This window comes from Glandiceps talaboti, chromosome 4 (genome assembly GCF_964340395.1).
Source record: "Glandiceps talaboti chromosome 4, keGlaTala1.1, whole genome shotgun sequence".
NCBI lineage: Eukaryota > Metazoa > Hemichordata > Enteropneusta > Spengelidae > Glandiceps > Glandiceps talaboti.
The window spans coordinates 3,949,701-4,019,700 of NC_135552.1; the positions used below are offsets into that span (position 1 = coordinate 3,949,701).

Genomic DNA, 70,000 nt, shown 5'->3' on the forward strand with positions numbered 1-70,000 from the left:
TGCCATATTTTCTCTCACTTTCGATTTTTAAGCAATGTGCAGAACACCTGAAACGTGCTAACATCTTCCGATGTTTGTCAATGGTAACAGAGAACAAATACTTTTCAGGTTGCAGCAGGGATTTGAAATTTCTGTAATTTTCTAGTTTATCTAAGGTTGATATTTCACTGTGCCAATTTAAAAATAAAAACTGTTTAAATCTAGTGGTGAATGTGCCTATAAAAAGGTCTATATTGTCAACTTCCTGTGCGTCCCATACATCTTGTAAACCAGAAATAGAGAGTAAGGTTCGTACTTCTCTGACCCATGTACCCTTAGATCTTAAACCAGAGTTTTCAATTTGGTAAAGCATATTATAGCATTTTTTGGGGTATCTATAATTTGGCATATTTACAAGTTTGGCCCAATATTTAATACATTTTTTTGCTGTTATTAGATATATTGGGTATCTCCCACATTCACCAAGAACAGCACAATTTGGAGCGCAATGTGGAAGCCCTAAAAATATTCTGCATGCTAAAAGCTGTACCCTTTCTAGTGACAAGTAACTTTGAAAACCCCATAGTTCAGATCCATACGTCAAAATTGGTGAAATCATTGAATCAAACAACTTAAAGAAAGTATCATATGACAAGGTACCAACTCTATTACACTTGCTCCAGGCGTTTATAAAAGCTTTTCTGCCCTGTTGTGATAGCAATTTGGTGGCTTGAAACCACTTTAAACGACATGATAACAATAATCCTAGGTATTTGTAGTATGAAACAACTTCAAGTGCCTTCCCGTTAAAAACCCATTTTTCTCTCTTTGACACAAATCCCCCATTTTTGAAAACTACTATTTTTGTCTTAGATAAATTGACAGTCATCTGCCATTTACTACAGTATTCACTTAGAGTGGTTAATAATTTTTGAAGTCCTATAATTGTGTCAGAAAACATTACAACATCGTCTGCAAATAGTAAACACATGATTTCAACTAAGTCTGGGGACAGCTGCACTCCACGCTGGCCAGTAACATGGATTTCCCTTGCTAATTCATTGATAAAAAATGAAAATAAGAAGGGGCTAAGCATACACCCTTGGCGTACGCCACTGTGACAGTTAAAATATTCAGTATTACCATCACCTGTTCTCACACAAGACTTGACACTGTTATAGATACTGTTAAGCATTCTGAACATCTTTCCCTTCACACCACCTTTCAAAAGGAGATACCATAACCTCTGACGTTCAACCGTGTCAAACGCTTTAGAAAATGACTGCACAAGAAAGAAAACATCGGCCTATACAGAGACGATGGTCTAGCTGCCCTGCACAACACCTCGGGAAGAAAAGCTGATCAAATTAGGAAGCACATGAATAAAACATTCCAGGAACTCGGCCTTAAAATCACCGCCCAAACCAATCAGAAAATAACGAATTTCCTGGACATCACACTCGACTTAAACACTGGAAAACACTACCCCTACCGAAAGATCGACCAGTATATATCCACAAGCAATCCAACCACCCACCAAACATCACCAAGAACCTACCCGCATCGATAAGCAGACGTTTAACCACCATCTCGTATGATGCTGAAATCTTCAAACAGTCAGCACCATTATACTACAACGCACTGAAGGACAGCGGTTACACAGAGAAAATATCCTACACTAACAACCCACAAGCAACTAGAAAAAGAACCCGCCAGCGTAACATCATCTGGTTCAACCCACCATTCAGCTCTAACGTCAGAACAAGCATTGGGGGAACATTCCTAAAACTCATCAGGAAACATTTCCCAAAGAAATCAACCCTACACAAGATCTTCAACCAAAATACAATGAAAGTCAGTTACAGCTGCATGCCAAACGTCGCCAACATCATCAAAACACATAACAACAAAATCGCGAACAACAATACAACGACCAAAGAGAAATCCTGCAACTGCCGAAATAAAAGTACATGCCCCCTACAGGAAAGCTGCCTGACCACCAGTATAATCTACAACGCAGAAGTAAAAAGAGAGGAATGCAACCAACCCCCCAAACTGTACATCGGCCTGACTGAACATACCTTCAAACAAAGATACAATAACCACAACCTAACCTTCAGACACGAAAAATACGCAAACAGCACTGAACTTTCGAAATACATCTGGCAGCTGAAAAGAAATAAAAAAACGTTCAAAGTAGACTGGTCTATATCACAGAGAGCACGCCCATACAGTAACGAAACCAAACGATGCGACCTCTGCCTAACTGAAAAACTCTGCATCCTCAACGCCGACAAACAAACACTTCTCAACAAAAAATCTGAACTCATCTCAAAGTGCCGACACGAAAACAAGTTCTACATAGCGAACTTCAAAAGTAACATCACCTGACAAATCTGAGGACCCCTTGTATGCATAGAAACAATACACAATTAACTGCCAATAAATTCTTTCACACCTTACACATATAAATACAGTAACACAACGAGTAGCTGACAGTTGTCTGATGAACGCATTGAGCGTGAAACTCGGAGTTACAACGTAGCACCTCAAGTTCCAACCAACTCACTTTGATTATTCCCGCCCTGCTTACCCAAGCATCGAGCACTCTATTCTACGAGTTTGATACTATTTACTATATATATATATATATATATATATATATATATATATATATATATATATATATATATATATATATATATATATATATACTAAAAAATGACTAGCTGAACTAACGATTGTGAAGTTCTGAAGTCAGTCTTACTTCCAATCCCAGAAGCGTCAGCGACGTATCGATGTGACTAGCACATCTTCATCAGGTTGTCATACTACAAACAAAACCAAAGTAACTACAGCGCATGTCTGAACTTGAAACGGACAAAAGAAATTGATCACATGACAAAAAAGGAGTGAGGCAATCAGAATAAGCTAGTGAAAAGTCTAGTTTTGGATTCCTGATTATATATATACACTTCTTTTTGAGATGAAATGAAATGTATGGAATAAGCCGTTCAAATTAGTGCTCTTGTTGAATACCATGAAAACCCTTTATAAAATTCTCTGTTTTGAATATTACGTTTATTTAGATACCATTATCAAGATGAAGCAAACTTTGGTCTTTGGTTTATTGGTCTTGGCACTTGTAGCATCTGTGATGATTGAAGACACTGTCTCATATACTGCAGGTCTTGGAAATGTTGGAAGACGGGAATTAAAACATCAAGATTTGACTGGTATGTGTCGTTTATTTGCTACAAGCTCAGTCCTAGATATGCCATATAGTTTCTTATAATAGGAAAAACAGTGTTTGACAAGGGTGCAGTGGCGGACAATAGTAGTGATTTAAGGTTTTGTCAACTTGTTTGTTTGTTTGTTGATTGATTGATGGTAGGTTTGTAGGCTGACTGGCTGGCTGGCTGGCTGGCTGGCTGGCTGGCTGACTGACTGACTGACTGACTGACTGACTGACTGACTGACTGAGCTATAGAGATAATGTTGAACATATTTTAATGTAATGTAATGTAATGCAATGTATACCTTTCGTGTGTTCGTATTGTGCTTTCTGGCAGGCAAGATAGAACACTGATCTTGACACCATTTCACACATAACAGTTTTAGTTGCAAAAAACAAATATGTTGCACTCCTGTATACAATTAATATAGCATTGCAAAAACAAGAACATTGGATGTGTAGTTTTAGTTTTGTTAAGCGTACATTGTTCTTTATCTTTCAGCTGAAGGAAAGAAATATGTCAAACGTTCTGTAGAAGAAGCTCCAAATCACGCCCGTCAAGACTAGATAGAGGCAACGCAGATTTCAAGTCTTATCTAAGACTACATTCGGAAATCTAATACTGTATATCATCATCTTACTTGCCTTTCCTTATTATAGTGTTTAAGCTGCATAAAGCTATGTGCCTTAAAAGTCAAATGTTACATTCAAATTCATTACGATGTTTACGTTCCATTGTACTTTTAATGTACCCTTTCAAATAAACAAAGCCACCTTATCCACAGACTACTAAAGAAAAACAAGTTTTATCATTTCATTCTGTAACGAAGAATTTTGAGTTTGACAACGAAGGACACACGGTGAGTTTACAAGTTCCGTCATCGTCATTGAGGACGATAACGTCTATACGCATATTCTGTGTAATTTTGAGTTGATGATGAAAGTACCAGTTACTGACTTTCCATAGAAATGGCTTCTCATATCATCATCATCATCATCATCATCATCATCATCATCATCATCATCATCATCGTCATCATCATCATCATCAGCAGCAGCAGCATCATCATCATCATCATCATCATCATCATCATCATCATCACCATCATCATCTTTTAAGGAACATTTATTCCTGTTTAAACCCTGTTACAATTAAAAAAGGCTAAAAATACATACAAGGGTAGCAGGGGGAACATACTCTAGTAGAGTATACGGTGCGATTATAATGTCTCGGAAGATTCTATAATTCAACAATTACATAGGTGTAAACGGTACATGTAGTATCGGGAAAAAATCTTTAAGTTGTAATGGAACAGTTACTGTACTATTGTGTTTAAAAATCAATCTGGAGTTGACCGTTGGTGACCTTGCATATTGCGTCATTGATAGCCCATGTTGATTCAAACAGTTCTATGTTGTGTTCTTGTCGGTAATGTTCATATTCAAACGATAATTTTGCTCGAAAGCGTGTTTTGAAGATTTCCATGGGATCTATTGGTGTCGCGTCTTTCATTTTATTTCCTCTTGCTAGGTGGATTGACATCTTTGCTGTAGATGTAATATACGTGAACAAGTGAAGCGTTCGTTTGTCTGGAAATGTTCTACTCTTACTTGGTGGGTTGATCATGAACCAATGTCCTGGGATTTTGCGATTATCGGTGGAAAGTTGTGTTGATATCCTGGTTACGAAGACGAGCAGTTGTTGGATGTTTGGGCATTCTAAGAATGTATGCAGCAATGAGTCTGCGTTGCCACACAGTGAACAGTTTGGATCTGATCGTAGTCCTGCGTTGTAAAGGAAGTTACCGGTGGTGTAGGCGCCGTGTATAATTCTCCATTGTAGGTCGCCCTCTCTCTTCGTTATTGATGGGTGATAACATGCTTTAAAGTTTGGTTTTATCGATGTTGGCAGACTCAGGATGTCTCTCCAAACTGTATCGAGTTTGGTAGGTAGTTTGTTTTCATGTAGAACGGATATGAGATATCTGTAGATAGCCCCTCTCTCTATTTTGTAAAGTGCTAAGTTTAGTTCTATTGATTGATGTAGTTCGAATGAATAGGTTGTTTCCAGAGAGTCGTTGGGGAGGTTGCTACTGAAGAAATCGGCGATTGTTGTTTTTATATTTGTCGGAATTGCGCGATGTAGAACTTCCAGGGAAAGGGTGAGGATACGATTGGAGTGTATTTTTACTCTGTGTTGAATATCTGTTGTATTCAGCCAGCGTTTGTTGCCAGTGTCGATAAGGTCGGCGATGGTTGTAATACCTGCGTCTACGAAGTGGTTTAAGGTGAAGGGGCACGATCGGATAGGATGTAGTATTAAAGGATTTTGAAAAAGTGGTTCTTTAAGAATGTCTGACAGGGTTGTTGGCCCTCCTTTACGTATTTTTTCGGTCGAGTTCCAGGTGCGTAAGATTCCGCGGTAGTAGTCTGGAATGCGTGTCTTACGTGCGTCGACATTAGTTGTCAAGAGTAACTGTCGGCCGTACCGTAGATTTGCAACTTTGTTTAGGAAGTAGTCCATAAAGTGGAAGGTTGGATGTGGATAATCGTTGTATAAATACCGTTGAATGTGACTTAAGCGGAATGCTGACAGACGAGTTTCAATGTTGATTAGGCCTTGTCCACCTTTAACCAGGGGTAGGTATAAAGTTTCTGCTGGTACCCAGTGGCGACCTTGCCAAACGAATTGGAGAAATAACGATTGGAGAAATGCAATATCATGTTTAGTTGGGGTAATGCATACGAATCTGTAGAGCAGTTTTGAAGCGATCAATTGGTTTACGACGAGTACCCGTCCTCTATATGACATATAGGGCACGAAAGTTGACCAATATTTTATTTTATTTTCGGAAATATTAACTAGATCGGTCACGTTTTTTCTGTGGTAAGCGTCATTGTTGCCTAGGTATAATCCTAATAGTTTTAGGCCGTCTGCATTCCATTTTATACCCAGAGGGTGGTTAGTCCGGTCGCGCCAACTTCCTACCCACAATCCCTTTGTTTTTTCGAAGTTTACTTTCGCGTTCGACGCCTTTTCGTATGTGTTGAGACAAATCTTTAGTTTTGTGAAGTCTTCGTTTTTTGTTATCATAGTTTCCACGTCGTCAGCATACGCAGAGAGAGAAAAAGTATGTTTAGGAGTGCTAGGTATGATTAGTCCGGTGATGCTAGTTGATTGTCTTATTTTGTCAAGGAGTGGTTCTAAAGCGATCACGTAAAGTTGACCCGAAAGAGAGCACCCTTGACGAACTCCACGTTTTATGTCGATTGGCGCGGTAAGAGAATTGTTAATACGGATCAGGGATTGAATATCTGCGTAGAGTACTTTAATGTAGCTTATGAAACGATCTCCAAAACCGAAAGACTTCAGGGTGTTGAACAAGTAATCGTGGTGTACGCGGTCAAAAGCTTTTTCCTGGTCTAGGGCTACTATTCCTAATGGCTTGTCTGAATTGTTGGCGTAATAGATGCTGTCTCTTAGTAGGTGTATGTTATCGAAGATGTGGCGTCCGGGGATGCTACAAGTTTGGTCTTTATGGATAATTGTGGCGATGACGGAACGAAGACGTATTGAAAGAGCTTTTGCTAGAATTTTATAGTCACTGCACAATAAACTGATAGGTCTCCAATTTTTTACCATAGTGTTGTCGCCTTGTTTAGGATGTAAACTAATTACTGCTCTTCTGCATGACAATGGAAGTTTTCCATTTTCAAGTGAGTGGTTGAGTACTTGGTGTAGATCTTTGCCCAAAACGGGCCAAAAGGTTTTGTAGAACTCACTGGGCAAGCCGTCAATTCCCGGGCTGCGATCTGTTGACAATTGTGATACCGCGTTGGATAGTTCTTCGTAGGTTATCTTGTTATCAAGGTAATCGCGGTCGGATTCGTTTAATTGTGGTAGATTTCTAAGGATTGTTTTTTGTGCTGTTTGGTCGATGGGAGATGGTGTGTATAGGTTTTGATAGAAGTCGGAGATGATATCACGTATTTCGTTCTTATCTTCTGTAATTGTTTCGTCGGTGCGTTTAAGGTGAATAATTGGTTTAGAACGACCCTTATATTGTTCAAGCGAGTAGAAGAATTTGTTGGAAACATCACTGTCTTGGAGTAAGCGGTGTCGTGCTCTAACAGCTGCTCCTTTACTCTCGATATTAACTAATCGTGTAAGAATGTTTACCTTTTCATGGTATTCAGTATTTACGTTATTGTCTTGATGCATTTTTTCCTCCAACTGGCGAATCTCTTTTTCCAGCTGTATTTTGTACTGTTTGTGATCGTGCTGCTTAGCGATGCAGTATTGTTGCGTAAGAAGTTTTATTTTTAGTTTCCCTATTTCCCACCATGTCAATAAATCTGCATATTTGCACTTTTGGTTAGCCCAGCTGGGCCAGAAGTGTTCTATTAGTTCGACGTAACTTTCTTGTTTGAGAATATCCGTGTTGAGGTACCATACTGGACTGTGTTTATTAATGTTCTTTTGTGATATAGTGAATGTAACAAGTGAGTGATCTGAGAATGCTAGTGTAGAATTCTGAATAGCGACTGTGGTAATTCGTGTTTTCATCCATTTACTGATATATATTTTGTCTAGACGAGCCTTGGCGTTGTTTCTATGCCAAGTGTAGTTCTGGGAGTTACCATGGTAATGCCGCCAGCTGTCCAAGAGTTTGTGTTGGTGCGTTAGTTTTCCTAGTAGTTTCGCTGTACGAGGATTTGATTCTGAGAAGTTTATTCTGTCGAGGTCGGGATCGAGAGTACAATTAAAGTCACCTCCCATTATTACTGGGTCTTCATTTAGGCTTTTAAGCAAAGAGTTAAGACGGGCGAAGCAATATAAACGTTCGTTGGCGTTTGTGTGTGCGTAGACGTTGATAATGTGAACAGGTGAATCATTGACTTTTACGTGGGTGTGCAGTATGTGGCCTGGGATGGGTTCAGATTTCCGAATTATGTCTATCTTAGATTTAGATGAAAATAAAATTGCTACACCGGCACTGTTATTAGTTCCGTGTGATAGGATACATTTTCCTCTCCAAACAAACGGCCATAACTGTTCATCAGTGGTTATTGAATGTGTTTCCTGTAGGAGGTATATCTCGACTGGGTTCGACTGTTTCAGGTATTCAAAAAGCCGATAGCGTTTTAATGAGTCTCGACATCCACGAACGTTAAGTGTTAAGCACGACAAAGACGCCATTACTAGCGTTACTTGGATGAGGTAGTTTGACGAGTTGAAACTGAATGCGTTGATTGAGTGTTCGGACCGATTGTTGCTCTACCTGTTGTTTTCATGTGTGATCTAATTTTAGTTACCATTTTGTAAATGCGTGCTTTTTGTGCGGCACTCATTGTTTCAGTTGAGCGATAGTGTAGTAAACTTTTGGAAAGATCTTTCAAGTTAGGACTGAAGTCGAAGCATTTTTCGATGAACTTTCTAGAGTGTTTAGTATCTTCTAAAAATTCTTCGATTGCCGATGAGGAGAACTCAGAGCTTAATGGTGTGTCCGACATGTCTGAGATTATAGATTCGTTGTCGTCTGTTTCTTTTGTCGATGCGTCGTTTATGCTATCCTGTGTAGATTGGAGGTTCTGTGTGGATAGCGGCGAGTATGAAATGCTGTCTATGTCCATTTCTGTGTTTTGGGTATAGTGTTCTGGTGGTTGTTCTTGTACATTGGACATATCAGGTAGTCCTGACAGTACGAGTGATGGTGTTGGAGCAGTAGATTGAGTTGAACTCCACGAAGCTTGAGGGAAGGAAAGACAAGGAGAGGATGGAAAGGTTGAAGGAGGGGTTCGTACCCTCTCTTCATCAGCATCGTCTTTTTCAGTGTTATTTTCGTCTTCTTTGCCATTACATTTTGGTTCAGGGTTGGTTGTTGGTTGTGTAGTTTTGGGGTCAGGAACTTGGGTATTTTCGGTTACAATCTGGTTTTCTTCCTGTTGACGGGGTTGATCTATATCAATTTGTACGCTGCTTGGTTCGATTTCGTTTGTGTTATCGGTTTTGTCTTGTATACTCACGGTGTTGTTATCGTTGGAGTGGACGGTTGTATTTGTTGGTTCTGTTACTTGGGCGTTATTATCGGTTTGTTCTCTGGCCATGTCGGTATTATTTTCGTTTGTCGGAGGCGAGTCGTTATTGTTCGTAGTATTTTCGTTATTTTCGTTGCTAGTTGTTGCTGGTGGTTGGTTCTGTTCAGGGCAATTTCGTTGTATGTGTCCCTTTTGGTGACATTTGAAACACTTCATTTCATCCGTAGAAAGATAAACCCTGTAACGTTTTTCTTCGAACTCGATGTAAGTTGGTCCGTTTAACTCACCGTTGAGATCACTGTCAAGTAAGACAAGCCCCTGTCTTCGAAAAGACATGACATGTTTCAGTCTATCATTCTTGCATCCAAGTGGTATTGCTCTAACACTGCCGACGACTTTTCCGTAGCGTGATAGTTCGTATTGAATTGGTTCATCAGGGATAAAGGGTGGTACACCTGAGACAACTATTTTAGTAGCGGGTTTGACGACAGGTTCAACATGGACAAAGTAACCGCTCACCTGTAGTCCTTTCATGCAAATAGTGTCTACCCATGTCATCGAATTGAAGTAAACGAATATGGATCCGTTTATTCTTGATGCCGAGATTATATTTTGTGGTCCTGTGATTTCTGCCATTGCTTGTAGGTAAACTTCAACTGCAACACCTTCAAGTGGTTCGCACTTTATACCATGTTTCTTTGTTAGGCCAGATAACGGTGACACACGTACACGGGTGTGGCCCGTGGCGGCCATACTGTCTTTCCGCAACCGGTGCCCACCCAAATCAGAATCAACGAAAATCGCTGCAATCCTTAGTTAAAATAGTTAATTGGGGTATCTAGAACGTACCAAGTGGCAAAAGGAAAGTCTCTGTGTCAAAATTATTAGGAAGCTTGTCCAAATGACGACGTAAACTGCCAAAACAGGGAGCGGCTTCTTCACACTACTTCCAACATGGCGGCATCATCATCATCATCATCATCATCATCATCATCATCATCATCATCATCATCATCATCATCATCATCATCATCATCATCATCATCTCATCGTACCCTTTGATGTAAGCTCAAAATTACATAGCAGGAGAGGATGACAAAACTTGTTACACGCGCCATTATGGAACGTCGTCTTCAACTCAGTATTGTGCGTCATCATGACAATTGTCGTTTTCATCATTATTAAAAAGCCGTCGATGTCATCGAATTTGGAAGTTGCATCGTCGTTAACCAGACTGACGACGACGACGCTAAAGTAGCACATGCGTATATATCATCACCATCATCACCGTCGTCGTCATAGCAGTCATATTATGAAAGCTGAATTTCTTTTCACACTTTCTGCTAAAGAGGCAGTAGGAATATCATCGTCCCTGCGAAAATGGTAAATGTCTACATTTTTCGCACACGAAATCTTAAACCTAGTAGCATAATCGTCTGTATGCAAATCATCAGAATAATGTATGCTGATTAAGGCAATTTTAGACTATCTTGGCAAACATTTCACATCATTAAAAGACAATATCATCTCAAATTAGAAGAGGGTGAAAATATTTAAGAAAGGTTTAATACCATTATGACAGTAAAAGGTTGTTGGTACATCTGATTATTGGTTGAATGCATGAGTGACCTCTGGGGGTGAGGGAGTCCTTGGGGTCCCCCCTGGTAGATCTGCAGTTTTTTGCTTCTATTAAGGCAATCTGATAAGATGTGTGATTTTTAATGTCAAATACATGTAGTGTCCAAAATAGAAAGTGTATTAATCCCTTCTGACAAGTTCATACTGACGAGTCGAACAATTAGATTAACTTCTTTTATAAAATGTCTGAGAATATTACCATTACAAAACCTTCAAGTTCAATTTTGCCCCAAAGTGCAATATAAATGAAGCATTGATTGTGAAACAGCCAAACATTTAAATGACATGCTTTGTAACTAGTGTGGTAGCTAGGTAATACATGTATATGTATATGTATAGTTATGCTTGAACCAATAAGTAATATTAAAGACTTCTTGTAAGAAACAGGGACAAGAACAAATATTTACATGCACCACATTTCAGACAAGTACAACAATGAAGTACAACAATGTTCAGCCAACTGTATCTCTTAGCCTGTTCCAAGCTGTGCTACAACTACATGTGCCTACTATAGCAGCAAGTTTCTCGATTGATCACAGTGTAATCTGTCATTCCCTGAAGTCTAATTAGTGTACATCTAATCTGGTATAATAAAGAAAGTTGAAAGTTGCATTGTATTCTAGTTGCCGATTTAACATCAAATGTTGGAGTTGTTTGTATACCGTCTGAGTGAAGTTGGCCAGTGTATATGTGTCATATTATCTGTGTAGTAACTAGCCAGCCTTGGTCTTATCAACAATTTGTTTACAATTAAACATCAGAGAATGAAAGATTACACTGTGATCAATAGAGAAACGTGCTGTTAGTAGGTAGCTTCAGCACAGCTTGAGACAGGCTAAGTTATACAGTTGGTCGAACATTGTTTCACTGATGTGAAATTTATTTACCTTTAGTTCAATCTTGAAAACTTCATTGCATCTGAACAACTGAACCTCACTATTCCTCTAGATATTGTTTTCTGGGCTGTCTGCCTTGTGCTTTTCTTTGGTCTGCTCCGTAAGTCCAATGTGTTACCCATGTCTGACTCAAACTTTGACCCGTCCCGCCACCTGACCCGTTCTGACTGTTTAGCTTTCTCCTGGGGTATTGGTTTACGTGTTCGTTGGTCGAAAACTATTCAGACTAAAGACAGACAATTCATCATCCCTCTCCCTATCCTCTCCACTCACCCTCTATGCCCAGTGGCGGCAGTTATATCTGCATTCACACTTTCTCCCCCCCCCCCAGCGGGACCGGCCTTCCCCCTGCCCTCCTCTTTACCTCAATCCCCACTTACAGCCCCTTACTTCACTCGCCGTCTAACGCAATTATTAACGACTTTGGTCCCTGATGTTCACCATTACTCCACTCATAGTTTTCGTCGAGGAGGGGCCTCCTGGGCTTTACAGTGTGGACTCCCAAATGAATTAATCAAACTGCTAGGTGACTGGAAGAGTGATTCCTTTCGTAAATATTTACATCCGTCCCTGCCCTTGCGTCTTAAATCCTCCGTCCAGTTTGCCTCTCAACTACCTTCTAACCTTTCCTAATTTCTACTATACTCTCTCCATGATGGTGTATGTATACCTGTGGCCCCTGGTGACCCAGAGCTACTCAGGATTTAATAATTACGCTTGCCATATTGTGGTGTACCAGTTTAGTCTTCCGACAACAATGGTTCCTTGGTGTTTTGTCGGCAGCACCCGCAGTGAAACGATCACCCTACACACATTTCCGAGTGATATAACTGAGTAGGTAATAATGGGTGGAGGCAGTTGAAATCACGTAAAAACTGGACAGTGACACCATATACAGTGAAAGCCGATAAATGTTACCGGGGCCGGGGTTCTCCACGCCACCGGTGTAGCCATGGTCAAAGCGAAAAAAGGAAGACAAATAAAATAATCTGAAATGATGTTTTCAAGAAAGCAAGTTAGCTTCATAAAATATTTTCACTACGATAGCATTTGTTTTTAAACAATGCGTAGTCCGATTGTATATTTTGATTTCCATGTTGGTGGGATTCGATCGTTTTCATTGTGATACATCACATGTACATCGTCGGAATCATATCAAAGTAAAAAGACGCAACGCTCATTATAATGTTGCTATTTTTTCCCCCATTGTTTTGTCTACCTGAACAATTACTGTGTCATGCCAATCATACATCATTCTGATGATTTGCATAGAGAAGATTATGCTACTAGGTTTAAGATTTCGTGTTCGAAAAATGTAGATATTTACCACTTTCGCAGGGACGATGATATTCCTACTGCCTCTTTTGCAGAGAGTGTGAAAAGAAATTCAGCTTTCATAATATGACTACTATGACGACGACGACGGTGATGATGGTGATAATATATACGCATGCGCTACTTTAGCGTCGTCGTCGTCAGTCTGGTTAACGACGATGCAACTTCAAGTTCGTTGACATTGACAACTTTTTAATAATGATGAAAACGACGATTGTGATCGTAACGCAGAATTCTGAGTTGAAGACTACGGTCCATAATGGTGTGTGTAACAAGTTTTGTCATCCTCTCCTGCTATGTAATTTTGAGCTGACGTTGCTGGTACGATGATGATGATGATGATGATGATGATGATGATGATGATGATGATGATTGAAAGTCGGTAACTGGTACTTTCGTCGTTCACTCAAAATTAAGCAGAATATTCCCGTAGGAATTATTGTCATTGATGACGACGACTAAACTTGTAAACACAACGTATGTCCTTCGTTGCCAACTCAAAATGCTTCGTTACAGAATGAGATGATAAAGCTATTGGTTTTCGTTAATAGTCTGTGGATAAGGTGACTTCGTTTATTTATTTGAAAGGGTACATTAAAAGTACAATGGAACACAAACATCGTAGTGAATTTGAATGTAACATTTAACTTTTAAGGTACACATAGCTTTATGATGCTTAAACACTATAATACGGAAAGGTAAGTAAGATGTTGATACACAGTATTAGACTTCCGAATGTAGTCTAAGAATCTGAGTTGCCTCTATCTAGTCTTGACGGACGTGATTTGGAGCTTCTTCTACAGAACGTTTGACATAGTTCTTTCCTTCAGCTGAAAGATAAAGAACAATATACACTTAACAAAACTAAAACTACACATCCAATGTTCTTGTTTTGCAATGCTATATTAAGTGTAAACATAAGTGCAACATAATTGTTTTTTTGCAACTAAAACTGTTATGTGTGAAATGGTGTCAAGATCAATGTTCTAACTTTGCCTGCCTGAAAGCACAATGCGAACACACTAAAGGTATACATTGCATTCCATTACATTCCATTACATTAACATATGTTCGACATTATCTCTATCTTTTCGCAATCAATCAATCAATCAATCAATCAATCAATCAATCAATCAATCAATCAATCAATCAATCAATCAATCAATCAATCAATCAATCAATCAATCAGTCAGTCAGTCAGTCAGTCAGTCAGTCAGTCAGTCAGTCAGTCAGTCAGTCAGTCAGTCAGTCAGTCAGACAGTCAGTCAGTCAGTCAGTCAGTCAGTCAGTCAGCCAGCCAGCCGGCCATCCTGCAAACCAATCAATCAATCAATCAATCAATCAATCAATCAATCAATCAATCAATCAATCAATCAATCAATCAATCAATCAATCAATCAATCAATCAATCGATATATCGATCGATCGATCGATCAATCAATCAATCAATCAAATAAATCAATAAACAAACTAACAAACACACAATCAATCAAAACAAACAAATAAGTTGACAAAACTTTCAATCACTACTATAGTATATTAAATGTATTACCACTACACCCTAATCTAACACTGTTTCTCCTATTATAAGAAACTATATGGCATATCTAGGACTGAGCTTGTATGTACATGTAGCAAGTAAACGACACATACCAGTCAAATCTTGATGTTTTAATTCCCGTCTTCCAATATTTCCTGCACCTGCAGTAAATGCGACAGTGTCTTCAATCATCACAGTTGCTACAAGTGCCAAGACCAATAAACCAAAGACCAAAGTTTGCTTCATCTTGATAATGGTATCTAAATAAACATAATATTCAAAACAGAGAATTTTAAAATGTGTTCATGGTGTCCAACAAGAGCACTAACAATTTGAATGGCTTATTTCATACATTTCATTGTGTTTCTAACTCAAAACGATTTGATATATAAACAATCAAGTCTTAGATTTCCGATGTTTAAAACTATGAAGTTTTGACATTTTCAACATGGATAGAATTTGAGAAATGGAAATACGCTTTACACCTACATCACCATGTATAGTTGTAGTATCAGGAAATGAACAGTACTTCAAGTTAATACGTTAATACCCACATTGCAGTCCTTTTCAAAAGAAGTGTCACAAAAGGGTGCCCCAGAAGAGGAAATGTCACATGACAGTACATGAAATAGCCAACATATGTGGCTAAACCAATTCTGTGAGTCCTAAATAGTACGAGGAAACAAGCACTTGTGAAGTTAATGCAGTGAAAAGCAAAAGAAACGTTGTGAGAACCGATAGACGGCGTATTATATTGTGCAATATTATGGGTCATGGAATAAGGAAAATGTTTCTTAGGAATCTGAAGAGGCTGAAAGTCCATTTTGTCTTTCATTGGCTCGTTTTATTATATGAATATCAAAGCATGTCTACCAGGTAGTCGCTCTATGAGTGTGAACAACAAAACATATTATGCATTTAAAAAAAACACCAAACGTTTTCAAAACAAAAGCTGACCACTTGGAGAAAGACTTTAACCTGTTTTATGGTGAAATATCCTAGTTTGTATTCTCAACCTGTTTCGGAGAAAGAAATAAGGTATTCACATACTTACCAATAGTAGATTTGGGAACCTGTGTGTGGAGCTGTTGGCTTCAAATGAAGTTATTTGTGGCTCATTCCCTTAGGGCTTTTTATAACAAAAAAGAAGATGAGAACAATTAAAATTTATTTATTACTAAATATTAATACAACAACGAATTGGTCATTATCCATATTATTAGAGGTACAGCTGTACTTATTAGACAAATGATGTAAATTACTTGAATTATTAAAACCATTTGATGCAATCATCACCAACAATTGATCGAGCGACTGATGTTGATTAAATCCTTCTAATTAATCAAAGGTTCGATCGTCTAAAATAATTATTCAGCAATAGTTTTAGTTAGTCCAAGCAGATTTGTACATTTCAACATATGATAGTTGAAACATGTGAAAGCCGCCATCAAAGTGTTCACCACCATGGTACAGTATTTGTTTACTTGAGCCGTCAAAATCAATGTGTGTAAATTACGGAAATGTGCGAATAACCAGATTTAAACTGAACGGCTCAAGGGCAAAATGATAGATTTTTGGGCCTACACGCATTGTTGGAATGCTCAATTCTAAACTATAGCTATTATTATATGTAATGTACCACTTAATTGGAAAATTAATTATATAAAACTACACAATTATGAATTTTGAAGCGTGCAAGGTGCATATTGCCTAATTATTAAAAATAATTGATTATGCAAAGTATTACTGAACATCTGTTAAGTTATTAATACGCTTTGTTTTGAAGTTACTTCGTTACACTCTTAAATATAACTTTCTACGTCATCTAATGCGTTGAGAATATTGAACAGGTCTCGCCTCTCTGTCTGTATATCTCTGTCTGTCTGTCTGTCTGTCTGTCTGTCTGTCTTGCAAATGATAAACCTCCTACACAAATGACTTGACAATCCAGCCATATGTTGTGTTTTTGAAATGTTTTACTTTAACACATGCTTACAATAGTACATAATTTTACAAAAATTATCAGTCATTTGTAATAAAATTTCATTTCAATTAAAAGTAGCAAAGGTAATTTTTGATGTTATCATTTGCCTTGAATTTAAATTAATAATCTCTTCAATTGTTTTAATTGAAGAATTAGAGCTTCATTAGTATGATAATAATGAATCGGAAATTAAAAGGATTTCAACGAATGTAGCGGTAGTTGTTGTTCCTTTTCAAAACCTTATTTTTTGAATGTTTTTTTCTGTAAGATAAATTATCTCAAGAACTTAGTAGTGATAATGATGTTCAACTCGTGTCTGTGTTCTACTTTTACCAGTTTACTGTTTTTACACGTCCCTGACAGTGTTGGACAACAAATGTCGGATAGATTTGATGCAACATTCTGTATTAAGGAGATGCGCTAGTTTCATATTGACCATAGAATACAAACGAAACTTTGCGGTTGTATAGAATATATAGGAATGAATTCAAATTTGAAAAGAATAAACGGAGTCACCATATAACATTCTGTAGTTTACCTTCCATAAGGGAGTGTAATGTTATGCTTTTGTCTGTGTCTGTCTGTCTGTCTGTCTGTCTGTCTGCCTGTCTCTGTCCACGTGTATGTGTGTGTGTGTGTGTGTCTGTGTCTGTGTGTGTGCGTGTGTCTGTGACTCTGTCTGTCTGTCTGTGGACATGATATCTCAAACACTATGGTATCGATTCTAATGAAACATGCTACACATCTTTGAAATGCTAATGGCAAGAACTGATTGGATTTTGGTAAATATCCAATAAAAGTTAATTAGTTATTTGCATAATTATTTCGTACAAACTTTAACAAAATCCATATGTGCTATAAAGTTTTTTGATTTAGCTTAAAGCTTTTATGAATAATTTGCTTATTTAATGAATTTCGGTAATTAGGCTATATCTTAGGAGTGCATACTTCAATTTCAATATAATTTAGTACGTAAGTCAACCATAACATGTCCTATAAAGTTTGTTGATGTAGCTCACACTTTTAATGAATTAATTGCATAATTAATGCCTTTCAGTAATTAGGCTGTGTTTGAAGTTTGTTTATATAGCTTTTACTTTTAATTAGTGATTAGAATAATTAATGATTTTAAGCAATTGCGATATTTCTTGAGAATGCACAATTCAAATTTCATAATTATTATTTGGCACATACATCAACTGTAACAAAGCACACATATACGTTAAAGCCTGTTGGCATAGGATTTTAGTTTCAATGCGTAATTTGCATAATTAATGATTTTTGGTAAATAGACTTTATCGTAATGCCACATGCTTCAAATTTCATACAACTTCATGCCTATACCAACCAAAATAATGTGCAGACGTTTATTGATATAGCCTCTACTTTAATTAGTAATTTGAATAATTAATGTACATCAGTAAGCAATATCTTTGGTACGCATACTTGAGATTCTGTATAATTTGTCATATACATTAACGATGACAAGGCACACATATCGTCTATTCCCTAATGATATAGTTTTTGAATTTAAATACTAATTTGCATAATTAATGATTTTCGGTAATTAGGCAAACTTCAAATTTTAGATAACTTAGTACATATATTGATGGTAAAAAGAAGTGCTATTTAATGTGTCATTTAAAGCTTGATGTTGTAACTTATAAGCTATATAGATAATTTGCATAATCAATGATCTTTTAATAACTATGCACGCTTCAAATTTATAGAGTTACATATATTGTTCCAATTAAGTGGTACATCATGTATAATAGTAGCTATAGTTTAGAATTTTGCATTCCAAAATGTACAATGTGTGTAGGCCAAAATTCTATGGTTTTCGTCTTATGGGAGGCATTCAGTTTAAATCTGGTTATTTGCACGTTTCATGGTGGTGAACACGTTGACGGCGGCTTTCACATGTTTCAACAACCATATGAATGTACACATGTGCTTGGACAAACTAAAACTATTGCTGAATAATTATTTTAGACGATCGAACTTTTGATTAATTAGAAGGATTTAATCAACATCAGTCGCTCGATCAATTGTTGGTGATGATTGCACCAAATGGTTTTAATAATTCAAGTAATTAACATCATTTGTCTAATAAGTACAGCTCTACCGCTAATAATATGAATAATGACCAATTTGTTGTTGTATAAATGTTTATTAATTAATCAATTTTAATTGTTCTCATCTTCTTTTTGTTATAAAAAGCCCTAAGAGAATTAGTTACAATAACTTCATTTGAAGCCAGCAGCTCCACACACAGGTTCCCAAATCTACTATTGGTAAGTATGTGAATACCTTATTTCTTTCTCCGAAACAGGTTGAGAATACAAACTGGGATTTTTCACGACGATAAAACAGGTTAAAGTCTTTCTTCAAGTGGTCAGCTTATGTTTTTAAAAAGTTTTTTTTTTTAAATACATAATATGTTTTGTTGTTCACACTCATAAAGCGACTACCTGGTATACATGCTTTGATATTCATATGATAAAACGGGCCAATGAAAGAGAAAATGAACTCTCTGCCCCTTAAGCTGGCTAAGAGAACTATTTTCTTATTCCATGACCCATAATATTGCACAATATAATATGCTGTCTGTGGGTTATTCTACCACTACATTTCCAGTGGGAGGATTGTTAAGAACGTTGCCGTAAAACAGGCCGTGGTTTGCGACAATGGTTTTAGCCACATATGTTGGCTATTTCATGTACTTTCATGTGATATTTCCTCTTCTGGGGCGCCCTCTTGTGACCTTTTGAAAAATGTTTACGAAAAAATGACTAGCTGAACTAACGATTGTAAAGTGCTGAAGTCAGTCTTACTTCCAATCCCAGAAGCGTCAGCGACGTATCGATGTGAGTAGCATATCTTCATCAGGTTGTCATACTACAAACAAAACCAAAGTAACTAAAGCGCATGTCTGAACTTGAAACGGACAAAAGAAATTGATCACATGACAAAAAAGGAGTGAGGCAATCAGAATAAACTAGTGAAAACTCTAGTTTTGGATTCCAGATTTTATATATATATATATATATATATATATATATATATATATATATATATATATATATATATATATATGTTGAGGGTAGAAGAAAATCAAGTCGGGTTTTTCCGTCTCTACAAGCCTGTTTCGTGATTAAATCACTCGTCAGGAGATGTTGATGTACATCAACATCTCCTGACTTGATTTTCTTCTACCCTCAACATATACTCCGCTCTGCGTGCAGACGTATCGCGAGCACTGTACTACGGACAAAACTTACCACTGACTTCCTATATATATATATTATATATATATATATATATATATATATATATATATATAACTCGGTGAGTATCAATCTGCTAAGACAGTGCTCTATACCGCAGTGGCAGAGCGTAATAGTTTTGGTAGTACTGGAACTCTTTCTTGGGTGTAACTCGGAGTTTCACGCATATTGCGATCATCAGACACTGATGATCGCAATATGCGTGAAACTCCGAGTTACACCCAAGAAAGAGTTCCTGTACTACCAAAACTATATATATATATATATATATATATATATATATATATATATATATATATATAATATATATATATATATATATATATATATATATATATATATATATATATATATATATATATATATATATATATATATATATATATATAGACTTCTTTTCGAGACAGAATCAATGAAATGCATGAAATAAGCCGTTCAAATTCGTGCTCTTGTTGAATACCATGAAAACCCTTTGTAAAATTCTGTTTTGAATATTACGTTTATTTAGATATCATTATCAAGATGAAGCAAACTTTGGTCTTTGGTTTATTGGTCTTGGCACTTGTAGCATCTGTTATGATTGAAGACACTGTCGCATTTACTGCAGGTGCAGGAAATATTGGAAGACGGGAATTAAAACATCAAGATTTGACTGGTATGTGTCGTTTACTTGCTAAATGTACATTCAAGCTCAGTCCTAGATATGCGATATAGTTTCTTATAATAGGAGAAACAGTGTTTGATAAGGGTGCAGTGGCAGACAATAGTAGTGATTGAAAGTTTTGTCAACTTGTTTGTTTGTTTGTTTGTTGATTGATTCAATGGTTGGTTGGTTGCTTTGCAGGCTGGCTGACTGACTGACTGACTGACTGACTGACTGACTGACTGACTGATTGATTGATTGATTGATTGTGAAAAGCTATAGGGACTATGTCAATGTATACCTTTCGTGTGTTCGTATTGTGCTTTCCGGCAGGCAAAGTTAGAACTGTTACTGTTACATTGATCTTGACACCATTTCACACATAACAGTTTTAGTTGCAAAAAACAATTATCTTGCACTTATGTTTACAATTAATATAGCATTGCAAAACAAGAACATTGGATGTGTAGTTTTAGTTTTGTTAAGTGTATATTGTTCTTTATCTTTCAGCTGAAGGAAAGAACTATGTCAAACGTTCTGTAGACGAAGCTCCAAATCAAGTCCGTCAAGACTAGATAGAGGCAACGCAGATTAAGTCTTAATCGGAGACTACATTCGGAAGTCTAATACTGTATATCAACATCTTACTTGCCTTTCCTTATTATAGTGTTTAAGCTTCATAAAGCTATGTGCCTTAAAAGTCAAATGTTACATTCAAATTCATTACGATGTTTACGTTCCATTGTACTTTTAATGTACCCTTTCAAATAAACAAAGCCACCTTATCCACAGACTACTAAAGAAAAACAAGTTTTATCAATTTATTCTGTAACGAAGAATTTTGAGTTGACAACGAAGGACACACGGTGAGTTTACAAGTTCCGTCATCGTCATTGAGGACGATGACGTCTATACACATATTCTGTGTAATTTTCAGTTGATGATGAAAGTACCAGTTACCGACTTTCCATAGAAATGGCTTCCTATACCATCATCATCATCATCATCATCATCATCATCATCATCATCTCATCATCATCATCATCATCATCATCATCATCATCATCATCATCATCATCATCATCGGCATCATCATCATCATCATCATCATCATCATCATCATCATCAGCATCATCTCATCGTACCAGTGATGTAAGCTCAAAATTACATAGCAGGAGAGGATGACAAAACTTGTTACACACGCCATTATGGACCGTAGTCTTCAACTCAGAATTCTGCATTACCATCACAATCGTCGTTTTCATCATTATTAAAAAGCCGTCGATGTCATCGAATTTGGAAGTTGCATCGTCGTTAACCAGACTGACGACGACGATGCTAAAGTAGCGCATGCGTATATATCATCACCATCATCACCGTCGTCGTCATAGCAGTCATATTATGAAAACTGAATTTCTTTTCACACTTTCTGCTAAAGAGGCAGTAGGAATGTCATCGTCCCTGCGAAAATGGTAAATATCTACATTTTTCGCACACGAGATCTTAAGCCTAGTAGCATAATCGTCTCTATGCAAATCATCAGAATAATGTATGTAAAAGGTTGTTGGTACATCTGATTATTGGTTGAATGCATGAGTGACCTCTGGGGGTGAGGGAGTCTTGGGGTCCCCCCCCCCCGGCAGATCTGCAGTTTTTTGCTTCTATTAAGGTAATCTGATAAGATGTGTGATTTGTAATGTCAAAAACATGTAGTGTCCAAAATAGAAAGTGTATTAATCCCTTCTGACAAGTTCATACTGACGAGTAGAACAATTAGATTAACTTCTTTTATAAAATGTCTGAGAATATTACCATTACAAAACCTTCAAGTTCAATTTTGCCCCAAAGTGCAATATAAATGAAGCATTGATTGTGAAACAGCCAAACATTTACATGACATGTTCTGTAACTAGTGTGGTAGCTAGGTAATGCATGTATATGTATATGTATAGTTATGCTTGAACCAATAAGTAATATTAAAGACTTCTTGTAAGAAACAGGGACAAGAACAAATATTTACATGCACCACATTTCAGACAAGTACAACAATGAAGTACAACAATGTTCAGCCAACAGTATCTCTTAGCCTGTTCCAAGCTGTGCTACAACTACATGTGCCTACTATAGCAGCAAGTTTCTCGATTGATCACAGTGTAATCTTTCATTCCCTGAAGTCTAATTAGTGTACATCTAATCTGGTATAATAAAGAAAGTTGCAAAGTTGCATTGTATTCTAGTTGCTGATTTAACATCAAAATATTGGAGTTGTTTGTATACCGTCTGAGTGAAGTTGGCCAGTGTATATGTGTCATATTATCTGTGTAGTAATTAACTAGCCAGCCTTGGTCTTATCAACAATTTGTTTACAATTAAACACCAGAGAGTGAAAGATTACACTGTGATCAATAGAGAAACGTGCTGTTAGTAGGTAGTTTCAGCACAGCTTGAGACAGGCTAAGTTATACAGTTGGTCGAACATTGTTTCACTGATGTGAAATTTATTTACTTTTAGTTCAATCTTGAAAACTTCATTGCAGCTTTCAATTTACCTTCTGTAAGGTCCCCTATAACCTTTTTCCACTTTCAAGTGATTTAAGTTTGTAAGAACATGATGTTCCGTTAACATTGCTGTTAAATTTTTAAGGGCATTTGTACCAGGAACCTTACTATACCATTCCATTACTTCCCTTATCTGATGGTGGATAACTTCCACTCCCTGCTCACCCAAAAACCCAAGCCCAAACCCAGTACACTCTACTTGATTCACTACATGGTTTTCCAGCATGTGTAATTTGGGTGGCATGCTTTTCAGGTGGGAAATGTTCCCTGAAGTATTGTAAGAGATGAGCTATATTTGAATTCAGCTGAGAGATGTCATCAGCTCTCATGTTTTCTCTACTACTGTACAAGTTGTGACATGAGGCAAATTTCAAAAATAATAGTTTGTACAGACCATAGATTTTCCCAGCTTCATTTTGCAATTCTGGACAAACTATCCTATTTGTATCGACTACACTATGGCACAGTGTTTCAATGTTCTCACTCTGAAATATAAAAAGATTAAAAATAGAAATAGAAACAAAGTGAGACAGGTGTGATCTTTCAAAACAAATTCTTGATAAGATTGTCTGTTCTACTACTAAAATTAAATTAAATGAATGTACTCACTGCAGCCACTAGTATGTGTACTATTTACAAGTAAACAGTTTAGCACAGTTTATGAAGGTTAAAGTCAGGATGTTCATAAAATTCAGTTCCATTTCACTATATGCTAGCGGAACATATGAAAAGTATTTCCACCAATCAACAAGTTCCAGTTACCAACAATTATAAAGGCCTGGCACCATCTGATGTAAAAATTATTATGCAATTAATTACGGCTTTGTTGGGAGTTTTATCTCCTACAGTGGAAATTATTATGAATCAAATCATTTAAAATTACCATTACTTTTCCTGATTTTTCTTTGCCATTACTGGCACTGGTATAAGCCTCACTTCCGATACTCACATGCCATGCTTAAAGTATCGTCGTAACTTTCTCATGGCTGAACATGTTGTTCCCATGGCAACCTTTATGTGTAAGCCAGCACCAGATGGGATGGTAGGTGTAAGACCCAGAAGCTCGAGGAGTTTGTTTTGCATCTTTCTGTTGTGATTTCAATTCATTCTTTATTTGTTGCATAGCATCTCCACCACTTACGATTTCTCTCTTTTCAGTCATACACCCAACATGTAGTATTTTTGTGCATTCACTTGAGTCTGATGTACGCTTTCGTGGTTTTGGGAGGTATGAGAAGTGTAGTGGCTGAAAGTGGTGAAATTAAGAAGATATCAACTACAGTATATTTAAATTTGAAAATAAAGGCTCCGAATATTAACTTTCAAAATGGCTGTGACCTTACAATGTACCTAAAAGTTTTGTATTTTTAAATGTAACACTGCAAATACCATTTCATAACATTAAAGGAATCGACTTTGTTAGGACAATTTCTTTTCACATTTGTAAAATGAGGAAACATTTTGTGTATTTTTACAAATTTATTGCTAGTGAATGCCTGGGTCTGTAGTTTTAATATGAGCTATTAACCACATTGAATGGCTGAAAAACTAGATGTAATAGCAAATTTTCTGACCATATATAGCTTGATTATCAAGTAGCTTCCAGAGTTAACATTGATATATTTTGACTCACCTGGCCTTTAGTTTTAAACTTGACCAAGTCACGTGTACCTTCACTTCCATTGCTATTCAATTTTGCTTTAACCAGCTTAGTTGCCAGTTCTTTATATTGTGGTAACTTGTATATCTGTGGTATATGCTGGAGAACAACTTCTGCAGCTTTCACTGGGCATATCAAGTCACTGCCACACTGTTCTACCAATGACTTGCTTGCAGCATCTTGATTTGTGATGTATCCAGACTCAGTATTTGGACTTGTGATGGCAGCAGCTCAGGATTGATTGGGGTGGGGCAAGGGGCTATCAAACAATAATCGTGATAAAGTGCACAATTGCTTTGTATTTGCACACTTCTCTGTGACACCTCGGATTCTGTAGTGGTACTGTTGATGTACAACCAGCACTTCCAAACTCACAAGTAACCCTCAGATTACTCAGTAGATTTGTGAACACAACTGGGGGACATACAACATAGTCACAAGTAACGACAACACGACATACAGGACAGGACAATGACACTTTCAGCCAACTACACAAACATTCAGAACAAAAGATGCGAGGACAATCATAGATGATTTGTATAGCTTCATCTATAATTTCTTTGCAAATTGGGCATTCTATCTCCTCGCTTGCATGACTAAATCTGTGTCTTTTAAGCGGAAAGTCACATCTAAACTTCTTATCTGAGATTTCCTTCACTTTGGCAATAACGTCTATTGATGTCATATCAGAAACATCTTTCATATCACCATCTAACTTCCCTATAGCTTTAAAATTCTCTTCATCCTCAGTACTCGGTCTACCTCTATTCCTGCTATCCTTCTTCTTTTTCCCTGGTCTGCTTAAATTATCACATACCTCACACTTTCCTATTCTACTGTGTTTTGACCATTTCGATATTTGTGTCCCAGGTTTGTCTGATCTACCAATGATTTGTAACGTTTTTTAGTCCGAGAATCTGAGTAAGGTTTACGCCCATGCGCAAGAATGGGCCCGAATTAAATTTTACGTTGTATACCGTAACATTGTATCCCCCTGTAAAATAACATCTACTATCGCCAGTTCCTAATGAGTTGTGATTGGTTGTGTGTGTTATTAGAGAATGGCAGTTATATTTTCAATCTACACACAAAATAAGGCTTCATTCTCAAACATCTGGGGGAGGGCAGAGGTCGGAGAATTGGGGGCTAGTACTTCGAAATTGTCAGCATATGTTGGAGGATTACTTGAAAAAACCTGTGATTAGGAGGGAGTACTTGAAAATAAAATAAATAATTCTGTTGAAATCAATTTGTATTATGAACACTTTCACATACATCTAGGGGCATACTAGCCGAGAATCCAATCGATTGGGGATTTTGAATTTTGATTTCAAATGATGGGGAAGTAATGAATTCAAATCTCCCTAGTCCTGCTTGCATACGTCCTTCTGTCAGTAATCTAGACGAGTCAAGCAAGACTACATCACACATACACACGCGTGTGTACACGTAGTAGCAAAACATTAGAAACTCGAAATGGTGCCGTGTCCCAGTTTGAAATTGTCACTTTAATCGCAAGCAGTAGCCGAGTGCTATGATATTACATGTAAAATTATGCTAAATGTAATGTGCAACTATCGGACTAAGTCACGGTAAACTGATGGGGAATATCCCCATCACCCACACTAACATTTCAAGTAAATACACCTGAACTTATTACTTTACCGAGAATTGTCACCATTGAGTTTCTGCAAAACGGCTGGTTAACACTTCCAGGAGGATGAAATTCTACAGCCACGAACGATAAATATGTACGCATGCACATAAGCCTTACCCGGATACTATTTTACACGGACTAAATATTTTCGTTAGACCGCAATGGTCCTATGCGAAACACAGGTGCTCTATGCAGTTTTGTTTTTAATATTAAAAGTGGCTAGGGGTTTCATATAATGAAACTGTGGTCCTCTTATTTACTATTCACTTTTTGAAAATAAAATCATACAGATTGATTCGAGTGCATGTGGTCCGTACCTTTACGTGCAACAATTTCTCATAACAGTGGTGCCTTGATACTCGTTACAATGTTACAATAATCGTGTCAACAGACCTACTGTTATAATACTGCAATGCATGGCTATGTAATGTCGTTGATATGACGACCGGAGTACACGGTAGCATTCATAGCAGGCCAGATGAAAACAGACATGGTGGCGCTCAGTGAAGTGTGTACGCGTACGCACGTTCTGTGGGTAAAGTCTGTCACATGGAACGAATGATTCACCAGCGTTGCAAAAGACTTTGAAAATAGTTTCACCGTTTCACCTTTAGAAGTGTTCTGAATCATATGAATGTGTAGCTAGAGCATAGACAGAAATGTCAATCAACCAAGCTCATTTCCAGGGGTTTTCAGTGCACTACGTGAATTTACCCTTCACTGCATGCTCTGAAATGACTACATGGTTCACAGGCATCCTTCAAGAACAAACGAGTTTACAGGTCTCTTCAGCCACATAACATTTGTATCAAACTCTTTCGCAATTGTTTCTCTGTGAGTTGAGGGTTGACACTCTCGTTCATGTCAGGGAACGTAACTTGTGGAATACGTTACCGTAATGAAGTTCTAGATAGTGGTCTGAGCGAGCTCAAAGATATGACATGGAGCATGCCAGTATGCTCGACTATGAGTCGGAAATGTAACAAAACAAGAATACATTCATATACATGTACCTGTGACCAAAGACATATAAATGTCAAATATGTAACAAAACATTTAATATCCAAATTTAGTGAGTGGGTATCTTAGCACAGGTTTACTGCCAACTGATGGATGTACAGTTGGTACACACTGGCCATTTTGAATCTCACTATTCCTACCCACAGTTCATTGTGACCACCCCGCTCACTTGACTTATTTCGAAATCGTACATGTGTTCTTTACTCGTTGTCCAACACTGTGTGTTCTGTAGTATGGAGGGTATTGAAGATGCCGTTAGTCAAGGACATAATGCTTGCTAAATTGAAAAGTAACCATTTGATGTGATGATGACGGATTTCCAATATGGTGTCGGTCACAATGTTCATGAACATGTTTACTTTTTTTTTCATAAAATACAATAAACATCACTAAAAATAGAAAAGAATATGTGCTGACTTGAAATTAACAAATCTGAGTAAGATACCCTCTGTGCATCTACATGCCAGATATCAAAGCAGTATTTGAGAAGAATTTCATTTTGACAAAAAATTCCTAAAACATTGAAAATGCCACAGATCAACTGGGCATGAACAAATCTGAATACTCCCCTCCCCCCCCCCACTAGAGATGACACAATATTGACATATACATTATAATATATACATTCAGTTATTATACATGATCAATCAGTCGATTTACATAACAATTAATGTTACATATTTTTGTATTCATTTACATATCACAATTTTCAACATTTCTATTCCATTTCCAAGAGAAGCATGTGGTTTGCCACTCAGGTTAAAATATCTAACCTTTTGCATAAAAAGGATAATTCTGTCATCATTTTATACAGTGACATCATCGAGGTTAGTGACCGTAAATTAAGACCTTGTGACCTAACTTCATAGATACCTTGCTCGATTGATTGTCGAGCTGTTTAGATACTTTCAGATGTTTTGAACGCAAGTTTACATATACCATTTACTCAGGATACAGAGATATTTCTAGACCATAAAATCTTTATTGATTCCATGTTCAAACCGACAAATGGTTGAATTGACCAAAGTTGATCGGATTTGATAAATAAATAAAAAGTTATTTAGGGTATATAGGTAAAATAGTATGCTAAATTGAGCACCATTCAATTTTGACCTCTACACAGGTTTCCCCCAAATATGTTCATTTTTCCTAACTACTGTGATACCTTGCACTTTCACCTAATTAGGTATTTATTTTTGATTTTGGATTTATAAAACAATTTTATCCTAGCTTCCTACTTAAAAAAGTCAATGGGCAACAACATATGCCAACTCCTTGTTTGTAACCCTATAAATGGCGAAAGACTGATAAGTGTCTAAAATGTTTGTTATTGGACGTACAATAACAAACTTTTTTACACATTGTTTAGCTCTATGCCATTTATTGAGTATCAAACAAGCACTTGACCTATGTTGTTGCCCATTAATCTAGAGGTTGCTTTGCAGGTTAATCAGAAGGATTGACTTTCCTGTGTAGTATCAAAAGTGCCTTCATTGCAAGGTATACATTTAACACAGGTAACATATTAAAAGATAATGCTGTCTTTTCCGATATGGTGGAATAGAACAAGTAAGATGATTGAATGGGTGGGTCCTCATGTACACACAGACCTTCTCTCTCAGCCAAACCCTTGTGTATGTGTGATCTTGAGAGGAATACTTCGTCTCTACCCCACAGTGAAACATTGTACACAACATAATGATCAGGAGTAGAGAAACAGGATTCTTTTGCAGCTGTTACCTGCTGACACATCATTTGTGGAAACCCATGATCTATTTGCTGCTCTGTGGTCTTATTCTGAAAGGATAATAAAACATTTGATAGAAAAAGTTCAACCAGTATTGATCCAAGAAACAACTAAGAAAAACCTCCCTAGAAGACACAGTATGTTAGTATGTAATATTTCATAATTCTAATTTTGTGAAATGTAACAGTTTGCAGTTGCTATGGGTGTGGTCATGATCTTGCATACATTTTTGAATGTTTACTCTCTCACCTAAATTTCAGGCTGATCTGCCTAGTAGTTTATGAGTTCGAGTTTGATTTTGACCAAAAAAATCACATTTTTGACCAAATCACACATCCATTGGTTAAAGATCATTTTGATTTGAAGAATTTCTCAACCAGACACCAAAGTCAATACATCCACCAACAGCCATCGGAGAATGACTCAGCCCCCGCAACGGCTGTTTTAACTCCCTGTGATGCCATGTCATTGAAAACAATGACAGTCTCTTTTGGATCCCCAGGCCATGTTACGGAATACAACAAGCTCACTCATTTGCTTAACATAAACAACTGACGAAAACCCATTGAATTTCCTTCGGATTACATTGGAACTGCTGCTATTTTTTACTGAAATCATAGCATATCCTGTTTAATCTAATTGTATGTGAAATTGTTTGGCTGGAATATGACGTGTTTGCACTTTTATGATCTATGGTAAATAAATACGTCTAATTTGGCAGTTGTAAACAAAGATGCCGACTGTATTTGCCGAACATGCTTCCATGCAGAAGCGAAAAAGCGGCCAGTTTTTGTTTTAACACAAAAAATATTTACCAAAACAGTGTTAAACTCCATTCAACGCTATTAAATATGTAGTTGTTTAGGCGGGAAATCATGTAGCGATAATTTTAGAACAATGGGAGTGACCTTCGAACAGTACAAAAATGTCATCCCGTGTCCTTACAGTCACATTGCATTGATCACGGTGACCGGCTACTGCTTCACACTAAAAACGTGAAAGTTACCATTCTTCCAGTCAGTCGCAGTTCAAACTGGGCAGTAGATTACCTATTTTGTTTACTATTTTACTAGGCATATATATGCTAAACTACTTTCAACATAGCAGTTTATATTAGAACGCAGGGCCTAGAGACAACGACTTCATGTGTTTACCTTTAATGACAACAGTTAGATAAGTTGACACGGCAAGACATAGAGTAGCACATACCATTTCTCGATGGGGTTCATTATTATTATTATTAAACTATGTTTAAAGTTGATAACTTACTCAACCAATAAGGCTGCTCATTGGTATTTTACTAAATGTTACACCTTGACTAAGGGGAAAAAAGAAACAAGTGAAGGATATTTTTGGTTGTGTTCTATTCTGGCTCTCTCAAAATAATTGTAACATTACGTCATTAGATAAAAAAGTATATCAAAAGTTCAGTTATGTTGATGTGCAAAGATTGAGTTTAGAGTCATGCTAATACTAATAGTATGTGACATCATATCATTCTCATAATGGTGATTACAAGGGAGTTGAAGAACAATCAGGCATAACATATTAATTCATACCTCTGTTATTGCAAGCAACTGGAAATAGGTGTAGTCATCATCATCACCTGTATGAATGTGAAATTCAACATCGGTTTGGACTGAGTTCTTTTGACCGCACATACTGAATTGTCTTTCAGTAGAACGCCCAGACCTGGAAAACAGAGAGGTCTTTGTCAATGAAAATCAAAATATGCCATATTCTAGTAGTAATGCAGTCAGATTCATTGTTAGGTCACTGGGAGCAATGCTCATAATTAAGCTGTCTGTAACAAGAAGTGAGGACTAGATATGGGCATGTTCTGGAGACAAAGTCAGGGGGCCATACACATAAAGGATAAACAAATTCCAGGGCTTTCCAGAGGTTTTTTAATCACTTTTCCAGGTGTATTATCGTATTCATTTGGGCCATTTTTCCAGGGGTGTTAACCATCAAAATTTATTTTATTGAATGACAACTAATTTTCTGACATGAACAGGAAGTAATTATCTGCTGCTCTCACAATATATTATGTATGTCACATAACTGAATGTCAACACCCTCTGCAGTTGTTGGTTCAAAAAACATCACAGCCATTTGATGGACACAGGGTCCATACACCTGAAGCAAAAAAATTCCACAGCTTTCTCATCAGGGGCATTCGTATTGATTTGGGTCATTTTCCAGGGGTGACAACCATCAAAATTTATTTTATTGAATAACATCTGATACTCCGACATGGTCGACAAGTCATTAACAACTGCTCTCAAATGTTTTATTGCGTTAATTTTCCGGCATATTAAAATCGACTCAGTTGGGTTACACCTCTATTTTCACTCTGAGTAGTAGTTTCATTCAGCAGTAGCACTGATCATGTAATATTTGAGTCACAGGATTCATCAGTCTAATTCAGACATATCCGGTAAAAGAAATAAAAAAATGCATGTTTCTCAATATTATACGATTTGAATATATTTAAAAGTCACCTAAAGTGGATTTTTTCCAAAGCGTCATTTTACGTAACGAAATTACAGGCTATGAATAACTGAATATGTTCATATCTTGTGTCGCACATGTTTATGTGTGGCCATGGCACCACGTGTACGTTGCCGAACATCACGATTTCTCAATTCAACTTGATGATTTAGGAGTGTTACTGTACTAACAAATATGATATAGTGCTTATTCTTTTTGATCATGTAAAACAAATTTCAACAAGTCATTGAGAATGACATAGCCTCGCAATGATTGGGTTTTAAGGAACTGGCAGTTAATGTTGTCATTTTCTTGATATCACTACTCTGATCACGCAACAACACTTGTGAACCTAAATCAAACAGACTTAGATATGTTGTGTCTGCTCGTTGGACATGGAACATGTCTAGTCATGTTGTGTCTCCTTGTTGGACATGGGACATGCCTACTCTTCAAGATGATGTAATGGAATAAGCCATTCAACAATAAAGGATGGGTTGGGTATGGGGGGGGGGGGGACCTGTTCAAGCATGTCTGAGTTATGGCTTTGGACATGAAAACTGCGGCAACAAAATTGCTGCCAGGCAGCCACATCGGATCGTATCATGAAACAAATTGGCGTGCATATGTATGCCATTGTATGTTGCCCATGTACCAAATTTGAAAAAAAGTGGTGCAGGCATCTCAAAGAAACAGCTCTGGACAGACGGACGGATGAATGGAACCCATTGGGGACTAACAAACATCCTTATACATGTAGATTATATTGGTATTTTTCAGTCAAATAATATCCAAAGACCCAAGCAAACTTTTTGGTTACTAAAACTACAATGTATTTATATGATATGGGGATGGGGTTGCCATGGAAATACTCCCTTAAAATATCCATTTCAGAGTTATATATGATATGGTAAATGTGTTAGGGTTAAGGTTAAAACTTTGCAAGTCTTTATTCCTACCTGATGTCAAATTTATAAGGTGTTCGATCTTCTAATGCGATCAAACCTCCAATCTTGCCGACTATTACATCTAAGTCTGCTGCAATCACACACTTTTTACAATAGATGACAAACCACTTATGCAATATCACTATTATTGAATGCAGTGTAGCCATTGGTATATCTAAGTTTTCACACCCCTAAATCAAGACAGAAACAAAGACATTAACTATGCTTGCGTACTGCATTAATATAATCTTTGAAAAATAGTGCCAATGGTGTTGTAGCACAATTGAACTGTTTTTAAAATAAGTATATGTATTCATTTGCTGAATGATTATCCAGTTGCCAATCCAGCCTAGTTATCTTTGGCGTATGCACTCAGTTTGGCTGTTGCTAGGAGCGTGGTCACATTGCTAACAGGGTTGGCTGTTGGCACCTGTCCTATGTCACCAGGATTCAGACCTGGCAACCACAATTCAAAGGTTGTCGACCACCACAATTTTCCAACTAGACACCCCGGGTAATACACCCACCAAACTTCATTGCAATCAATACAGCGGTTTTTTACTTTAAGTTGTTTACACACACACACACATATCCACACAGACAGACAGATGCCGGCTGATCCCTACAGCACTACTAAACCTCAGTTCAGTTGTGCTAATTAAAAATCTTGGCAGTGTTTTAAGCCATGCAGAAGAGGGCAACAAGAGACGGTACGTACTCCTCTAAAAAAGGTGTCAACTTCAGTAAACATGGCACATAGCGAGATGTGGATGACACGTGCATTACACCTCCTTACATGTGTTAACGTCCATGTGAAGAGCTTCAAACAGGATGCTAAAATTCAAAACAATGCATAGTATGACAATGAACTCTAAAAATGTCTCTTAGAAATGAACAATATAGGTAACCATTAATTACAATAATGACAAATACTCGAATATTTACAAAGACGAAATGTGAACTGACCACAATACATTGCTATCTGTATTTGCATGTGTCTCATCAATTTGCATGTTCCTGTATCTAGTCATCTGTAGGATTACTTACCTTTGTTACATCTGATATCATGGCAAGGGTTACCTTGCCACTTCTTTCATCCATTGCTTTGCCCATCACAGATATTACCTTGTACAAAGATGACTCTGTATTGGGAAGGAGAAAAATTTGATTTATTAGATGTTTCATCAATGATACATGAATATGTTCATGACAATGTGTACAAACACACAGACAACAAGACATGATACTGCATAAATTTCAAATTTTAACGTAATATTGTACAAGCTTCTACATATTGTCACTATAATCAAAACTATGGTAATGGATGGTAATATCGAATTAAATACAAGTTCCATGTCACATTGTATCAGAAAATTTCAGAATTATCAACTGACAAGTCAGAACTTAGAGGTCATAAACTCAAAGGTCAAAGGTCAGTGCTTAAAAATAGAAATAGCAAACTCTGTCAGTTCGCAGTCAGCTTGACCGGTTTCTGGGCGGGCAATTTGCAAGTGTTATTATGTAACAAATTTGTTTATTTCTACTGAACATAGTTCAGTTGTGCTAAAAACCTGTATGCAAGTACATGTACATGTATGTATGTCGATTTATTCCTTTTAGAACTGTATTTGATTCAAGATTGATATTTCCCCATCTACTCCGGATCCAATAGTGTAAACATACTGACAAACAATGTACACTCGCGTATTGAATAGTACGTACTATATGGACGCTTTGATCAAGGTCGAGCTCTGACTCCTAGAATTTATATTACTCCCGAAAAAACGTGCACCATTGGCCAACAAAATAATATAACCCCTTGTAAAGCTAGGAAAATCCTCTATCAAACTGACTATGATAAATGCAAAGGATTAACCTCCAAAAAGACATTTAATCTTAAATACATGTAGGTAACCATGAACTCAACACAGACGTTTGAGCAAAATCTAACCTCGGACGCATCAGCTTTCAGTACATGTACAATGTATCTGCCATCTGCCTTCATATGTCATGTATACAGGCACATGTGCCATGTTTATATCCAATTTTTTTTTTTTAAATGGTGAAACTTCTGCCGACAAGTTCTGAAAATTGTCGTTCACCAGGTGTTCACCTACGTAATGAATATTCATGATGCTTAAAAGATTCCTGTTCATGGATTGGTCGAGCGTGTGAAACGGTACTGTCTGTCCCGATGACGACCAGGACTAATTAAAGGAAAAGTATTTATGTACCACCCATATGAGGAAGTGTGCATACATCACCCATTCGAGGAAACAAATATAGGCTTATATAATTGCCCATTTGGTGCTTCAACACATTATAAAAAATTGCTCATTTACCAATCTAATCAAAATCTGATATAGATGTGGGCTAATTGTTCAATGTTAATTTACCTTGTTAGTTTTGCTTTAATTGACCTTTGTGGCATTTGGTTATATTAAGATCTGTATTGCTTAAAAACAAAATAGCAAACGCCAGTGTTCTCCACAGAGGGTTTTAGCGATCGGGCCCGATATCCTTTAATTTTCACAGATACACTATCAGTTGTCCCGATACGCTATCAGATTGTATAGGGTTCGGTAAATATTGTTCATCTGTCAATCGGTCAGTTGACGCCTTTGTTGTTTCGGCCCATCCACAACGTAGAAGCATGTCGGAACTGCCAGATTTTGACAACTACAAAATCAAACGATGCCGTGCCATTTTGGTATAAAGTATAAAAGTTCGACAAACTCATGAAGTTGGCATTCAGTGTCTAGTTAATTTTCTATGAGTGACTGAGTAACACCGAGTATGTCTCAACCCAACAGCATGTGCATTCTTCAATGTCGTGAAAAGAGTTGAACAGACTAATGTACCTTTCGATAAAGTGGCAATGTTATCTCCGATTATCAGTTTCATGTTCAATTTTACCCTGAAAACATGTTTAGTTTGTAGTTTGACATTGTAGACTGATACATCGTACGACTACGATGAAAGCATGGATTTTCCAATATGGCGGCCATGACGTCACAAACTATCGCGAGTTTTTGAAGTCCTCCATAGGAAAGTATATAAGTCTCGTGTATCATGAAATTTCGGACTAACACGATATCTGCCAGTAGCTGTACACAAACTTCAAAAATCTGTTATGAGTTTCTTATTGGTGCTAACTGTGTTAGCGGTAGGCTTTGAAAACCATTAGCCATTTTGGCTAATGTTACCCAATTTCAATTAGCCAAATTGAAAACTGATTAGCCAAAATTTTGTTTAATAATTATTTCATACTTCAAGTTTACAAATTCATTCTTTGCCATGAGCATTCAAAATTTTGATATATACAATGTACTACTACAACAAAGGTATGTTCAATGTTTTGTTTATCGCAACAACTCCCTGTAAATAAATCTTTTACAACAGTACATATATGTTTGTGGTAACTACTTATACCTTGACATTGATACATGTGATCAGATCACTATCAGTGTTCCCCACACCAATTGTGGTTAGTTTTGTCAGGAAAGCTAAAATTATTTCAAATTATTTCAAACAATATAATATATGATTAGTTTTGTCAGGAAAGCTAAAATTATTTCAATTGTTAGGCCAAATAAAAAAAGTTGGTTGATTCCGGTTACTCGACCCCACCTAGTTTTTCACACTGACCCATAACTTTCTTTTACATAATCGACAAAAAAAATAAGAAAATCATGAAAATTGTGTTTCGCAAGAAATAGTGGATGCGGAAACTGACATCAACTGTACATCTGATGAGAAGAAGCCCATAACACAAGAGACCATATGAAAACAACAGAAAAACATAACTACCTGAACTACATACTCACAAATGAAAAAAAAAAATTAACTCGCGAGATTTTGTGACGTCATTACTTGTACCCACCATGTTGGAATTGTGTATGCAGTCGCCCTGGTCGAACTTCGCGATGGCCAACTATTAACCTAAAAGTGTTTTCAGAGTAAATTTGAACAAAAAACTAATGATCGGACACAGCATCCCCACTTTATCAAAAGGTATATGAGTCTGTTATACTTTTTTAGCACCGTTGAAGAATACATGTAAGTCGAAAGTCTACAGCATCACGTTTGTTACGTGTATTTCAAGTGATCATGGACAGTGGAGGGGAAACACTTTACCGCACATGACACGACGGTGTCACAACATTTGAAGCTGGGCACAAAACATTAAAACAGTGCCCTGGCTGTCGATACCAGGGCACCGCACCCTGCTAAAAACTCCTCATGATGGCAACTGCCACAATTACCGCGAAGTATATGTTATGAACGATCATTTTACCGTCAAGATCGAGTGAGAATTTCTAATCGCCAATGTGGCGAACAAAGCATAAAATATTTTCGTCAAACTAAGTATGAGTTCGCGTTTGCGAATTTGGCGAATGTTAGTGCGAACACAGGCTAATATTTGAATAAATTGGCCTTCAACTTTCCTTTGGCCACACGGACATGTACTACTTGTTTGATATTATGATGTACTTTGATTTTATAAAATTCATTAAATTACTCAGGAATATTTGTTATGTTAATTTATGCTAATGTATGCTAATGAGCCAATATCCTATCAACAAATCCTGGGGAGAATACTGAACTCTTTTACTAAAAAATAAGATTACTAGCGTATTTACAGGGAGGCATTCAGTTTACATTACCACGCTTTCAGCAACTGTTTCGCAGCCTTGAGAAAAAGTTGCTCCATAACAATCCTCGACGTAATAGATGACGTCTACTGGTGCCCTCATAGCCAGGAAATAAGTGTATAAGAGAATTGTTATAATTTATAACTAAAACAATGGGTATTATTATTATAAGTTTATTCCATTGATGTACTTTAATTTTATAGGGAATATTTGTTATGTTAATTTATGCTAATGTATGTTAATGAGTCGATATCCTATTGACAACAAATCCTGGGGAGAATACTGAACTCTTTTACTAAAAAAATAAGATTACTAGCGTATCCTTACAGGGAGGCATTCAGTTTACATCTGGTTGAAATATTGTCATTATTATCCTAGTCTAGTTCCAATAATTTATCATTATGATGATAGTTAAAACTGTCTAGTTAGAACTAGTCCTACTTACAGAAGGTGCAGTGCATACGTTCCGCTCAACAAGGGATGACTCACTCCGTATGCTAGCAGGACTACGTTAGAACTAGTAAAGTTGACCTCCATACTATTACTATTATTATCCATGGACTGTTTCATCACTTTTGACACAAGTGGCGTTGTATGTAATCGGATACTTTCAGATATAACTTCTTAACACCTGCACCTCCCAGGGGCCGAGGGTTGAAGGGGTTAATGGGGCCAATTAAATTTGGTACGAAGTAAATTGCAATCTGCTGAACTGACGACCCCTCACCTTTATCAAATCCTTCTCAGTTTCAGGTAAAGGGACAGTGTTAATGACCTGCGAAGCGTCCCCGGATGTAGCACTTGCAGGAACAGATACGCCATCCGATAACCACATCATCACAGGAACTAAAGCTCGGGCCTCAACGAGTGATGATCCCATAGCCCTTACCGTAAAACTCGGAAAACTACGTTCAACCACGTTCAACGCACGCATGTGAGGTTCTTTCCATCTAGATCCTGACGGCATTCGACCGCGACTTGACTTGAACGGGCAACCCGCACATGGTTCTCTGCAGCTGGACGAAATACTTCGACAATCTGATAACCAGGTTTTCACACGTCGGTCTGTAAGGCTAGAGTGTGACGTTGACTCTGATGGAGTCGGTGTAGTAACACGTGCTCGTTTATATCCCTGACGAATATGTTCTCCTTGCCCACCATCCTTCGAACCACGCTCCGCCATTTTAAGTTTGCGAGCGCAATCACATAGCAGACGTTGCGCGGTCACGTGTCATGTGTGTTAATTAGTGCAATTTGTAGTTCTCATCTCCACACCTGTATGAGATGTTTATATCTCATAAAATGTGACAACTTATGTATTTTATGCGATTTGCCAAGTGGCTTAATTGACGGTTTACCATATTTCATAATATACATAAATACAAAGCGATTACCACAAATAAAGATTGCTATAGTCACTCATTATATCCAATTGCAAAAAACACTGCCACTCGCTATGGAATGCGCGATCTCAAGAAGTTCGCTGTTGTGCCGTAACCAACATATTAAAGCCTTCAATTTCAAAACTGTACTGAATACCATCAATTCTAGTACTTTGATGGTATCGCCCCACTCGCGACTACATACGTACGCGACAACCAGCTGCAGTATTCTCAGATAGAACCGCCACATACATGCCAAAAACAAAGATTTTTAATTTCCTTTTCGTTTTTGTCAAGTTTTAGAAAAAAATAACCCCATACTATATTAATTTTTGTTACCATGGCAACGAAGGTAAATGAACCCTGTTTTCGAACTCATCATAATAAACTATCGCTGGTCAATATACAAATAAAAACTAGGTTGTTATTGAAATTATAATTATGTATAATATTTTATTATTATTTAATTATTGTTAATTTCACACTACAATTGATCATTAGTTTTACAAACTACAGGAAAGTCTGAATATTAAGTTCGTTACCTACCACTTTCTTCAAACACAGGCACATCACTAGCCGCTAGCTGTTCCAGTATCTCAATATCTCGCACTGATACGTATATCCAAAGTCGGCATTAATTAACTACTGCAATATACGTTCATAAGGAAAACATCACGTTCAACCCTGATGAACAATAGTTCAAATAACACAAGGAGAAATAAGAACAAGCGATCACTTCGATGGGACCCTCCCAAACAAGTACGCCATCCCATCCATGACCCTGTGTAATAGACAATCCCGTTTGATAAGATTCAGGTAATAACTTTGATTATAGCATATGGTTTTTATAAAAGGCTTCAGACATTGGCTTAGAATGTGTTACTTGGTATGGAGAAGTGACCCATAGTGACCACTATTGGCGTAATGTGGGCACAATTCTTACCTTATTTTCCCAGCGACACTATACCTGTTGCAGGGGAGTCCTATCAGTGATTTCCTTTGAGTATGGTAAGAATATTTGCCCGAGAATGATGTGTTTTAAAGCACTCATTGCCTAGCATTATTCGGGCACTAATTGACAAATTTATATCACCACGCTTTCAGCAACTGTTTCGCTTGCTTGGATTTCAGCCTTGAGAAAAAGTTGACATCTACTGGTGCCCTCATAACCAGGAAATAAGTGTAATAGAGAATTGTTATAATTTATAACTACAAACAATGGGTATTATTATTATAAGTTTATTATATAGTCAGTACCCGGTCTACAGGTAGTATCCCGTGTATAGTCAGTACCCGGTCTACAGGTAGTACCCCGTGTATAGTCAGTACCCGGTCTATAGTCAGTACCCCGTGTATAGTCAGTACCCGGTCTATATTCAGTACTCAGTCTATAGTCAGTACCTGGTCTATAGTCAGTACTCAGTCTGTAGTCAGTACCCATCCAGTCGAAGTCACCTAGGAGGCAATGCATAATACCTGTGGAGTCTGTGTGAATAATCGTCCCGACTATAGTATCAAAGGATATGCAAAAAGTCGTCACAATGGTGGGCTGCATATAATGTGTGATGACGTACTTGTTTGAGAAAGTCCCGTCGACGTGTCGGAACAATAGGAACGGGAACTAACTACAAATAATTTACAATCACAAACTAAGGAAGAAGGACCGAATTTCTCGTCATTCTATTTCCGGGAGACACTATTAACTCTCACTCCAGTAAGTGTTGTGTTTTCACACCAGTTGTGACTTACAGTTTCATAAAAACAAGGTCGGTGATGGGCTTTTTCAGACTATTTCTTCACAGAATGGCAATGTTAATGTTAGCAGTTGTTGACATGTGTGGCCATTTCGGTGAGTATTTAGCATTATATTGTTATATATATACATAAAAGAGAAGCAAGCTAGTAGGCTATAGAAGCAGGGGTGAAAGTACAAGGTATCGCAGTAGTTAGGAAAAGTGAACATACTTGGGGAAACCTGTGTAGAGGTCCTATATAGCGTACTATTTTACCTATATACCCTAAATAATTATAACTTTTTATTGTTTATCAACTTTGGTCAATTCAACCATTTGTCGGTCTGAACATGGAATCGATAAGTTTTTATGGTCTAGAAATATCTTTGTATCCTGAGTAAAGGGTATATGCAAACTTGCGTTCAAAACATCTGAAAGTATCTAAACAGCTCGACAATCGATCGAGCAAGGTTTTTACGAATTTAGGTCACAAGGTCATCGTTTACGGTCACTAACCTTGATGATGTCACTGTGTACAATTCTCTCAGACTCATCCTTTTTATGCAAAATGTTAGATATTTCAGCGCAGGTGGCAGACCGTTATCTTCTCTTGGAAATGGAATAGAAATGTTTAAAATGTGATATGTAAACGAATACAAAAATATGTGACATTAATTGTTATGTAAATCGACGGATTGATCATGTATGACTGAATGCACTTCAATATGTTTGAGTTTGGTGAGTTATGTAAATATGTACTACCACCCCTGATGTATTAGCAGATTCTAAGAATGTATTGTTTGTTTTGTCTATACGGCAAGGAGCTCGGGCTTAATTGCTTGTGCGTATGGAAAATACAGAATTGATAAACAACACAAACATACATACATACATACATACATACATACATACATACATACATACATACATACATACATTATACATACATATATACATACATACACACATACACATTCATACATACATACAAACACACAAACAAACAAACAAACAAACAAACAAGCAGACAGACAGACAGACAGACAGACAGACAGACAGACAGACAGACAGACAGACAGACAGACAGACAGACAGACAGACAGACAGACAGACAGACAGACAGACAGACAGACAAACAAACAAACAAGATATACCAGCCATGACATTTATATAACTGACGATGTGATTATATATCAATATTAACGTGATTATGTAACGAAACTTACAAGACGTTTTCACAAATTTGGAGACAGTCACACATTGCCGTCGTGATGTCATGTTCGTCAAAGGTTGATATATTTTTTGTTTATCCATTTGTTTGTTTGCTTGCCTTCCTCGATCCACATCCAAATTCACGCCTTGAATTGCTGAAATGGTTGTCAAAGGGTGGTTATTCAGCGCCACACTATGTATAGCATAACGTGTCAAAATGTTGTTTATCAAATTTGTTATACTGAATACCGGCAGGTCAGGTCACAGGAAATGATCCAGGCAGTTTGATGTTGTCAACAAGTGTATTTGAGGTAGGACGATCTATCTATTACAATTTCAAAACATGCATGCTTAGGCGAATTGTTCATTATACCTAAGCCAACAACCAAATACAAATATCCAGAAGTAGTTATAATGAAACCTGTATCAGGTCCTTTAAAACCCTCAAAGTTGACCGTTGGGGCATTACATTCTTGTAGGCATACTGATAGCATGGATGTGTTAGGGAGTTTTCCTAATACATCCATACTGATACACAACATGTTTGTATCGTGATCTGTGATTTTGCATCGCTGTCTCACCGCTTGTAATGCTCGTAACGGTAAAGGATTAATTTAGCCACGCCCAAATAGCAGCTAATCAGCATACCTGTTTGTAGATATTAATATGACATTCGCTATATGTAAATTATGTTGCTTGTACTCATCTCAATGAGGACATATTTACATATTGACTTCATTTGAATGTAGACAATTAGGCTGTGACCTTATTCAGTTTGAGTTTTTTTTCCCAAACCAATCAGTATAATTTTGAAACCTCATAATTAATCTGTTGCCTTTACTAGAAGTATACGTGGTCGGCTAGACTGCTAAGCAATATCACAGTTCGTGAAGGGAACAGGCTAGTAGATTCAATAATTTAGAAAGTATATACCTTTTTACGGCAATAAGGCAGTCTCAGTCTAAAATGTATTCCAGAAATCAGTTAAAGTCATTTTATACTTTCTTGTACCATTTTTATTGTATTCATACTGACTTTATTTATCTGTATTTCCCCATTGACATTTTGAATTTCATCTCATGGACCACAATGACTGTCAAGGTTAATTCTTTTGTGTGTGTGCAGCAGTACATTAATATGTATATATTTACAACATTTTACTGCCAAACGAAATAATTTTGAATTCTAAAATCTAAAAATAATACATGTAACTTGGAAGTCTAAAAAGTAAAGCATTTTAATTTCCCTGCGATATTTTAACTTGGCAATGAATAAGACTTTGAACGTTAATATGAAGGGTTAAGTTTCAATTTTGTTTTAAACTGAAATAATATAGTTATTAATTACTACTGAAAATGATTTCTCCCTCACTCAAAACACTTCATGGAAGCAAATCCCAAAAAATATTTTTATTGTCCTTAACGTACGAAATAACAGATTTTAACTTTTTATTTCTGGCAATTGTATTAAGGCCATAATTTCCACCAATTTATTTATTAGAATGCCACGATTGGGACGACAATATTCCAACTGTCGGACAATGAGATCTTGACAGATGTTACAATACGTATCATCTCAGGAAATATGGTAAGGATATATTCAAAACTATTTCATCTGATACGAAGTGTCGTCAAAACTAGGCTGGATACCTATATTTTATTTTCCATTTATGAATCAGTATGCATATCTTTGAAATAGCGATCACAATATATTTAGATCGGGTCAGAATCCAACGTGGTCCAGTAATACTAATAACGCCATGCGGTAAGAACAGTTTGTCAGATAATTTGCAACTGACAACTGCTGAGCAACATTCCGTATTGCGTTAGATTAAATAATATTTGGAAATCACATGATTACATTGCCAAAGGGTTTAGGGATTAAAACAAGAGAGATTCTAAGGATACGACAAATAAATGTAGAAAACCGGCTTACCGCAAACACTGGTAGTGGTCTTCCACGAAGATAGGTACATGTAGTAGAAATGAACGATAAAGATAATATACTGAGTCTGCAACAATATAGGTAACAAAGGCTAAACGTCTTGATCACCAGGATTACTAGTCTTCTTGCACACTGCGCTCGGCTGTTCCGTTGGCGCTGTTGACAGTGGCGCCCCCCCCCCCCGGTTAGAGGACGTACTCCCGGGGTGCCAGTCCTATTCCGCTACTACATAAATTATTTCGAACATTCAAAAGGCGACAATATCACTATGTTGCATGGCACACATCAAAATGAGCACTTTAATTTGGAAACTTTGAGAGTGGTCACACAAACAAATTGTCATTTGTATCCAGCCTGTCCACATTTATGTCTATTCAAAATGGAATACAGACGCTAAAACGTTTTAATATTCATAAGATTACAACATTTTGTTTTGTCAAAATTGGATTTCATTGAATATCAATAAAAGTTATTCATCATTGTCAACCGATGACTAAATAAACTATGTCATTGAAATGTTCACAGGACAAGCGATTCGCTATAGACCCAACAAAGTCTGTAATTTACCTAGCTGGATACTTAGACTATGACCTGGAGAAGGAATACTGGTCGTCTATAGGATGGAACAATGTAAGATACAATTTCAACTTTTATAACAATTTGTCCAGTATCAAATATATGATTGTCGTCCACATAATAAAATCAGAACGTCTTTTTATTAATGGTGGATTTGGTGCCAGAATATCTTGTCCGTATCACATTGTATACAATCTCGTACACCTGCAGTTTACCACAGCACACAGCAGGGTGAAATCAATAAGATATAAAGTACTTCAAGCTATCGTTTTAGCAGTTCAGACGTGAGTAATGTGTATTTAGTGTATGTTGTAGTGGATGTTGAATCATGGTGTTTGCTGTGGCCACTTTTAGCTGTGAATTTACTTTAGTTTAAATTTGTAATGATCAGGAGATTTCAAAACCAAATTTAATTTACAACATTGGGATAACGACGGTTTGACAACATACATCTCTAAATCATGGTTACAAGGGTTGTACCATCACTGTAAATGGGGTTACGACTGATTATCGTTATTGACGAAAGGTTAAATTTAAATTATGGATGTACTGTTAACCAACACATTTATACAGGTTGGTAGAATGACATCTATGTTCTTCCCAAGTATAGAATATGCATCTAAGATGACACCAGCTTCACTTTTGTTTCACTTTTAAAGGAGAGTGACTATAGCGTGACATTAGGACGACTACACGTGACAGTGGTAGATGTCATTGATTGGCCTCCAGTCTACAATGATTCCTGTGTATTCGACAAAAGGAAAGTAGACGCAGAGTGGTATTATGTAAGTGGTAAATTCTTTCGTGTACATGTGTGTGCATATGTATGTATGTATGTATGTATGTATGTATGTATGTATGTATGTATGTATGTATGTATGTATGTATGTATGTATGTATGTATGTGTGTGTGTGTGTGCGTGCGTGCGTGCGTGCGTGCGTGCGTATGTATGTATGTATGTATGTATGTATGTATGTATGTGCATATGTGTATGTATGTATGTGTGTGTATGTGTGTGTGTGTGTGTGTGTGTGTGTGTGTGTAATCAATATCTACTTTATCCACAGGGTCAAAAATAAAACCAGGGGTTTATGCCCCTTTCATTATATTCCCTGTATATGATAAAATGTCAATAAATATTAAAGAAAATATTAAAAAGAGTCGATTTAATAAATTGTATAACATCGTTTTTTCCGGTTACAGCCTTTTCCGTTTGCTGTGGAATATTTCTACCCAGGTTCAACATTGCGTCATTTTGTGTCAGATCGTAGGGGTCACTATGACAAGTCAAACGTTCGTCTCTCCAACTCCCTATGTGAGTATTACCACAAACATCCACTTTTACCTACTTTAGTCGTAAAACAAAGTAAATATAAAAAACAAAAGATTTGTAATTCCAAACTACTTAATGATACACTCATTGCAAGACTGGATATGAGACAACTTAGATACAAGGTGTCATATACAAATTCAATTGTGTTCTTATTCTTTCAGGTCACGCAGACATAATCAATCATATACATTACAGGGTTATGGAAAGTTTGCCGTACTTAAATATCAGTTGTCAACATGGTAATGCGAAATTATTCGATAAATCCGACATCGATATTTATAAGGTAAGAATTTGTTATTTGTAAATAACATGAATACAATCTCTTAAACAAATGTGTAGAACTTACATTAAAAGATGTTTGTCATGTTTTCGTTATTAATGAAAATGTAAGGTAGACTACCTAGAGGTTGAACTAAATTTCGCCAACTGGAGGTATTTTATATTATACATCTATTTGTTTAGTTTGTTTACAAACCACTTCTCGTACGTACAATAACAAACAACTTTACACATTTTTTGAGGGTTTTTTTAATGACAAACCAGAATGTTTTCCGTATCATTTGTCAAGTACAGAAAAAAAAAAACGTTTTATGGTGCTTCCTATCTATACGAAGTCTGAAAATGGTGTACATTGCGTTCAAGAATTCGATATGCTGGCTGAAATGCAACAGTTGTGATATATCCAAACACCCGAATAATCATGAAAATAATCGATGTCCTGTGCTTTTATAAATCATTTTGTGCCAGCGAGCTAATGAGTCTTTTGTGTTTATGTTACATCTTAGCCTCTCAGAGATGATCGTCATGTAACGTAACACGTGACCTAGAACACAACGACGCCATATATATATATATATATATATATATATATATATATATATATATATATATATATATATATATATATATATATATATATATATATCAGTGTACAAGCACAAAAAGTGCTATCAAATGTTGACATACACCGATCTTATTTATTTGGGCCCGATATTGTCGCACTCATCCACTGAACCCGTACATCTCTAACCTTTCAATACAAATGACTTCAGTAGAGTGTGTCGGATCAAACCCGGAAAATAGTTTCTGAAAAAGTTCGAAACAAACCGAATATTTCAGTTGACGGGGCACTATAACTTTAATCCATGTACTGATATTGTTAGAGTGTAATCACAATTTCTCAATATCAACAGAAATTCGAAGATATACCACTGCAAGATAGATTTACTGGAAATATGTTCCAACCTGCTCCTACATCATTACACGTTCGCTCAATAGTGAGTAAGGAAACCATTAATAAGGAATTGACTTGTGTGGTCGACTTTTTGACTGGTTACAAACATATTCCATGGATTGACATTGAAGCTGTTCAACAGGTATTTGGGGACAACTTGTCACTACAAATATCTGCTGTTATCGATTATATTGGTAAGTGATAAGCATACAATAAACCCAAAATATAAAATGTTTTGTTTGATATTCGATACAGGTATATATATATTATTAAAAAATATGGAATAAATGCACTAATTGTTCTTTGTGACGACAACGTGCTCCTATGTCACGACAACGCGTATTTACGTCACTGTTTTTTTGTGTTCGAAATATGAGTCAAAACGTTCAAAATTGCCATTACTTAACTGATTTTTCTTTGTTATTACTGAAACTGGTATATTCTATAATATTTTTCTTCATTCGGCCGTAAAAAAACTCGTGACCTAAGGGTTGTCACTACTCGCGGATCGTCTAGAAACTGTTAGTGGCAAACTAAAACTGTGTTCAACTATTGAAAAGGTAAACTTATATTTCATATTGGGTGACAGAACTTAAGTACGTTGAAACTATATGCAAAGATATTTTTTTTCTTTTTCAACGCAAAGGAAACGTCGAATCATGAAGTCTTCCATATATATCCCTGTATGAAGCTATGGCTTTTTTTTTACATGTTCGTGAACCTGTGCGTGAACATGACTGTGTTTTGACGTACCTCATAGTCCGCTTCCGTATATGTCATTTCATCAATCTCTACAGAATACCCCTTAATGCCTGGATGTAAATGTGTTTGATGACTTCTGTTCTGGAGGTTTGATGTCCGTATATCTCACTTTACTGATAATCTCACCTTAGATCTTTACTTCTCTAAGTCCTGACACACGTGTAACCCTTGTATGTTTGCAGGTTGTCCTGATGGAAAGTACGGTGGTAGATGTCAATATGATTGTATTTGTGAAAATGGAGCAACCTGTCATGTCTTCAATGGTGCATGTAAATGTCCACCAGGATGGAGAGGTGTAGCATGTGATATAGGTGAGTTCAATGGTGCATGTATATGTCCACCAGGATGGAGAGGTGTAGCATGTGATATAGGTGAGTTCAATGGAGCATGTATATGTCCACCAGGATGGAGAGGTGTAGCATGTGATATAGGTGAGTTCAATGGAGCATGTATATGTCCACCAGGATGGAGAGGTGTAGCATGTGATATAGGTGAGTTCAATGGAGCATGTATATGTCCACCAGGATGGAGAGGTGTAGCATGTGATATAGGTGAGTTCAATGGAGCATGTAAATGTCCACCAGGATGGAGAGGTGTAGCATGTGATATAGGTGAGTTCAATGGTGCATGTAAATGTCCACCTAGATGGAGAGGTGTAGCATGTGATATAGGTGAGTTCAATGGTGCATGTAAATGTCCACCTAGATGGAGAGGTGTAGCATGTGATATAGGTGAGTTCAATGGTGCATGTAAATGTCCACCAGGATGGAGATGTGTAGCATGTGATATAGGTGAGTTCAATGGTGCATGTAAATGTCCACCTGGATGGAGAGGTGTAGCATGTGATATAGGTGAGTTCAATGGTGCATGTAAATGTCCACCAGGATGGAGAGGTGTAGCATGTGATATGGGTGAGTTCAATGGTGCATGTAAATGTCCACTTGGATGGAGAGGTGTAGCATGTGATATAGGTGAGTTCAATGGTGCATGTAAATGTCCACTTGGATGGAGAGGTGTGGCATGTGATATAGGTGAGTTCAATGGTGCATGTAAATGTCCACCAGGATGAAGAGGTGTAGCATGTGATATAGGTGAGTTCAATGGTGCATGTAAATGTCCACCAGGATGAAGAGGTGTAGCATGTGATATAGGTGAGTTCAATGGTGCATGTAAATGTCCACCAGGATGGAGAGGTGTAGCATGTGATATAGGTGAGTTCAATGGTGCATGTAAATGTCCACCTAGATGAAGAGGTGTAGCATGTGATATAGATTGATGTAATGTTTTTTTCTGTCATTATATATACATTATAAAAGTAGTCTTTTTACTTATAAAATCCTTATCATTGGTTTGTAATGATTCTACAGCATCTCCCTATATTGAAATATCCCCACATGGATTCATCGAAGTTGATTTTGGTGAATACCTCAGTCTTGAATGTGTCTTTAATCACCTAGACCAATCTCAGATATTCAACTCATCATGGATGCGAGACAATGAATCAATTGAATTCGGACGATATGGAGGAATATATGCTTATGAAAGGTGTGTTACTGAATTCTTGTTTCTTCACGACTGGTATTTGGTCACTACAACAAAGTAACAAATACAATGGTGGTATATTTAGGATAAGTATTCATTTTAGGCTTCTAGTCCATCACCGAAATTTGTAGAATATGAAATGGTCACAGAAAGAGATCAGATAAAGATACCCTGCAATAAATGCATTAATGTAATCAACAACGTTAATTGATTACATTTTCTATAGTTGATCATAAAACTAAGTGAAACATAATATATACACAAACCTGTCAATGAAAACATGAAATATAAATTACACATTATCTACCTGTCCTGTAAATTGTTGCTCAGAATTTGGAGTTCATGCATGAAAATCAGATGAATAGGATGGATAATATTCCGACTCGATTTTGAAAACCCTAAAGTTTGGATTGTAGCACATGTCTTGAATGAACGTATATATGCATAGGATGGAAGATGTTTATTGATTTTCGTAATTTAAAAGTTTCCATCCGGATAGAAATGTAAGAGCAATCACATCAGAAGTGATAACCTAAAAACTGAAATATTAAACATAACCAAAGATGTAAACTAAACGACTTTAGTAAGGTCGAACGCAAGCCCTCCGATTGTCCTTCTTATATCCTTCGTTATCAACAATGCACAAAATGCATTACCAAAGTATATGAAATTTAAAACATGCATTCGTAAGATATAGTACACATATTTTTTGTTATCGACGATGTATATATACCACATCGTATGAAATTTAAATGTGCATTCAGATGTAATGCCTCATTACCATGATCTATTGATTAGATGCTACATTAGTATTCATTGAATACATTATATTAGTCATTTGTAGAATTGGTAGAATGAATACACATTGTGTCTCAAAATATACATTTGTAGCATACAACAAAGCGCAGGAATTTGAACCGAGGCTATATAAATATGTTAAATGATATAATACCCTGACTCTTGGGCAACCAGGTCTCACCATGTCATTTGCAAATAAACCTTAAATAATATTTTAAAAAGTTTGACTACAATGCATTGTTATTGCTGGATGTCATTTACAGAAGTACTCCCTTGGAAGAAGAAGAAGCTGTAATCAGCCTTGATATCCTTTCAGTTCGTGATAACCATGCCGGACGATATCAATGCTTGGTCACAGATATTAATGGAGAACAATACAGGGATGAAATAACTATTAAAGTGACGGGTAAGTCTGGGGAAGGAACTCATACCATGCATATTTAGGAATGAAAGAAGACATGGTCTGTTATGACGAGTCATTTGAAATGTCAATATGTCAAGCAGAAAAACAGACATCAGACAGAGACAGACAGACAGACAGACAGACAGACAGGCTGGTAAGCAGGCATACAGACAGACACGTGAACACAGATGGGCGGATGGAGAGGCAGACAGACAGACAGACAGACATACACACACACACACACACACACACACACACACACATACATACATACATACATACATACATACATACATACATACATACATACATACAGGTATGTATATACATCCGCAGGCAGACAGACCGACTGACTGACCAACAGACAGACAGATAGACACACAGGCAGACACAGACAGGCATGTATACCTACATACATACATACATACATACATACATACATACATACATACATACATACACATTCATGTAAGTATGTGCGAGCATATATGGGCGAGCATACATACATCTCGCCAATTTCTCCTTTGAAAAAGAATATTTATTCGAAACGTCGGATTTAACAGCTATATATACGGACTGGTTTATTAGTTCCTTATGCATTTCTTTTTTCTACATACATACATACATACATACATACATACATACATACATACATACATACATACATACATACATACAGGTATGTATATACATCCGCAGGCAGACAGACCGACTGACTGACCAACAGACAGACAGATAGACACACAGGCAGACACAGACAGGCATGTATACCTACATACATACATACATACATACATACATACATACATACACATTCATGTAAGTATGTGCGAGCATATATGGGCGAGCATACATACATCTCGCCAATTTCTCCTTTGAAAAAGAATATTTATTCGAAACGTCGGATTTAACAGCTATATATACGGACTGGTTTATTAGTTCCTTATGCATTTCTTTTTTCTACATACATACATACATACATACATACATACATACATACATACATACATACATACATACATACATAGATACATACATACATGCATACATACATGCACACATGCATGCATGCATGCATGCATGCAGACAGACAGACAGACAGACAGACAGACAGACATACATACATACATACATACATACATACATACATACTTGTACATTCTTGATAAAAACATCGTTTCAATAGGCTACGCGGATTTTTTGTAAGTTTGTTACAATCGTAAGTGTTGAAGGCATTTCCTATGTAGATATCCTTTATGATGGTATTGCCGTAATGTAAACCTGTGCTATTATATAATATCAAATACCTGTACATTTCTTCATAGGCTGTACTGTTAACCATTGGGGTATTAATTGTGATAGAATTTGTGACTGTCAAAATGGTGGCAATTGCACCAGGTCATTAGGATGTGTATGTCAACATGGCTGGGGTGGAAGGAATTGTTCAATAGGTGAGATTAATTATTGTTCATGTAATGAATATGTTAAATGGTGGCCTTGAAATAGACACATGTACACGTAACACTTATGTAACTTGAAATTTTGATACGTTTATATAAAAACCTAAGTCTATATTGATTGGGTTCAATTATTTCATAATATGGCTTTACATCATTTTGTATATTTCTCGTATTATTTCAGTACGTAAATAAAAACAAACTTTATTTTGCATATTTTCGCAATGGAATGGTTATTTGACAACTGCTTGCACTTGATGTATTATCCATCTCGGAATAAGGCTGCGGTCAGAATTTAAGGCAGGGGAAAAAATTTCGTGGCTCCCACCCTCTTTGCGCTCTAAAACAATTCATGACCTTCCGAAATAAACCAGTCTAATCATATTTCAACGTGTAATTATACAGTGTCCCCCACTTCCCGCACTTTAGAGATGTACACTTGTATGACACACTATATTAAAATAACAGTGGCAATCGACTTCAGCGTCCATACATAACAATAAGAGATTTCTTTACAAACAGATGTGGGATTTGCAAAACCATACACATTCTCGAAAGCCATAGAGTATTGAAAATTGTTTTCATTACATCACTTGTATGTACTCTCAATAAAACTGTATGGCTCTATTTCCTACACTTAACTTATAAAGTGATATTTTGGGAGACACACACATTCGCTCGGTTATCGACTGCCTCATAATTAACTTTATGATAGGTAAAATGAAGTGAACAATTTTGCAAACGTACAAAGTAAACGGCTGCTCCGGAGGTTTGAATGTTCAAATATACAATTACTGTATTCTGCAGAGAGAGAGAGAGAGAGAGAGAGAGAGAGAGAGAGAGAGAGAGAGAGAGAGAGAGAGAGAGAGAGAGAGAGAGAGAGAGAGAGAGAGAGAGAGAGAGAGAGAGAGAGAGAGAGAGAGAGAGAGAGAGAGAGAGAGAGAGAGAGAGAGAGAGAGAGAGAGAGAGAATACTCGATAAACGATCGCTGCTGAGGTTTAATTAGGTTCAAATCATGAGCAATATATGTCAACCCCCCTTTCAGACCATTGGAACTGTCATGGTCCCGACCCCCTTCGAACCCCAATTTGTTCCCCCCCCCATTTCTCTCCCCCCCCCGTCCCCCTGCCATAAAGTCTGGCTGCAGCCTTGAAGACATCAAACTTTTGCTGTTTATAGTTTGTTTGAGAATAACCAAAACTATTTTTAATTTAAGATCAAGAGACAAAATTCAGACGTCATCCTGCACATTATTACAAGTCAAAATGTTACATTGTAAAATCCAATATGGCCACCAAATACTGTGTTAAATTTAGATGTTCGGTTTCCATGAAAAGAAGATGGTCAAAACGTACATTTATTTCGAATGATCTAGGAGCCATATGGCAAGTTTTGAAGTGATTATGAGTACTTTGAAGATTGAATAAAATGTGAAGGTGTTCGAAGGCGTATGCTACTTTGATATGGCAGAACTATAAATTGATTGTCACACATATACTTCGCCATAGTAATGTTTATAACTATAATGTCTGTAACTATATTTGGAACCAATCTTGATTCAACAGATATTGAACCCCCAAGATTTACATTCTGTCCAAGTAATTTATCCCAGACAGTGGAGACAGACATCGCGTCTATCGAAGTGACATGGCCACTACCGGAAGTAATTGATAACTCTGATGATGTAAATGTGACCTCGAACTTTGACCCTGGAGATGAATTCACAATTGATACACACCCAGTGATTTACACAGCAAAAGACGCACAGAACAACACAGCAGAATGTAGATTTAGTGTATTTCTTGACAGGAATTCTACAATAAGTCGTACAGTTATCATTTCATTGTCTATTGCTGCAGTCGTCGCCATATTGCTTTTGGTTGTTTTTGGCTTTCTATGCTTCTGTAACAGAAGGAAGATATTGCTTAAATATACAATTTTAACTGGGAAAGTTGACGACGAATCAAGCTTGGGTAAGTGTGCAATTTGCTTCATCATATCGTTTTGAGTTTTTGCTATTCCTTTAAAAGTATGCAATAGAAACAGTGTCATAGGTGTATATCAATATAACGGTTGTTGTTTTTGTATCATTGCATTGTACTTTTTAACCATCAATATTCCATTCTCGTATCATTCTGCCTGCAACAGATAAGAAGTGGGATGCTTTTGTAGCTTGTAAAGGTAACTCAGAAGAGGAAACCTTTGTATACAAAGCATTGATACCCGAACTTGAGGAAAAACATGGTTACACATTGAATGCACACCATAAAGACTTTCTACCTGGTGAAGGTACGTAAACAGCAACTTTAAGATCTGATTTCAAGATTTGAAAATTCTGAAATTTGAATTCGATAAGATGATATATATTGTTGTGCATTCTGTTCCTGTGTATAGTACTTGTGAAAATGGCTGATAATCCTGTGGACCTACAACTCGCGATAAAAACACTAATGCGTTTGCTTAATTGCAGTGAGCAAAGCTAAGGAAAGACTTCACGAAAAGATAAAGGATAAAATTAGGTAAACACAACATTCAGACTGATACAAAAACAACAGGGGTGCCGCCTTTGATGATATGTTCACGAAACACTTTGATTAGTTTGTTTATATCTGTGGAAGTTTAAATGTAACACCAACAGTCTGCCTGACAGCCATTTTGTTTGCGAATTTTCATGTCCAAAGCCATAACTCAGACATGCTTGAACAGATCTCATTGAAGTTGGTATTAGGACAGTGTTCTATGACATACATGTGCATATCCATTTTCGTCGTGATACGATCCAATATGGCTGCCTGGCAGCCATTTTGTTTGTGAATTTTCCATGTCCAAAGCCATACCTCAGACTCCATTTTCATCGTGATATGATCCCCCATACCCAACCAATCCTTTATTGTTGGAGGCATATTCCATGTCCAACAAGCACACACAACATATCTAAGTCTGTTTGTTTTAGGTTCACAAATGTTGTTGCGTGATCAGAGTAGTGATAATTCCTTAAAACCCAATTATAGCGAGGACTATGTCATTCTCAATGACTTGTTTCCCTGTGTTTTTCCAGCCAATGCAGTCTGCAGATCTACAGGAAAACACAAAATAACCCTGTCTTCGCTAATTGCTACTTCAGTAAAGACAACTGCAGAACTAATCATGAACAATTGAATCTTTTTTTTAATTCGCATCGAATTTAGACATTTCCTGACCAGAAACAATGCTCTTTTTTGTGGCCACCGCATCTAATTACCGAAATATGCCAATAACTTTTTAAAACTGGCAGCTACATCAACAATTTTTTCGGGACAGATGTGCTTAGGTATTGCAAATGTACGTACCAAATTATATTGAATTTGAATATTTGCATTCTTGATATATAGCCTAATTACCGAAAACCACTAATTACCCAAATTGCTCATTAGTATTCATGGAATGTTTACCAAAACCTAATCAGTTCTTGTCATTATCCTATTGAGTACGTCTTCACAATTTCGTTTGAATTGAGCCAACCGTTTTGGAGAAAACGATGACATAGACATACAGACAGATAGCCAGACACACACACACACACACACACACACACACACACACACACACACACACACACACACACACAGACTTTCACCCACTAATACATCTCGTCCTTACGGAAGAGAAAAGGACATACAGTGGAATTTTCCCCTGAAGTGTTATACAGTTGAAGACATTATCCCGAGGTATCTGTAACACAAAACGGAGAAAAGATCGTATTGTAATGTTAATCTAACATGCCAATGTCAGAACACCTTTCTTGGGTATATTACAAAAGGACATCATTTTTTCTTTTTTATGTTCGGTTATTGTTATTTTGAAATACAATTTTTTATTGGCACTTTAATCTTATCGGTCCCTCGTCTTAGACGTCTATATATAGCATTAAATCGACTGCCAAAACCAAGACAGGCAGTTTCTTTATTTAAGGATATGATAGGAATTGCGTTTGTCTTGCTCTAGGTCATCATTCTATATCATATACTAATGTGTAACAAGATGTCGCATTGCAGATGTAGGAGTTATAATCTCTTTTATCATTTTTATCAGCGATTTGTACCAACATTTTGGATGCTATTACCAAGAGTAGACGTACCATACTGGTCATGTCACCTAGTTTTGTACGAAGTGGTTGGTGTATCTACGAATTGGAACAAGCTTACCATGAAATGATTGGCTACCGACATAAACTAATACCAATCATGTTTGAAGATATCACTGACATGCCGGACTTACCACCCATTCTACAGACCATACTGACAACTATTTCCTATATTGATTGGCCTAAATACGGAAACCAGAAAGACAAAGACAGGTTTTGGAAAAGATTGGTAAAAGTGATGCCAAAGAAACGAAAGAGGGCTCCAAATCCATGTGTGAGATATATGCCTCTGGTTGGAAATGAAGAAGCACAGATTCAAATAAATACTGCCTGTGTGTAGATAATATCAGATAAAACATAAAATGGTCATCTTTGCTAACAATATATCATTCTGTTCATGTAATCAACATATTTCAATTAATGTTTTCATTAGGGGTGACTCTAAAACGAATGACAACCCGAATGACAAAACGAATGACCGCATTTACAAAATGGAATGACACCCTTTTACACATTCTGTTAGTTGAATGACACCCCTACACACGCTATAGTATAAGTGGAATGACAGCATTTCCAATGCTTTGAGATCGGTTACCTTGACACTTTGCTTTTATCTATTATAGTCTGGGAGATTATCACACTCATTCATGCATAAACTCATATAAAAGCTCCCTTTCTTCCTTGTTAGTGCATGTGTGAGTGTTTGTCCGGTGTGATAATCATCCAATAGATAAGAGATAAAGCAAATTTTCAAGGTAACTGATCCCTGCTAATTATGAGATTAGGGATATCTTAATTTAGATAAAAGGAGAATAATGGACACGATGTCTTTATTTAGTCAATAGAGAATTATATACAGCTGAAAGACAGAAAGTAGCCAGGGAAAGAAGAAGAAAAGTTTTATATTACCACAAACAAGTCAATTGATCAATATCACACTATACATAAGTTTTATTTCACAACAAAAAATAATCATTCAATCTACCAATCATTCAACCAAATAATAAATCAATCAATAAATCGATCGCTAAATCAATCAATCGATCGATCGATCGATCGATCAATCTATCAATTACATGCTTGCTGCACCATGTGGTCACCCATGCAGCCTTTCATTAGTACTAGCGTGAACATGAGAAAATTCAAATTCAATAATATTTTAGATTGATTCTAGTTAAGAATTTGTACTGTTGATTATCAGTGCATTTAAGAATGGCGATTGATAAAAGACATTTCCCATGAGCATAACTCTAGATGTACTAAGGTGTAATTTCGCTGATTCACTCCTCTGTGCTACAACGCACTGTAACAGTATACCTAGGTGTTTAGCGGTGCTCTCTTTACGTAAGCCTATACTTTGTTTTTTCCGGCATTTTTGTACAGCAATAAAAGCTGGACAGTCAGAAAGCATGATTGCAAACTGATTGATTTCTCTGAACTGTGGTGCTGGTAGTGTGTGCTACGAGTGCCACGAATAGCCAAAAGATTAAATGCTAAAGAATTTTGAATGCAAGTGATAACAAGTCTTCGTCGAAGACTTAAGCCCAAACGTTTCAATTTAGTGTTTCATATTCTGAATGTTTTATGACAAATATGGCCGCCAATATAACAAATATGACAGTCATGATTGTGAAGGTCATGAAACAAAGCAATGTGTATCTGGCATTTGTGCCAGGTTTGGTTGAAATGGGTCCATGCACATAAGAGTTGTGCACGTGACCTATACTTTGGTATTTTGGGGATATTTGATAGAGGTCAAGGTCAAAGTCAGTGTCCCATTAGAAAGCCTATTATAGATACCATGCATGTAGATGAGGACTATATCTATTAAGCTTCCAGAGTTAGCCTGCAAAAAATGATTTTTTACAATAAATATGACAGCTAAAGTTGAAAGTCAAAGGTCAAGGTCTCATTAGAAAGATCATTTGGAAAACTTTGGTTTAGACAATCAAATGGAGTTCCTCTATTAAATTAAGCTTCAATGGTTAATGGGCAAACTGTGAAATTTACACTATGCCTACACTATGCCTATTTGACCATGAAAATGGTCAGGGTCAAATGTCAAGGCACCATTACAGCATTAGAAAAAAACTTGTTATTGATGACATGGGTGAAAACAAATGAATAAGGTCTATATATTAGGTTTGTGAGGTTTATCAGCAAAATATGTAATTTTATGGCAACAAATGGCCGCTATTCGACTGCTATCTGAAAGGTCACAAAACGAAGTGACATGCATATGCTGACATTGGCATCTGGCATTTATTGAACGTTTGGTTGAAATTGGCTAGTGCATGTTTGAGACACAGTTGAACATGCACGAACAGACACATATATGCATGGATGGAAAGACACACACACTACCTAATGTAGTAGCCACTCCCTCCCCCTTTCCCCTATGACTTCGTCCGTTTTGGACTAAAAAGGGTTGAGGGTTAGCAGTAAAACATAGACTGAAGTATTTGGGCAGGGCATGTTGTTTTTTGCCAAGAAAAAAGGACATTTCACTTTATAAAAAGATTTAATACACAAATAATAAAACAAATAAGTGCAACTTTATGCTAATGTTATGCAAATTATCGTGCAAAATGCCGCTGTTCACCTTTTCCTCAGAAATGCCTACAGGGTCATTTTAGCAACATATTTGGAAATTTGCTTTTTTGAAATTCAATCACTAAAAAATGTATTTGTTGGAAGGTTTTTTATGGATGGGGACCCCTAAAAGATGCGCTATACCCTTATACAATTACGTGCTGTATTTTATTACTATCTAACATGACTGAAGAAAACTCCACATAGAGCAAACAAATTGTCAAATGGCCGCCGTATTGAATTTCTCCATGGTACTTTGCTCCAAAAAGTATCTTAATTGGTCTAAAGCGGAAAGGCATCCTGGAAGTTTCCCAAAAGTATTTTTTACTAAAAGATGTTTATTTTGGCAATATATGATATATATGTAATAGATATGCAACATTTGAGGGTTACAATCTCAAAATTTCGCTTGGAAGACCATTATTTTGGATTCATCACCTATAACATTAACAATTGTCTTCTAACTTTAACCCAAAAATGCCAACAAGATATTTTCTAGCGACAGACTATAATAACATATCGATATTGCTAGTACATAATATGCAACGCTAACAAAAACAGCAAGTTAGTCTTCAGATTCACTCCGAGTCCGCGTTTCCGAGCAGAAATGTGTATGATTTACACGAAGGAGGACGTTTTGTCTCCAGGTGAACCCTGGCTTCCCTACAAATCGGCAAAATCCAATGTTACAGTGATTGTTCGAACTTGGAAAGGGTATAATAAAAAGTTATTGCTATGTGGGCACATCAGATTTGTCAACAATATCGATCAAACCTTTCACATCAAAAGCCCAGATAGCACTGATAAATTTTTCTGGATTTGATATCATATTACCTAAACCAAGAAACTGGAATGCGTAATTTATCCACACCTTAAGTTTTAACGGAAATTCAAGTCTTTCATCCTCGATAGTTTTAAATGTATTGACATGTTGAAAGTTACATATAAAGTCTTTATAAAAAGTATTCTCTCTTCATCGTGTTAGTGGAAACAATGTATTATCAGTAATTGCAAAATAGCAAAATCCTCTACACAAAACTACCTTTGACCTTTGATCAATGATGATCTAACGAAGTGTCAGGTCATTCATTTAAAGAAGGACATCATATGTGTGTGTTGCAGAACCCAAGTGTGTGTTTATTTTGGTGACCCCAATTCAGGAGTGGAATTCCTCTCATTGTAGTAGTGTACTTGTCAACACTGGTCCATTACCCCTAGGACATCTACCAATTCACCATTTTATGTCAACATTTGGAAACATTTGAAACAGATAATGGGGCCAATCAAAGATTTTGGGAGTAACTTTGACGTTCGTGCTTTCTTAGTAAGGTTAACAAACAAATGACTCTCAGGCTGCTATGTTTAATATTACATACTGATTTTGACCACAGTTAGATAGAAAGTGAATAGATTTGATAAATCTTTTTAGAATCTTATAACATAACTGGTGAGAAAATGTTAACAATCATAATGTTAATCAACATAAGAAATTTGGCGACACTTTTTTTTTTACATTGTGCTTCAACTTATTATGAATCTAATTTATCATGTTGGCTTGATAACTGCATATTCAAGTTTCAAATGAATTAATACAGACAATGATGGTTTTAGCTTAAACCAGTCCTATAAATGTAAGCCTAACTAAAACGTTTTCAAGAAATGTTTTGTGTGCCAACGTCACTTACTGACATCTGATATAGTACAAAAAATAAATGCATTGTTGGCAAAATGGTAGAGATCTTCGGTTTCAACGGTGAGGCATATATTTTAAAGCAAAGTCAGGCTGACAGTCTCTATTCCGTCCCATCAATGACCCAGATAAACGATAAACAATGTTATAGTCTTGTTAACATCTCATGTAATCCAACTACTTGAGACTGGGCTTCCATCAATAACAATCAGGCCAGTTAGCATTGATAATGTAGGTCTCGGTATGTGACGTCTAGACTCACGCATGAAAAGAATGTGTGTGCGGTTGAAACTTTATCGGAAACTGATATACAAATAATTTTTACCCATATCCTCCTATAAGACACAGGAGGGCAGTAATATCGGTGATAAGTAATATCTAAACACACTTCACACACACAGATTCACATACTGCCTTGTGGGGTATATGTTAGGTACCACTTTATAGGTATCAGTGGGCCATTCTAGAGTGATATCGAAGGAAATTACCAGTGGTGCGGTGTGGTGTACAACTTTTATACTCCGCAATCCAAACATACCCCATATGTGGTATTCCCTGCCAACAAAATACCCCACTACTTGTACGGTGTTAATAAACACACACATCCACACAGAAAGATAGACAGACGGACACTTTCCCATGCCTATAGCCCTAATACTAAACCTTATCAGTTCAGTTGTGCTAAAAACCGCCAAGTAGGAATATTTTATGCTTTACTTGATAGGAGATTTTATGTAGTCTGTTCCGATCTTGAAATACCCTACAACTGCTTACCTTGTAAACGTGAAGTCTACTTTGGGTTGGAATCACTGACCACTATGTATCTGTTGAAGAATTCAGATAGCTACGGCATATACCAGTACGAGGCGGACTGATATTTGCTTGCAATTCGTTCTGGAAAGCCTACTAGACATTTGATAATGTTTTCACAGTATCAATTTCTAAATGCGAGTTTGATTCACAGCGTAAAAATATGAAAATTTGCCTCTGTAAGTTTGCTCCTTTGCCCAACAGCTAGCCTTGGTGCTCCAGAGTGTTTATGTTTAGAACATATGTTGTACAAATTATTTGGAAACTATATGGCCTCCCATATCAAATTATGCCACGTTCGCAACTATTGGAGTGAAGTAATTGAGCTTGTTCTCCATCAAGTTATTGACAAATGAAAATAGTTACAAACGTGTTGAAATATGATGAAATAATTGGTTGGGCTAAACAGAAACAAACGGCGCTGAATATACTGGAAAGCACTGCGTAGGCACGCTGTGCTAAATATATCTATTTTACACGCGTAAAATGTCGCTCTTTAAATGTGATTATACACTACCACAACTAGCAATTGTTTTGTCCGATTGTCAGCAGCGATTTTAATGATGTACATGTACTTTTGATATGGTACAACATTGGCTGTTATAGGATGTTACAGAAAATGTTTGGTTCTGACCAAATTTAGTTTTCACTGCCGATCCTAAACATGTTTTACGTAATCGAAAAAAAAATAAAATCGCGAGAAATAGTGATATGTTCGTGACGCCAAAATGTAAAGTAAAAAACCCGTAAAACAAGAACACCTGAAGTAGACAGACACCTTATAATTTGCCAAATAGTGACGTTTCTATTATGCCAAGAGCCTGGGTGGTTGCTGGTACCATTTGTGGCAAATTACACTATACCTGAAAGCGTACAAGCTATATGTTTGCAAATTTTCGATGGCCGTGGCAAGGCAGTAGCTGAGATAAGTTATCCGTCATCATTTGCCAAATTTTTATTCGGTTGCTTATCCAAAGAAACGAACTTATTTTATGAAAATGATTACGTGGGAATCAAGTAAAGTGCCTAAAAATGTGTTTGGTTCCGGTTACCAGACCCAACCTAGCTTTTCACTGCCGACCCTAAACTTTTTTTTACGTATTCGAATAAAAAATAATAAAATCGCAAAAATTGCGAAGTCTCAGGAGAAATAGTGGATGAGGAAACTGACATCAACTTAAAAAGACACTCTAAAACTGTTCTTCCAATCAGTAATGGCTTTACAACTGATAGGATGAAATAAACAACACAGAGACCATTTGGAAAACAATGGAAAACCTGAACTAGACACTCACACATGATAAAAAATAAAAACAAAATATAAAATCTACCTACCCCACCTATTCTAAAATTGAGTGTAACCGGAACCACACAATTTTTATATTAGGCCTAAATCGTGAGAAAATAATGTCAAGTTGACCTGCACCTGTCAGTTGGGTTTTTTCGTGATAAATGAACCTGAAAACTATCCCTTTAGTATGTTTACGATGCATAGATTACCCACAAGTTGTTATAGGTTATACGGTGGCTCCCTCTTCATATTTACTAAATTTCCTAAACATGTCGGTTGCAAACATTCAATAAATGTGTCAACAGCTCATTGTAATGGTCGTTCGTTTACGATTCCAGTGAATGGCGTCTATCATGAAAACAAACAGAACAACTTGTGGGGTACTGTAAAATGACAACATCCACACTCGTATAAAGTTTTGTCGTCATGGCCGCCCGCAGCCTTCCAGTATCTGCAGTGGATTTTTTCCCAATGCCTTAGTTGTCGAATTCATAGCTTAGCGTACCGAGAAATTGGAGGGGTGGGGTAGGGGGTTTAATAGGGAACAGCTGACGGGGTTAGCGTAACTGTAGGGGGTATGTGTAGTGTAAGTAGCGAAATGTAGGGTAGAAAATCACGGCAACATAGTTTCAAGTTTCTGTTGTTTAAATTCCTCTGTGAATCCGATAGCTTTAGCAAAATAAACGAGACTGTTGACAAGTGTCTTACAGCTGGCATGTACCTAAAATGAAAATATCATACTCTTATGTTGATCGTTCGTTTGCCGCCTCGTACCAATACCCCGGCCAATAAATACAATCGATACTTAACACGTGACAGGAGCTCTTGGTCTTCCACATATAAGGCAAAATTTGGACTAATTTACTGTGCGGTTATTTTGTGTATAGTGGGTATCGGTAACGTTCGTCCATACGACAACAACGTGAGAATAGACAACCGATTCGTAGACTAAAGGAGTCGTCATTGTTAGGCGCGCTGCTGGTTAAAGTGACGATTTATTAAATTCTACAAGACGGGTGATATTCAAGCAGAATCCCATATTTTAAATCCAAATATTTTGCAGCTTACCTTAGAAGAGACGTTTTCCGACAATCTTCATCATTTAGGAAATACCTAACAAATTGAGGTGTTAACATGGATTCAGGATATTGGAGCATTGGTAAGTATTCCGCTACTTTAATAGCCGATTACTGGTAAATTTACACCATAGACTACAGGGTTTATGTTCACACTAACACCTCGTTTGCTATGGTTACATTTTGCAGCCGGTGTCCGTAATTGCGTAATTCCTGTGTCGAACTGGGTTAAATAAAAAATATGCAAAGTGACGTAATTTAAACGAGAGATGCGTTAAAAATCTCGTAATTTCCCTGTAGTTTGTATTAAAACATTTTGAATCAAAAACGCAACTTTTCAACCTTCGCCAGCGATCAACGTTAGAATAACATCACAGACCCTTCCCCCAACCAAAAATACCGCCGGCCCCACGTACACACAGGATAGTACGACTCATAACAAGTTAGTATCCGGTTTTAAATGTTCTATCATCGGTAATCTTCTTGACGTTTGTTAGGATCATCATGAAACATTTACATATGTTAAAAAATGAGTTAAAATAGATCAATCAATAGATGAAAATATATACACTTTAGGTATACTGTAGCATAACAAGACAGTAATACAAATATGAGAAAAGACAAGTGTAAACGACTCCCCATTCCAACAACTTAATTATGCTCGCGTAAATATAAACATGGATGGAATTGGATAAAATTAATATAATTAGGTTATAATGGGGAAAAATCACTATCCGTCTGAATGGGTCTCTTTATTACGTAAATTCAGATTCTTGCTTTTTATAACAACATATATATCATTAAAAATATCTCAATAACACCAGATACAGTATAAGGTGAGTAAGACTCAATTGGTCAAAATAACATTGCATATGCTGTCTGCAATACGTCTGGGATGACATTTTTATGCAGTTGATAGCTAAGATGGTGACAATATAAAGGCATGTCAACAATAATGTCTGCTAATAACTTTCAAAGTAGATGTTAGGAAAACGATATTTAACAGCTGTTTTACTTCATATTATTTATCCAAGTATTGTTTATATGTATTAGTTTATGCCATGTGTGGCCACTTTGTATATGTTGGATGTCGATGTAGAATACAATACAATAAAATAAAATAAAATAAAAGCTGGTTCTGTCTACCTAGAAATAAATACACGGGTGAAAACGCCTAGGTTTGTTCGACTTCTCAAATAGTCTACCTAAAAATAACAATAATCAGACTTACAAGAAGAAGTTTTGAGTTTTATGACACAGTACCTAAATAATATGGCATTTGAATTCAGTATGTCATGGGACGAGAAGCTACCAGGTAGAGTAGATAAATTTCCATGTTAACAGGAATAATAAATCAATTAATTCACGTCCTTCCATTGACATACTATAAATCAATACACGTCCTTACATAGGAAGGTAATGTTAATTTTAGTATGACGAAGTTCTTGACTATGAACCCTTTAAAACATCCAAAAAATACAACGTTAATCACGTAGCTATGACAATAAAAATATCGAATTCACACCAGTGGAATAGACTTGCTACGACGAAGGGTTTAGAATGCAAGTATAGGAAATGAAATACAGGGTAAGATTACTCGACGATAATTAACAGAGAATCATTGTCACGTAAGGTAGGCCGAATCAAAGCTTTATTTAAAGAAATACAACATGTAGTTAGCACGACACTAGGTGGTTGCGAACAGACATAGCAAGACAGTTCATGGAAAGCTTTAGTAGCATAGTAAGGGACTTAATCGCACAATGTCACACAAGCTCAATAATCGTTAATGCGATTGCTGAACTTCATTTTCGCACTTGTAACCAAATTTCGACGAAACACTTTCTCTCCTTCAATGATAACAGCTGTTATATTTAATGAGATGTTGATAAGTTGATAAAAAAGTACTTCTAATGTGAGATATGGTGCTGGGTTTCTGGTATTTTAGTGTGTTTACAATCATGTTTATACATTACATTACATTAGCGATCGTAGTGGTGAACGTTTGATATAACAAACGATGTTCGTTTGTTTGGCTTGTGCGACATTGTGTGTACTATGTGAGGGTGTATAAGGGAGCCTTCAGTATTTACAAGGGGGGAGGGCCGGAGGAAATCACACATGGTTTGTTAAATAAAACACGACCCTCCCCCCATTCGCCATTTGTAAAAAGTGACCCTCCCCTTGTCCCATTTTGTTAAACATGACCCTCCCCATGACAATTGCATATACTGAACGTTAATCAATAATCCCATTATATGTATACATATAAATTAAATGATTTTGACTCTGTATTAGAAAGCAATATTTGTACATATAAAGTGAAAAACACTAAAAGACTGGCTAGTCACCTTTCTCTAATAATCATACACAATCTAGTTAGTATCTAACATATGCTTTCCATGTTGTGCATACTCTGTCTGACCTGGTAAAAGTTCCCTGATATCATTGTCATCATCATCATCATCATCACCTCACCTTCAGTATTGCTATTATCAGTGTCACTTTAATCTGGCTCACTGTCACTACTTTGTCAGTACATGTATCACTGTCCGTGTTCTCTATGGCATTCAAAACTAAATCATCATCATCATCATCATCATCATCATCATCATCATCATCATCATCATCATCATATTTTAACGAACATTCACGGACAGTGTAAATGATAAGGTGAGATTGTACACTCAACAATATGCATCGTTTTATTAAACAATTTTCCAACAATATATGTAGTTTTACTTTTTGTATTTTGGCATTCAAAGTACTCGTAAAAATAAATGTTGAGTGCTCATTTCACTTTTACATCTCAAAACACACAAAACAACCCTTACCAAAATGAATCGGTAAAAAGTATGCTTAATGTGTCTTCATATTCTATACTTGAAGTATACTTTGGAATGTCAAGTGCATTTCAATTATACTTAAAATATACTCAAGTATACTTAAAATATATACTAACAATAGAGAGAGAGCGAGAGAGAGAGAGAGAGAGAGAGAGAGAGAGAGAGAGAGAGAGAGAGAGAGAGAGAGAGAGAGAGAGAGAGAGAGAGAGAGAGAGAGACGACCGCTAACAACGGAATGACTTTATTTCCAAAGGATAATTAACTAAAGCTAGAGATTACAGGAAGTGAATAACACTTGATATTGGTGATATACGCTTGTGTCGAATGATATGTACAACATCTGTTTATGTAAAGTGACATTTGATGTCCGCGACACATTGTACGATCGTCTCTCATTCAGTGTGCGATTTATCGAACGTGCTTCACAGAGCGCCAGTCGTATCTCTGCCCTTCTACAGTCAACCACGAGCGAAAAGTCTGTACTTTAGGCCAAAGAAATAAAGAAATAAAGAAACATTTATGTAGTATACTAATTTCAATAAACTTGCAAAGGGTACACGAGGCAGTTAACTCAGAATACAGTCATTATGCACCAGGGAACTTTTTGAGATTATGTTTCTTGATATGACAACTAATAATCTTATATCACAATTTATGGTATAAAAGAAAATGAAACAGTTAATGTAAATGTAAATTCTACATATTAGCAATGTGAATGTTAACATTTCCTCGTAACATTATCATTTTTTAAATCAAATCTGTCCACTTTCTATCTCACTGTGGCCCACATCAGTATGTAATATTAAACATAGCAGCCCGAGAGTCATTTCTTTATTAACTTTAGAAGCAGCCAAGGAGGCAAAATCACTCCCAAAATCTTTGATGGGCCCCATTATCTGCTTCAAATGTTTCCAAATGTTGACATAAAATGGTGAATTGGTAGATGTCATAGGGGTAATGGACCAGTGTTGACAAGTACACTACTACAATGAGAGGAATTCCACTCCTGAATTGGGATCACCAAAATAAACACACACTTGGGTTCTGCAACACACTCATATGGCGTCCTGCTTTGAATGAATGACCTGACACTTCGTTAGATCATCATAGATCAAAGGTGGCTTTGTGTAGGGGATTATGGGTCAGTTTTTCCGTTTTGCTGTAAATATCAATATGATCAACCTCAATTTCAACATACTGTGGACTGCTCCCCTGACTCAACTGTTGACAGAAATGAAATGGGGGGGGGGGGGGGTTAGACTGTATCATTGAAAAATTCAATATCGTGGCTATGCTAAATGATTTGATTTTCTGTCTACACTTTAGGTTATTTGCATATTACTAAGCTGTGTTATCTTTTCTTTCTCAGAAATAAATTCTAGTACATTTAATGTCCACTACTAACTGACATGTTCACAACGTTCTTGATACTGAAAGAATATATGACATAACATTATCAAATGCAGATATACCCAGATTTAAAGTGAATATGCCTCCCGTAAGGGCCAAACATAGATATTTGGGCCTACACACATTGATCGAATACAAAATTCTAAACTATAGCTATTATACATGATGAATAGCCTAATTACCGAAAATCATTAATTATGCAAATTAGTCATACAATTAAAAACTATATCAAGAGGCTTTAGAAGATGTGCGCATTGTCATGGTTGATGTGTATGTGCCAAATTATATGGAATTTGAAATGTGCATTCCAAGGATGTAGCTTAATTACTGAAGATCATTAATTATTCAAATTACTCATTAAAAGTAAAGGCTATAATTTGATAATGTTATGTCATATATTCTTTCAGTATCAAGAACGTTGTGAACATGTCAGTTAGTAGTGGACATTAAATGTACTAGAATTTATTTCTGAGAAAGAAAAAATAACACAACTTAGTATTATGCAACTTGTGCGTATTGTATGGTTGGTATATGCATTCTTAAGATAAAGCGGAATTAGCAAACGCCATTAATTATGTAAATTATTCATTAAAACTGCAATCTACATCAACAAACTTTATAGGACATATGCGCTTAGTTATGATTAACTTATGTACTAAATTATATTGAAATTGAAGTATGCAGTCTTAAGATATAGCCTAATTACCGAAATTCGTTAGTTATTCAAATTATTCATAAAAGCTTTAAGCAAAATCAACAAACCTTATAGGACATATGCGCCTTGTTATAGTTAACTTATGCACCAAATTATATTGAATTTGAACTATGCGTTCCTTACTTCCTACTTTCCTATTAGACATATGATCATTTGATTGTGTCGATGAATACTAAACTGGATAGAAGATTGTTTTGGTATCTATCTTGTCTTTAAAACATATATCATAATGTTAATTCTTATGCTTGTTTATGTACAATTGCAAACGTATCATTAAAATGTTATACGTTGTTTTGTTTTTTCACTAGCTCAATCGAAATGGAAACCAAACGATATCATGTTTTAGTATTTATCTTGTCTTTAAAATATATATCATAATGTTAATTCTTACGCTTGTTTATGTACAATTGCAAACATATCATTAAAATGTTATACGTTGTGTGGGTTTTTTTCACTAGCTCAATCGAAATGGAAACCAAACGATATCATGTTTTAGTATTTATCTTGTCTTTAAAATATATATCATAATGTTAATTCTTATGCTTGTTTATGTACAATTGCAAACGTATCATTAAAATGTTATACGTTGTGGTTTTTTTTCACTAGCTCAATCGAAATGGAAACCAAACGATATCATGTTTTAGTATTTATCTTGTCTTTAAAATATATATCATAATGTTAATTCTTATGCTTGTTTATGTACAATTGCAAACGTATCATTAAAATGTTATACGTTGTGTGTTTTTTTTCACTAGCTCAATCGAAATGGAAACCAAACGATATCATGTTTTAGTATTTATCTTGTCTTTAAAATATATATCATAATGTTAATTCTTATGCTTGTTTATGTACAATTGCAAACGTATCATTAAAATGTTATACGTTGTGTGTTTTTTTTTCACTAGCTCAATCGAAATGGAAACCAAACGATATTATTGAAATAAATGATGGAAAGGAGATTTGGATTGGGAAGATTTTACAAACAATCGGGTCCAACTTTGTAAAAGTACATTGGTTCGAAAACGCAAATGGAAAATACAGATTATTATATTTGATATGGCATTGCAACATACCATGCACAGACATCATCAATACTAAATTGATAGACAACAAAGTGCACTTATACAACGGCAAGGTAGGTGGTCATCATAACTATGTTTTGACTTGGGAAAGAAATTTCACATTTCTTTAAATTCACATTCAAAACAGAAATGCAATGGGAATTTGTAAAAATCACACACCAATGACGTACTACTACTACCATCACTACTACTACTACTACTACTACTACTACTACTATTACTACTACTACTTACTACTATTACTGCTACTACTCCTATATTGTACTTCAACTATATGTGTACTGCTACTACTACTGCTACAACAACAACAACAAATACTACTGCTGATGTTATTACTATTATTACTGCAACAACTGCTACTTCTACTACTACTACTGCTACTACTACTGCTACTACAACAACATATACTACTGCTATATTTGTACTGCTACTGCTACTACTACTACTACTGCTGCTGCTGTTACCAATATTACTGCTACATCTACAACAATAATTACTACTACTACTACTACTACTGCTGCTGCTACTACTACTGCTACCACCACCACCACTACTACTACTACTACTACTACTACTACTACTACTACTACTACTACTATTACTATTACTACTACTATTAATAATTAAATAAATCTTATATGATCATACTAATTTTGATAATAATCAAGTTTATT

General features: G+C 36.4%; 2 protein-coding genes across 5 annotated transcripts; one reads left to right on the forward strand and one right to left on the reverse strand.

Moving 5' to 3' along the window:
- Positions 1–28,827: 28,827 nt before the first annotated feature.
- Positions 28,828–39,544, reverse strand: LOC144434558 (uncharacterized). 3 transcript variants are annotated; one of them, XM_078123026.1, is made up of 5 exons: positions 39,243–39,544; positions 33,707–33,801; positions 32,672–32,850; positions 30,779–30,911; positions 28,828–29,269 (listed from the first exon to the last, which is right to left on the reverse strand). In XM_078123026.1, exons 2-5 carry the CDS (start codon positions 33,770–33,772, stop codon positions 28,919–28,921), a joined length of 729 nt encoding a protein of 242 aa, XP_077979152.1. In that variant the 5' UTR covers positions 33,773–33,801; positions 39,243–39,544; the 3' UTR covers positions 28,828–28,918. The 3 variants fall into 3 exon arrangements, with proteins under 3 accessions (XP_077979152.1, XP_077979153.1, XP_077979154.1); XM_078123027.1 differs by lacking the exon at positions 39,243–39,544 and adding an exon at positions 38,042–38,148; XM_078123028.1 differs by lacking the exons at positions 33,707–33,801; positions 39,243–39,544 and adding an exon at positions 33,378–33,456.
- Positions 39,545–40,310: 766 nt separating this feature from the next.
- Positions 40,311–57,370, forward strand: LOC144433915 (uncharacterized). 2 transcript variants are annotated; one of them, XM_078122320.1, is made up of 15 exons: positions 40,311–40,410; positions 41,897–41,952; positions 43,142–43,228; positions 44,111–44,215; positions 44,821–44,946; positions 45,366–45,477; positions 45,657–45,778; positions 46,689–46,923; positions 47,674–47,802; positions 48,859–49,036; positions 50,095–50,237; positions 51,560–51,685; positions 53,257–53,664; positions 53,840–53,980; positions 55,763–57,370. In XM_078122320.1, exons 2-15 carry the CDS (start codon positions 41,929–41,931, stop codon positions 56,152–56,154), a joined length of 2,328 nt encoding a protein of 775 aa, XP_077978446.1. In that variant the 5' UTR covers positions 40,311–40,410; positions 41,897–41,928; the 3' UTR covers positions 56,155–57,370. The 2 variants fall into 2 exon arrangements, with proteins under 2 accessions (XP_077978446.1, XP_077978445.1); XM_078122319.1 differs by having other exon boundaries at positions 40,318–40,545.
- The last annotated feature ends 12,630 nt before the right edge of the window (positions 57,371–70,000 follow it).

Excerpts from the sequence above, each read along its gene's own strand:
- LOC144434558 (XM_078123026.1), bottom strand. The coding sequence starts at position 33,772 with ATGGGCAAAGCAATGGATGAAAGAAGTGGCAAGGTAACCCTTGCCATG. Across the intron at positions 32,851-33,706 it reads TGATATCAGATGTAACAAAG|GGGTGTGAAAACTTAGATAT; the intron begins GTAAGTAATCCT and ends GTCTTGATTTAG. Across the intron at positions 29,270-30,778 it reads AGTTGCTTGCAATAACAGAG|AATAAGACCACAGAGCAGCA; the intron begins GTATGAATTAAT and ends TTATCCTTTCAG.
- LOC144433915 (XM_078122319.1), top strand. The coding sequence starts at position 40,470 with ATGGGCTTTTTCAGACTATTTCTTCACAGAATGGCAATGTTAATGTTA. Across the intron at positions 40,546-41,896 it reads TGACATGTGTGGCCATTTCG|GTCAGGTCACAGGAAATGAT; the intron begins GTGAGTATTTAG and ends GAATACCGGCAG. Across the intron at positions 45,478-45,656 it reads TCGTCTCTCCAACTCCCTAT|GTCACGCAGACATAATCAAT; the intron begins GTGAGTATTACC and ends TTATTCTTTCAG.